General features: G+C 40.7%; 3 protein-coding genes across 3 annotated transcripts; 2 read left to right on the plus strand and 1 right to left on the minus strand.

Moving 5' to 3' along the window:
* Window positions 1–13,547: 13,547 nt before the first annotated feature.
* agt (angiotensinogen) lies at window positions 13,548–17,114 on the plus strand (the record flags this gene model as incomplete). The annotated part of the gene is made up of 6 exons (XM_083897728.1): window positions 13,548–13,961; window positions 14,543–14,909; window positions 15,552–15,676; window positions 16,241–16,386; window positions 16,704–16,860; window positions 16,938–17,114. The coding sequence occupies 6 exons, from the start codon at window positions 13,548–13,550 to the stop codon at window positions 17,112–17,114; spliced, it is 1,386 nt and encodes a 461-aa protein (XP_083753854.1).
* Window positions 17,115–18,770: 1,656 nt separating this feature from the next.
* Window positions 18,771–26,641, minus strand: cog2 (component of oligomeric golgi complex 2). Its single transcript, XM_083898143.1, has 18 exons — window positions 26,524–26,641; window positions 25,554–25,715; window positions 25,279–25,344; window positions 25,104–25,184; window positions 24,800–24,903; window positions 24,616–24,724; window positions 24,274–24,453; window positions 23,995–24,119; window positions 23,692–23,818; window positions 23,159–23,298; window positions 22,121–22,182; window positions 21,865–22,016; window positions 21,550–21,732; window positions 21,391–21,463; window positions 20,700–20,842; window positions 19,833–19,972; window positions 19,540–19,723; window positions 18,771–19,281 (listed from the first exon to the last, which is right to left on the minus strand). Exons 1-18 carry the CDS (start codon window positions 26,578–26,580, stop codon window positions 19,183–19,185), a joined length of 2,187 nt encoding a protein of 728 aa, XP_083754269.1. The 5' UTR covers window positions 26,581–26,641; the 3' UTR covers window positions 18,771–19,182.
* Window positions 26,642–27,846: 1,205 nt separating this feature from the next.
* On the plus strand, window positions 27,847–54,382 carry pgbd5 (piggyBac transposable element derived 5; the record flags this gene model as incomplete). The annotated part of the gene is made up of 7 exons (XM_083897856.1): window positions 27,847–28,189; window positions 37,167–37,597; window positions 42,927–43,061; window positions 47,855–48,035; window positions 50,807–51,004; window positions 52,323–52,428; window positions 54,187–54,382. The coding sequence occupies 7 exons, from the start codon at window positions 27,847–27,849 to the stop codon at window positions 54,380–54,382; spliced, it is 1,590 nt and encodes a 529-aa protein (XP_083753982.1).
* Window positions 54,383–72,089: the final 17,707 nt, after the last annotated feature.

Raw genomic sequence — 72,089 nt, forward strand, 5'->3', positions numbered from 1 at the left:
TTTCCCATTCCAGATCCCAGTGCTATTCTGAATATTTACTGAGTATTGTATTGAGTGGTTGGATAGATGTTCAGTGTCAAAATAACCGTGTGGCAGTAAACACTGCTACTTTAGTAAGATTGTATTTTTGTCGCTGGTACTGTCGTCTGTTGCTCGGCAACATGTGTGGAGAACATTTCCACTGTTTTTTAGAACCACCTATTACCACGCTTACCAGTAATAAGGGCATCCAGTAACGACTGCCTTATGTTCTCTGTGTGTTGTAGGTTCATAGGTAACGGTGAATGTCGAAGCCCCCTGGGCGACGACTCACTCCCTCTGGGATGGCCAACCATTTTATTGTGAGACAGAGTAATCTGACTAATTTATAAGTAAAGTGTTTTCTAACTGAGTTGTGCTTTGTCTTTTCCTTTTTTCTTCCTTCTCTGTGTTCTAGAATGGGTCGGGACCCCCAGATTGGTCACGAGAGTTTACTTTTGGGTCCCCAAGCAAATTTGTATTATTTACCAAACTTTTAGTTCAGATTTATACGTGTTTGTTCTGCATAGCATGCAATCAATGACGTCTTAATTAATTCACCAAAACCAACTTGTGTTTTTTTTTGTATTTGCCATCTGAAGATGCTTTCAGGACACATTTGGATTTGTGTTCAGACCTGTATTCAAACCATCTGCATGTGATCAGGTCACTCAGGATGGGTGTTAATATCAGCCATTCAGTTCTTCTTCACAAAACTTGAACTCCCATGAAACACACAAACACTGATTGCCTTTTGATGATGCTTTTAATCAAGTATTGTGATTGTAAGATTAGTGTGATGAGTCGAATGAAGAAGTTAAACCTTGTTCTTCTCAGGATCTTCATTCTTCTCAGGTTCTGAGAAAAGAGAGAAATGGTGAATTAACTTCATTCCTTTGTTTTTTCTTGGGACCATGACTTTTCTTTCTGCTAACCGTACAAACTTTGTGACTGTGTCAAAGGCGACTACAAATGCCTACAGACCTTTGAGTTGAATAGGACCCAACACCAGAGTTTGGCTGGCCTGTTCTGGCCCAATATTTCTCCTGGTCCTACGTCTCATGCAGCTATGGCGGCAGCGTGAATTGCGATCATTGATGTCACATATCAGGATCTTGCACTGGAGGTACACTTGGTCTGCGGCTCGAAGGAACTGGAAGGCCCTGAACCGGAAGCGTGCGTAATACATGTCGTTGGTGTAAATTGAGACGGTGCTGTCTATTTGACATCTGAAATAAAACAGAATGATAGATTGTTAATTGTCAATGCCGAACTTTGACCCTTAACATGAACCCAATTCTAACCACAAAAATGAAGTCTCAGACCTTTAAAAGCCTGTTAAAGTTGAGGACCAGTCAAATTGTCCTCACAAAGTTAGGTTTAAATCAAAAGTTGTCCTCGGCCTACTACACACATGCACACAGCTATTCTTCTCAGGACACTTCATTGCCTTCCATTCATTTAGACAGCCAGAGGCAGCCCCCCGATTGCTTTCACGTGGCCAGCTACTTAATATCAAGTTGTTTCTGTATGTGTTTTTAGTAATAGATTACTTTTGCCTCATAAATGTATTGCTAATGTGAACGTATATATCTTTACATATCAACACAGACAGTTTTGTTTTCAGTTATCTATCGCTGATAATATTTTAAGGTCATACTGCTCAACCCCTACGGAATCGTTGCTTTTTGTCCAAAACACTTTTTCTTGAAATTTCACTGGCCCCCTACTGACCAGACTAAATACTCAGTGGCCCCATGGCCATTTGAGTTTGACACCCCTGAATCAAGTGTTATCCTTAACCTTAACCACTTAATGCCTTACCCTAATCTTAACCTGACCCCTATTCAAAACTCACCCCTAAACTTCAACAGTTAATCAGAAGGTCTGTCTCATTAGGACCACATTTTGGTCTCTATGAGGACGACTGGTCCTGACAAAATCAGTGTTTGTGCCTGGTCCTAAAGTTTTGTTGTCTTGTAATATTTTTTTTCGACTTCGTTCTTTGTGTTTTAGCTAATCTTATCTAATTAGTTGCTTTATCTAAGTGCAAACATTTATCGCACCCGTTGCGGATCAGGGTGTAAGGTCTGGTATGGAAGTCATCTTTGTAAGGCGAGGCCACACAGCTGTCAAAGGCGAGAATCAGCGAGCTGTCGAACCGGTCCAGTCGGACGTCGACATACATGTACTGGTTAATCGACACTTTATATGGAGATTCAGTGATCTGGCAAAACAAAAACAAAGTGTTATTTAGTACTGCATTTGCAATATGATTCAAATTTGCAACCCCTTTACCCCCCACACTCACTATGGTGTGGAAGCCACCAGTAGAGAAGAAACGCATGGTGGAATTGAATCTGCCTGATCCGATAATGCTGGTGTCGTTTAGACTCTGTACAAGGTACATATTCTTCGACACTGAGTCCTTCGCCATCCGACATTCCGCGATCAGCTTCAAGTGAGACTGGCGCGTGATCTCTCCGGAGGTGTGATTGTTGTAGCCACGGATGTTGTTGGTGTACACAGCGCTGCCATTCTGAAACTGTTCACGGAAGAAGGTATTGAAGATGAATCACACTTGTCCTCGGGCATACACTCTACTGTACCGTGCTGTGAATGTTTTCCGCGAATGGTCTACCTTTCGAACGTTGCCACAAGAGTCGAGAGGGTATCTGAAGATCACCTGGCTCCAGGTAACCCTGGGTCTGCAGCTTGCGTCATCCAGGTACATACTGTGGCTATCGTAGCCGATAGAATCCAGGTAGGTTCTCTCAATCACAATTTCCATGCCATATGAGGAACAGTTCACTCGACCTTACAGGCAACAAGTGCAAGAAATATTAACAACAGCCTGACTTACTTGAAGGTGTAAAGCCTGACCTATACTTTTGCGGCCCTGTTTATTGGTGTCCTTATCCGTCATACTTCTTCATTTTGAAACTCCTGTTTGCATAATTGAGGAGAAACTCGACCACATAAGTACGGCACTGAACCAACCGGGAGAATACATTTTCATTTTGGTCCAGCAACTGAAGATGAATTGCTATTGCTATGTCTGCCTCTTTGCTTGAAGGAGTATAAATCGGGTCCAAAAATAAATGTTAGCCTCACATTTGTGGCCTTTTTGAAACTGTTGACAGTAATCCATAATATTAGCCGATAATGAGACCATTGTTCTCTCATCCTCGTAAGTGTTATGTATGAAATGTATAGACTAAAGGAGCATGTTATAGTGAAATACTGCCTTCACTGACAATGGTGCATATATTATATATGTACATACAGTATATATGTATATATATATAACAATTTAACATTTCCTTTACAGGCCGCAAACTCTGCCATCCAAGGCAGTTGGAAAAAGCCTCATTGCTGCTCTCAAAATCGTCACTGCCAGAGGAGAAGCAAAACTAGGGTCAGCAGTGGAGATGAGTCACAGGCGGCTGAAAGTAACCCTACATGACAATTTGCAATATTTTCTTGTATTTATCGACAGATTGTTTTTCAACTCCATTTAATAATCAGAATTGAAGAAGCCGAGGCCGAAATATCCTGATTTTCAGTCACCTCGCTACATCCTATAGTAGCCAACCCCCCCATGCAGCCAACAACAGGTGAGGAAATGCTACTTATGTCACCAGAGTCAAAATAGAAAATAGTCTGCGACATCTAATATCCACGCTTGAATGTGCCATCATGTTACCTGAGTGTGGCGGCAGAGTACTCTTGAACTCGGCTTTGAACCCTCGGGCAACCACCGAGTAATCACTCCTGAAAAGCACCGTCATGGAGTTGGAGCTGGAGGAGAAGGAGCTCAGGCTCCTGTTGCACACTTTGCCTAAGTATCGTGAATTAAGAGACGGCCCATCGTAGATGTTAACGTAGTCACAACCGCAGCAGTTCTCCAATCTGTTTAAAGAAATAAAATCAAAAATATGTCGAGTATGATCATTGATTTGCTCGTGCAAATAAAAGAAGGAGACAAAGTGCCACAGTATTCAAAGCCTGATTAGATCTGGATGTTCTCTACTCACTCCATGAATGAGAATGACAGGAAGATTCTTTGGTCCTGTGATGTTTTGAGGTACCAGACGCAGTAGGCAACATCATGGTAGTAGTGGGGATGGTTTGGACTGGAGAAGGTTCCAGAACCATACTGGGTACCTCCACAAGGCGGCTCTATGGGTGGATAAGATCAAGCATGTGTTGTTGCAGTGAAGAACATCTTAAGCATTTATTTCATTTTGCAAAAACGGAGGATCCTACTTGGTGTTGTGGTGATTGAGCAGTGGGCTGTTCGGGGGGGAAAAGGGGAGAAAAATAACTGTGATCAAACTGTGCTGAACTTTGAAAGCCATGCTACTCGCAGAAGAAGTTAAATGTTATAATCTACTGTTGTTCTACACTTTTAAACGAGAACAGAAAGCCACTTACAGCGGTAGTCATAGCAACAGTTGCGGTAGCGTTCACAGGAGCTTGCGCAGGAACAGACCGCCCACTCTCTGCCACAGTTGTTACGACAGGTGACGTATTCTAGAGGACAGGACATGGATCATTTCAACAAGGCTATCAAGCTCTAAGTAGTTGGCAGTTTGACAGGCTGACGTCGTTGACCCCACATTGGACAGTTCGCCAGTCCATCACAGGCACACATATAGATACAAACAACCATCTACTTTCAAATTCACACCTATGGTCAATTTTAGAGTGTCCAATTTGATGTAATCCCCATATTGCATGTTTTTGGACTGTGGGAGGAAACCGGTGAACCCGGAGAAAACCCATGCAGAGAGGCCCTTGTTTCTGACCGGGTTCTTGCTGCAAAGGCAAAGAGTGCTAACCCTACCACGTAGCCAGTGCAGGCAGGTCATCTTGCAAAACTGAGGGTCCTACCTTGGGTTCGTGTTGTGGGTGTCGTTGTTGTTGGCGTTGCGGGGCAGTAGTCTGTTTGGGGATAAAACATTGTGGTCAAACTGTGCTGAGCTTTGAACACTCTGATACAGAAGATGAACAACCCTTGATTTATGTCTGTAAGAGAGGGCTCAACTTGGTACTTACAGTTGTAGTCAGGGCAACAGGTGCCATAGTATCTACAGGAGCTGCTGCAGGAGCAGACTCCCAGGTTATAACCACAGTTGTAGCGACAGGACCTGTAAGCTGAGCGACATAAGAGGACAGGACAAAGTTTAGCCATGCTATCATTACCCGTTGTAGGTTCTGTAAGTAGTTGGTAGTTTTTCAGGGTGAGGTTGTTGGCCCCATGTTCAGCGCCCAACATGGACGACCATGTGTCATATCTTGATTGGCTTGTACCCCAGCAGCAGTGTGACCACATGAGTAAGTAAAAGGATGTATGTGGTTCATTTTGCAAAACTGAGGCTCCTACCTGTTGTACCCGGGGGTTGTGCTGTTGTTGTAGGGCAGTAGTCTGTTTGGGTGAAAATGTTTTTTGATCAAACTGTTCTGAGATTTAACACACAGAACAAAACAGAAACTACAATGGCTTTTGCATAATTATTTACAAGATTTCAAGATATACAAGCTTTGTTAGACTTGGCACTTACAGTTGTAGTCAGGGCAACAGGTGCCATAGTATCTACAGGAGCTGCTGCAGGAGCAGACTCCCAGGTTATAACCACAGTTGTAACGACAGGACCTGTAAGCTGAACCACATAAGAGGACAGGACAAAGTTTAGCCATGCTATCATTACCTGTCATAGGTTCTGTAAGTAGTTGGTATCTTTTCAGGGTGAGGTTGTTGGCCCCATGATCAACGCCCAACATGGACGACCATGTGTTATATCTTGATTGGCTTGTACCCCAGCAGCAGTGTGACCACAGGAGTAAGTTAAAGGATGTATGTGGTTCATTTAGCAAAACTGAGGATCCTACCCGTTGTATCCGGTGGTGCAGTCACCGCAGTCGTTTCTGGAGGTTGTGCTGTCGTTGGAGGGCAGTTAATAAAAAGTCAGTCATGTCCAATTTTTCATTTGTCCAATATTTTGTTTCATGTGTGGATGTTTAGCAAACAACCAGCTGTCACTTTTTGTTTGTCTATTTAGAGACGATTCATTTGCAAAACTGAGGATCCTACCTGTTGTATCCGGGGGTGCAGTCACCGCAGTCGTTTCTGGAGGTTGTGCTGTCATTGGAGGGAAATTAATGAAACGTCAATCATGTCCAATTTTTAATTTAACATGAGTAAGTATTAACCTCTTTTTCCCTGTTTCCCCCGGTACCGGGGGCAGAGTCACGCTGCGACAAAAACATCATAAAACCATGTCTAACTTTAATAAACACAGACATGCTGCATACCCACAGAAAGGTCAGCAACTCGGCTAAAAGCTCATAAAAACAATTCTACTGTTCACAGAACACAGTTAAAACACTGATGGATCAAACCAGCTGTCCATTTTTGTATATCTATTTAGAGCAGTTTCATTTTGCAAAACTGAGGATCCTACCTGTTGTATCCGGGGGTGCAGTCACCGCAGTCGTTTGTGTATGGCAGTAGTCTGTTTGGGAGAACATTTTTATGATCAGACGTTCTGAGATTTAACACTCGAACAAAAACAGAAACTACGATGGCTTCTGCAGAATTTATTTTCAAGATTTCAAGATATAAGAGCTTTTTTTGTTTTTTTAGGTACTTACAGTTGTAGTCAGGGCAACAGGTGCCATAGTATCTACAGGAGCTGCTGCAGGAGCAGACTCCCAGGTTATAACCACAGTTGTAACGACAGGACCTGTAAGCTGAGCGACATAAGAGGACAGTACAAAGTTTAGCCATGCTATCATTACCACTTGTAGGTTCTGTAAGTAGTTGGTATCTTTTCAGGGTGAGGTTGTTGGCCCCATGATCAACGCCCAACATGGACGACCATGTGTTATATCTTTATTGACTTGTACCCCAGCAGCAGTGTGACCACATGAGTAAGTAAAAGGATGTATGTGGTTCATTTAGCAAAACGGAGGATCCTACCTGTTGTATCTGGTGGTGCAGTCACCGCAGTCGTTTCTGGTGGTTGTGCTGTCGTTGGAGGGCAGTGAATAAAAAGTCAGTCATGTCCAATTTTTAATTTTTCCAATATTTTGTTTCATATGTGGATGTTTAGAAAACAACCAGCTGTCAATTAGTGTTTGTCTATTTAGAGACGATTCATTTGCAAAACTGAGGATCCTACCTGTTGTATCCGGGGGTGCAGTCACCGCAGTCGTTTCTGGCGGTTGTGCTGTCGTTTCTGGAGGTTGTGCTGTCGTTGGAGGGCAGTAGATGAAATGTCAGTCATGTCCAATTTTTAATTTAACATGAGGAAGTGTTAAGTGTTGTATGTGTCAGTTAGCAGTGATTTGGGAAATGGAAGCATCAGTTTACCACTTTGGTCCAGACTGAAATGTCTACACCTCTCAACATCAGAATGATTCTCAGTTACTCCAATTTTTAATTTGTCCGATGTTTTGTTTCATTGATCGATTTTTAGACAACAACCAGCTGTCACTTTAGTTTGTCTATTTAGAGACGATTCATTTAGCGAAACTGAGGATCCTACCTGTTGTATCCGGGGGTGCAGTCACCGCAGTCGTTTCTGGAGGTTGCGCTGTCGTTGGAGGGCAGTAGATGAAATGTCAGTCATGTCCAATTGTTAATTTAACATGAGTAAGTATTAACATCTTATTCCCTGTTTCCCCCAGTATGGGGGCAGAGTCACGCTGCGACAAAAACATCATAAAATCAGGTCTAACTTTAATAAACACAGACATGCTGCATACCCACAGAAAGGTCAGAAACTCGGCTAAAAGCTCATGAAAACAATTCTTATGTTCACAGAACACAGTTAAAACACAGATGGATCAAACCAGCTGTCCATTTTTGTTTATCTATTTAGAGCTGGTTCATTTAGTAAAACTGAGGATCCTACCTGTTGTATCCGGAGGTGCAGTCACCGCAGTCGTTTCTGGAGGTTGTGCTGTTGTTGGAGGGCAGTAGATGAAATGTCAGTCATGTCCAATTTTTGATTTGTCCAATAATTTGTTTGATGCATGGATGTTTAAAAAACAGCCAGCCGTCACTTTAGTTTGTCTATTTAGAGACGAGTCATTTGCCAAACTGAGGATCCTACCTGTTGTATCCGGGGGTGCAGTCACCGCAGTCGTTTCTGGAGGTTGTGCTGTTGTTGGAGGGCAGTGAATAAAAAGTCAGTCATGTACAATTTAGCCATGCTATCAGTTAGCAGTAGGCGAAAGTGCTTAGTAGTTGGTAGTTTTTCATGGTGGCGTTGTTGACATCATGTCAAACCTCCAACCATTTGCTGAAATATCTCGGGCACACACAAAAATAAACAGCTGACAAGTGAAACTGAATTGCAGTGAAGTTATTCTGTCAAACATTTTACCTGCAGTTGTTTGGTAGCGTTCAGCACCTGAAGAATTAAGACAAGAGAAAATAACAATGTGAATGTGAATTTAAAAAAAAGAAAATTAAAATTTCATAGAGAAACTGTCGGACAATACCTTGCACTCCATGCGTGGCGATCACGCAGCAAAGAACCAACAGACTCCACATGGTGAATGAGTTTGCCGTTCGACCTGTCCGAGCTGTTGAACATGACGGCTTAAATACCCAGCAGCCCTCATAGGAACTTGGGTGCAGCGCCAATAAAGTGTCTGATGACACCGAATGAGATGGATGGAATGGATAAATCACTCGGTAAATGTGGATGCGAAAAAACGCAGCTGGTTTACCATCATAAAGATTCTTCGTCTCGGGCTTCAGGATGTGTGTTTTGAAATATTTGCTCAGGATACGCACTGGATCTTCACAAGTCTGACTATTGTCAGTATGATTCCAGTTTCGTCATTTGTCTCCCGTTACGATAAAATACAGTAATATTAACACTTTTTTATTTCATTTCTTTATTACAGTAATTATACTTTAAACATGCATTTTTTTTTTAAATAACAAAAAGCACTCCTTAAGCAATCAAGTAATCGTTTGGTCCATAAAATATCAGAAAACATTAATACATGTTGATCGGTGTTTGTCAAACCTTTTGTCCCCAAACCAAAATGATTGAGTTTGTTATACGGAGCAAAGAAAAGAAGACAATATTTCTTCTTTTAATAATGAAATAAATCTTCAAACCGATTGATCGATTATCAAAAATGTTGACGTTTACTTTAGTGATCGATTAATCAAGTAATTGTTTCAGTTCTATTTTCTGGAGTATTTTTTTTTTTTTTTACTGTATTAGTTAATGCATCGTCACAGAAATCACCCGTGGAGCGGACAGTCCTGTAAAAACACCATTCAGTCAAATTGAACGACCCAAACTAATCGTGTTCAATGCTTCAAAGACGACGCCGGAGCTTATGCTAGTTTGCTAAATCCAACGAGACGGTTGCAGCAACGTTATGGCAGAAAAAGGTGCCAACAACAGGTGTTGTTTTCAAGATTCAAGAAGCTTTATTTATCCGGAGGGAAATTTCTGTGTTGCACAGCATCATTTAGCTTTTTTGGCAAGAAAAACGCTGATGGAGAGCGATCCAAGACCAGAGTGAACATCGGTGGCGACGGAAAGGGCTGCTAATGATGCCATGATGGCCCTGTTTCTACTGACTGTGCAGGTGGGTTCACTTTATGTCTTTGTGATCGTTTGATCGTATTTGTTGTTTTTCGGTATCACGTTGTCATTTGAACGAGTATCTAAAAAAAAAAGTTTAAAAAAGTATGAAAAGTTACCGAATCCGTGTTCGTTGCGCGTTCCTGTGCTCTAGAGCAGTGTTTTTCAACCTTTTTTTGAGCCGAGGTACATTTTTTTCATTGAAAAAATCCAGAGGCACACCACCAAACAAAAATGTTTAAAAATAATAATACTCTGTAGCCTATATTAACAATTTAGTAATTCCTATAAAAGTGTCTTGAATATTTATATCCATATTATTTGCAGAAAATTAATTATTTGTTTTCAAAAAATGTTTTTGGACCAATTAGGTGAAATTGGATAATTTCCCACGGCACACCTGACAATCTCTCACGGCACACTGGTTGAAAAACACTGCTTTAGAGGGCGTAGCTTCAGAGGGGAAGCCTGAAGAAATAAAAGGGGGGCTTGGACTTTTGAATTCAAAATGTAGCCGATTCAAATTGAGATTCCAGGATCTCCAACCTGACCTTTAACCAAGGCTGCTAAACTTTCATATTCTGATCACCAGGATTAAAATAAAAAATAACACTTGTGCTATAACCTAAAACACCCAGAGAACCCCCCCACACACGCAGAGAACATGGAAACCACACAGAAATGCCCTCAGTCGTGAGGCATCAGTGCTCTCCACTGTACCACCGTCTACCCCCTTCCCTAGTTATTATTACACTTTAAACAACATAAAGCCACAGCTCTAAAGCACTTGACGTGATCTCTAGTTGATGAGAAAACCTGGTGTACCCTGCCCTGTTGACTCAGGTGCAAGTTGAGCGTATTCCTCAATATTATTTTACGGATGTTTTCTGAGCAAATACAGCAGTATATTGTTAAATGAAGCAGTTCGCCTGGTCGTTAATAACACATGCAGCGTGTTTGCACTTTTCCCAGGACGTGGTGGCTTATCATTCCTCTAAATGGACCTCTAATGTCATTTCCACAAGTTGATGACGTAAAAGGGAGATGTATCAGAGATAAGACATTTTATACTCGTTTATTTCACTGATATGCAGTGAGCTAACCGCAAATGCCAGCGGATTTAAATAATGTGTTGTACAAATTCTTATGGATTATATCAGAGAGTGAAAGTCAAGAGAAAGTTAGAGTAGAGATGGAGACGAGGATAATACATATAGATTTAGGACGTTCTGTTTTCTGCGTTTGTGTTGACTCACGTTTTTTTTCCACGAACTGCGTCGTCTAAAACGTCACCAGCGCCTTCACTCGCGTTTATTCGCATCAAATGAATACTGAAAATCAAACGTGTCCACGTATAGACGCATACGTGGCTTCACAAGACCATGTTACGTAATGAAATGCGCACACAAGTGTGTGGAAATAAGTTTCTTTTTGTCCTTGTTTTAGTGAAGCATGGGGTGTAAATGACAGAAGATTCTTTTAGGCTGTCACCTTAGTTTTCCTTTGTTTTTTTTGTTTGTTGAGTCAGTAAATGACCTAATACTGACATCTGGTGGCCAGTCTTTGTGGAGGGTAACAAGGTATAAGAGGGAAGAGACTATTGACGCCTGTAATCCTCACCTGTGCACATTCCCCCTCCTGAGTCTTTGTCTCCTCTGTGCTGGCATGGTGCATGTGCTGCTGAGTCTCTCCTTCGTCTGATTAATTGTGGCTTTCCATGTAAGTTTTATTCTAAAACCATTTATTGTAATCCTCATGTTGATTTGGTGCTGTGGTCCGCTTTAAGTTTGTTTTATTGTTGTTAGGAGGCAGATGGTTTCCCCCGACGGCACCTTTGAATCAAACAATTAGCTCCCTTGGTATAGTGGAACGAGGTATGTGGACCTCAGTTTCTGAATTGTTTTTATCCTTGGGATGTCTAGATTCAGTTAATTCTGAGGAATGTGCACATTGTTTGATATGGTCCGATTGAGTTTTAACAATGATTCTGAACATGATTTAATAAATGTATATTTTAATCTTTTTATTGAACAGAAATAAATGTATTGATGTGTATGAATGAAATATTTCTCTGATGTATTTGATCTAATTTCCTATTTTTCCTTTCTGTATTTCCTCTTTATAGTTTTCACGGTGCAATGTCAACTAATAAAATTTAAGCACCCGTTGATTCTCTCCGCCTTATTTGTGAACGCCAAGGGCCCGCTACATGGGGTGTTTTGTCCAGCATTTACTGTACTACATGTTCTGTATGTGCAACACAAATGAGTACAACGAGAAACGCTTTAAAGAGAATACTTGATACGTGGTTGAAGGGTTTTTCCGTTTGAATTTACACATGCGTGACATGAGCAAGACTTCTTGGTAATCAGTGTGCTGCAGTGAGAAGGTCAGTGTTTCTACGTGGGGAAAAAAAGTGTGCAGAATCAGTGTTTCCCAAACTTTTCATCTTGGAACCTACTTTTAAATGTCAATTTAGTTGTGTATATTATTTCGAATTGGTAAACCAGTCGTCGTGATCTCATCGACTCTGCTAGATGATGCCATTTTTGTCCTTAAATGTGTGTGTGGGTTGAGCATTGATGCACAGGGTTTTCAGAAGTTCCGTTTTTTTTTGTGTGTGTGTGTGTACACAACATGGGGGAAGAAGTGGGAAAACGTTGTTTGACCCCGTCCAGCAAATGAGTCACTGAGCGCTCGCAAACACAAATAAGGGAAACTTTTCCGTTTCCCCCCCTTGTTCCTTCTCTTTTGTGGAACACTGAGCTCTCCCCCCCCCCCCGCCCTTGCATCATCCCCCTTAAGTCAACATGTAGAGGGACATTGGGTGGGCTATGCGTCACGGCAGCAGCAGAGCCCCTGACTCAATGCTGCTCTGGTTAATCAGTAACCAGAGTGGGAGCAGCGAGAGGGGCTGCTGGGTTTAAGTAAGAGAGCAGAGGAGCCAGGACTTCAATCAGCCGCAGAAGACACACATGGTAAGAGCAAGTTTTGACTTCAGCTCACAAAGCGCCTTTTGACTGTGCTCTCAGTAAAATTGACAGAGATGACGTAGAAATGTTTGAGTGTACTGATTCAGTTACTAACATGCTTACCTCTTTAACTCCTTTAACTTTATATTTCATTCAGAAAGTTATTCATGTCACTGCTTTACAAGATATTTCTGTAAATTTGATGAGGGTGTAAGTGGGGGTGGGGGGGGGGATTCTGGAGATTGACGAATCTTGAATCAGTTACTTTGACTTTGAGTCACACAGGTGAGTTGGTTTTGCGAACGTTTGAGGTCGCTCGTTTTTATTGATCAGACACCAAGGCCAGGTCCTGTGGTACGTGTCCAAACAGACTGTTTGCTCACCTCCTCCGAGAGTCCATCAGTCCACATCGTTGCTCGTCGTTCAACTCGAGGGATAAAGTCCCACTTTTTGCACAAGAGATAATACTTGGTGTTCTTCTCCTGCAGAAACATTTGTTTTAAAGTGTTTTAAAAGAAGAGAACTACAAGTCGGTGTATAGAAGTTTGTTTATTCATCTTTTAATCCGGCGTGACATTGTAAATGCAACCATAGAGCAACAATCGGATCAGACTTGAATGCCTGAACACTGTTGGCTTGTGTCTTATATCCTTTTCTATGACATAGAAACCTGTGTGCGCGCACATAGATGCGTCTCATTATCTATGCGACCTCTGTCGCAGAGGTTAACGCCTGCTCTCATTCACTGACCAGCAGGAAGAGAGTGCACACAAAGAGCCATCCATCAATCGCTGACATGCCTCTCTATGCCCAATGTTGAGGCGGAAAAACCACTTCCAGCCGGATTTCTGACGTCATAATAGTCACGGGGCAAATCTTGTTTTTCTGTTTCCCTCCACAGAGCAAATTGTTATCGAACAAAGAGAAAGCGGAAATGCAGAGATCGTCTCTTCTGGTCGTCGTCCTCCTCGGCTGCTGCCTGTCGGCAAGTCAGGCCAACCGCGTCTACATTCACCCCTTCAACCTGTTTGCCGCCGAGAATGTGAGCTGCGAGACCCTGCACGCCCAGTCGTCCACGCACCTGGAGACGCTTCCCGTGAACCCTCTCGACATTGAAGTCCTGACACCAGACAGCAGGGACCAGTCCAGAGTGGATCCACAGAGGCAGAACATCACAGAGAGGACAGTGGTTCTGGCAACGCTGTTGAACTCTCTGGGCCTGAGGATGTACCAGGCTCTCAGCAGCAAGCAGCCGGGCATCAACACCCTCCTGTCTCCAGTCAACACCTACGGATCCCTCGTCATGTTCTACCTGGGAGCCTCCAAGAAGACAGCAAGCGTGTTCCAGGTCTGACTGTAGAATGTGTCCGTAATATATCGTAAAATGCAATATGTTCATATGTTCGGAGCCTCTTCTATGTCACCATTTTTTGATCGATTCCGTATGAATATCGTAAAATTCAGGGATCTTCTTTTCTCATTACGTACGTGAGTTTCCAACTTTAGGGCCTTTAGACGTCAAGCTCAAAGTAAGAGCAACGACATTTTTTGATACCAAACACGTTCCATGTTCTTCTTGTGAACTGATCCGTACTGGAAACCCGATGTATTCCACGCACTTGTGAGGTTCGGCTACTTCCTGTCGAAACCCTAACCCCAGGAACAACCTTCGTGGCAGGAAGTAGCCGAATGTTAGCGTACAAACTTCTGGTACGGCTCACATAAGAGGTCCGTGTCTGGTTGTCGTTAGCAGTGTTAGATCTGTCTCATCAGGCCATCGACACCGATGAGATTAACTCCTTACCTACCAAAATGTTCTATATCAGGTGACACAGAGGAAGTTTGATACACTAACGGCATGTAATTTGACACCCAGCTCTAAGACTGATCCATACTTGACTGACAAAAACTCCTCTTTGAACCTTACAGTCTTTACTGGGCCTGAGCAGCGACACCGACCGAGAGGACTGCGTGTCCTTCGTGGACGGACACAAGGTCCTCAAGACCCTGCAGAGCATTAACTCGCTGGTGGACGATGGACCCAAAGACGAAATCACCACCCAGGTGTGGGCCTTCGCGCGCCAGGACGTCCGGCTTTCCCAGGACTACGTCCAAGGCACACAGGACTTCTCCGACACGTCGTTCACCCGCAGCGTGAACTTCTCCAAAGCCGAGGAGGCCGAGAGTCTGGTGAACAGCTTCGTGGAGAAGACGTCGGACGGGAAGGTGAAGGGCATCTTCAAGGACGTGAACTCCATCAGCGACTTTCTCTTTGCTACATCCTTCAACTTCCAAGGTTGGCCAATCATTCAATATTCCAGATTGTCGATTTGAATGGAAGTCAATGGCTCACTTGATTTGATTTATCAGTAAACATTTTCCTGAACAGTTGACGATAGACACACTTATGAGTGGAAAGCAGAGTGATTGACAACTGGAATCATCCAATAAGTGCTTGGTTGCAGGTGACGTTTGGGATTTTGTGGTTCCAAAACATGGCGCCGGTCAAATTGGGAATTTATCGGCTTCCAATTGGTGGTTTAGAGTCTCATGGGTTACATTTAAACCACAGTTAATGAGTTTACACAGTCCTGATTGAGCTGATCAGCTCCACACGACTCGCTCTGTGTTTGTCAGGATAGAAGTGTTTAGATCTTGTGTCACTCGGCTGCATGTAAGAAGTGATTAAACCTACCACACAGGTACACATGAGTATGACTAAAAATGCAGCCACGTAAAGTTTCAGAAGTGAACTAAGTTTGTTAAGCAGTTTGATGGGTTAAAGCCTCTGGAGGACGCAGCATCACCTCAAACACGAGGAGAATAAGTGTACTGAACAACTGTAGCAGCAAAAATCACAGGAAGTTGTTCCTTAAAGCACAGAGTAAAAAAAACAACTTTGATTTTGACTTCTTTGCATGTGTCTTTTGTTTAACAGGCAGCTGGAAAACAGCCTTCCAGCCAGAGAAGACCTCCTTGCAGGAGTTTCATGTGGACGACGTAACGACAGTGTTGGCTCCAGTGATGACCCGCACGGGTCGGTACCACTACCTGGATGATAAGGTAAAACCTAGTTCGGGAGAAATGTTTTGTATAGTTTTTAGAGGCCTGACTATAAGTACAACAATTTGGGGGAAATTGAGTAAACACTGGGGTTCGGGTTCGTGTTAAGTTAGGGTTAGGGTTCGTGTTAGGGTTTGTGTTAGGGTTAGGGTTAGGGTTGGGGTTAGAGGTTAGGAGGTTAAAACTCTGTTGTACAGGCCTACTGATCCGGCGTGTGGTGATGGTGGTTCAGTCCAGGTCTGTCAGCCAGGGGACCAGGGTTTGAACCCCAGGCAGAGCTCTGGGCAGGAAGAGGGGGCCCAATATACAGTGTAAGATAAATCCAATAGATTTTTTTTCGAGATCTGGAGATGAAGACGGGTCGTTGGCAGGTGGGTGAGAGGGTAAGTGATGTGGGTTAATTAAGAGAGGGATAGAGGCCCGACTATAAGTACAACAATTTGGGGGAAACAAACACTTGGGTTAGGGTTAGGGTTAGAAAACAGCTTGCTGTGTGAGACACGAGCTTCAGTCTTACCGACTTGTCTCATCTTGAATATGTTTTCCGTGTGTGTGGTCATGAAGGAGAAGGGCTGCACCGTTGTGAAGTTGCCCCTGAGCAAACGCTCGCACATGTTGCTGTTCCTGCCTCACGAGGGAACCAAACTCCAAGAGATTGAGTCGCAGCTGCTCAAAGAAATGTCAAACTGGCAAGAGAGTCTCCAGGAAGGGTGAGTTTTGCTTTCGGGACATAAAACATTTCAAGAAAGCTTGTTGTGTCACATTTACTTGGTTTGTGTTAAAATACTCACTCGCGGTCAACTTAGATTGTCCAATTTGTATAATCTCCAAATGTTTTTTGGGCTAAAGGGTCGGAAACTGGAGATGAATTGGTACTCCTGTTCAATAAGATTTAGCTTCATACATGATTTAAACATCATTCTTAATTCAATTATTAAGATCATAACACATTGAGAGAAATCTCTGGTACGATCTCCTTTTCTACCTACTATTTTTTGAGCTAAAATTGAAAACATCTTTCACATAGTCTGTTGGAGCTGTCCCTGCCTAAGTTCTCCACGTCGTCTGAGACCGATCTTCACGACCTGCTGACCCTCATAGGTCAGGATGTCAAAGCCAAAATGTTGGGCTCTCAGGCTGAGTTCAGTCAACTGAGCAACGCCCAACCCTTCGCTATAGATAAGGTGAATAAGGATCTTCACAATGTACACATCACTATGTACGCGCACGTCATTAACCAGATCTTCGTGTCTCCTCTCAGGCGGTCACTAAGGTCATGTTTGACATGTCAGAGGACGGAGTCGAACCTCAGGATAAGACACAGGAAGCAGGCGTCCCTTTGAAGCTGTTCATCAACCGGCCTTTCATCTTTTCTGTCATGGAAGGAGATTCTAATGCCATCCTCATGGTGGGCAAGATCACAAACCCCACAGTTTAAACTTAAGCATCGCGTCTGAAACCAACAAACACCTCTGAAGTGAAGAATGCCTGCAGTATCAAACCTGGTGTTGATGTCCTGCACAAAGAGTGGAAGACAGAAGTGTTCCTGACGAATCTAGCTACATTTTCCAGTATTATCTCCCTCCCTTTCCTCTCCACTGGAGTGTGATGTCTCAGTATTTATGAAAACCTGTTACTTTAAACCCCCCCCCCCCCCCCCAAGTCATTTTCAAGCTGCCTATTAAGACCCAGATTGTTCTTTTAATTTATAATATTAGCCCACGTCTGTAAAGTGTTTGTCAGTAGAGTAGGGTAAACATGATTCCTGTCACGTTGTATATTATAACTCAGAGTTTATTTTTTGTTTCATTAAGATCTGTGATTGCTTGAATAAAACATCTGTTTCCCAAAAATGTCGTCGTGTTCAATCAGATCAGATATTTTCCAGTGCGTCAAACGAGTCGCGTGTCAATGTCCGTCACGACACTGAGCTGCCGGGGAAACGCCGCGTCACAGCGTCGTGTCAAGGGTCACTGTTAACGCTTTATTCTGACAGTCCACTGTTGACTCTCTGTTACAGTGATCGACAGGCGTTCACTATCGTGTCGACACATAATCAGTTGGACGCTTATTGAACTGATAGTGTCATGCAATTAACCGGCTGCCAATAAAGTTGTGCTTCAGTGTTACAGAACACAGCAGAGGTCTCAAACACGTATAAAGTTATGTATGTTCTGGGCCTTTTTTATTAATAGAATCATTTTCCATCATAAATATCAATCAATCAATCTTTATTTGTATAGCCCACAGTTTACAAAACATAGTTTGTCTCACGGGATTTCACAGGGTTGGTAACATCCTCTGTCCTTAGACCTTCGACCAGGGTAAGGAAATACTACCAGGGAAAAAACCCTTATAACAGGGAAAAAAGGTAGAAACCTTAGGGAGAACCACAGGTGAGGGATCCACACCCTGGAAGGACAGACGTGCAGTAGACGTGCAATTATGTTTATATTAAGAATCATTTTTTCGTTCCATATCAAAACAAACACTTTCATTTTGAAATGATGTGAAATCTCATCAGAAATGTTATTATTTCAATGTCTTTTTCCTCAAAAACTGACCTTTTTTTCACTTGACTAGCCTCTTTTCACTCAGTCATTTAAGTTATAGACCCTAACCATTTACAAAAGAGCCTTTTGACTATAAATGATATTTTTGCAGCTTGTTAACCCTCATTTAACTACTTCTGTCTTGAGAATATGTTCATTGCAGAGTAAACATCAAACCACAGATTGGTTGACAATTAGTTGCTGTGTTGTTGACAGTCAACTCTCATATGTTCTATAAAACAAATGTAAGCCCATTTTGAAAGGCTACTTTTGAGTTTTCAGAATTTTAACAATGCGTCCGATTTATCGAGCATTTGTTTGCTATGTAAAATGTCCACAAATGTTGATCAGTGTTTATCAAATCTGGAAAAGATGATCTTTGTCATATGGAGCAAAAAAAACAGATAATATTTAACATTTAAAAAGCTCACGTGACGGCTCGTTAACGTTTGAGAATTATACGACACAAATTCAACACGTTTTTTTTGTTTGTTTTTTTATTTCCTCCCCCTTTTGTTAAACGTTATATTTAACGGCTTTGATACAACAGACAAGATCAGTCCTTCACCAAGCAGCAGTAACGAGACAAACGTTTGATTTTCTTCACATTGTTCTGCTCACATCAGAAACATTCATCCCCCTCTTTAGTGTCAGTCATTTGTGTTAAAACACTTTTCTGCGTAAGTGGGACTTTGCAATCCACGTCATTCACATACAGAAGAACTGATGATGATCCAGACTCTGGTCCCTGGAGTTACTGTTTTTTTTTTTCTTTTTTTGGAGACATTTTTTGTACAAAACATTGCAAAGAAGAGTTCAGTAATGTCAGTTATTGTCCTACATTCTTCACAGTCTTCATGGTTTCAACCAGACCACAACCTTCACCTGGACGGCTATAAATTAATATTTACAATCTTTTCCCAAAAACTGCGGAGATGAGTTTTTTCGGTTGTATTATTGGTTTTGTTCAGCTAGTTCTCGAGCTTCTTTCACAAGGTCCATCAGAGTGCAAAACATGGAGATGTCGCTTGGCTGGAGACCCATCTTCTGGATCTGAGACGAAAGGAGAAACAACAGGATTTCAGGTGAGAGTGAGGTTTGTATCACAAAATAAAAGCTTCTTTTTCTTTTCGGGTAACACAATCATAAAAACCGTATATTATCGGTCAAATCTCATTGGATTTGAACATTTGTATGCAGGATCAGACGCTCCAGCATCAGAGGTTTCATCGATAATAGGATTTCACGTGAGAAGTTATCTTAACCGAATGTTGTCATGATCCAGATCCAGAACTTGGAAACACCACTCACCTGTTCTCCCAGATATTCCACATCCAGTGCCAGCTGATGACGGATCTTGGTGTCGTCCGTGGGTCCTCCGTTCGCTCCGACAGCAGATGTCGCGGTTGCTCCCTTTCTGGCTTGTTTCAGTCGTTTCAGACTCTCCTCCATCTTTCTCACCGAGCTCAGCACGTCTGATATGGTCTCGTAGTACCTGGACGCGAAACCGAGGGAACGTCAAGGAGAGAAAGACGATGATAAGAGAAGGTATGTGTTTATATTCTATATTTATGCTTTAATGTACATAATGGGTTAAATGTTACCTTTGTGTGCAGTCAGAAAGTGCAACGCGAAGCCATTGTTGTGCAGTAGAGGGGGTGACCAGCCCTGTGGAGTCTGTCAGCAGCTGATGTAATGGACGTAAGGCATTGTCCATGTATGCTGATGCACGCACCGGCAGATCCTACACAGGGAGGAAGTCAAATATTTCAGAATATTATATTATCTGTTATCTGTTATAAAATTTGAAATTGTGAGGATGTGTGTTCGTTAAAAAGCACATTTTAAGTTCCATGTCGTCATGTATGTGTTACTTATTTGAACTTTTAGTAGAAAGTATAGAAAGTTGTATACAGGACATCCTGCTTTTCTTTTTCAGAAAACACTTCAGATGTCACAAATTTGACGGGGTAGGTGCTCAAGACATCAATACTTTTCTTTTACATGTTTATTTACATCAGTATAATTAGCTTCCTTACATCTTTATAAACTGTTTAAAGCAAAAATGTGTTAACAACAGCCACACACTTTTTCTGTCTTACATACAGAGCTGTGAAATGTTTGGCCACTAGGGGGAAGACAGATGAATGAGCAAGAGAGGTAATGACTGAGAAAACATTTTGATTCTTCTCATCCACCAAAGGAAAACTTAAAAGCGAGTGCAGCCTTGTTGTGTAACATCATTTTAAAGCCATTGACATTTGTTTGAATGTCATTCGTGTATCAACACGCATCATCCCTCCAGGTCTCATTGTAATCTTAACAGTCAGAGAATTTCAAATGTGAAATTCTGACCTTTAATTAAAGTATTACCATCGGGAAAAACACATACACCATAGAATTCCAAGCGCATTTTCCCTGCAAGCGCAGAGTTATTTTGTTTTTAGGAAATAGAAGAATCACAATCTGACCTTATTAGTCCTGCGGTAAAGTCGTGGAACCTCAGAGGCGCTCTTCAGGAAGCGGCAGCTGCGTTCAGTCAGATGCTGGGTCATCCTGGCGTTCAGAGTGGGGACACTAGCTGAGAGGCAAACCTTGGAGTCTGCAAGAGCGTCTGATATGAAAAGGAGAACGAGTCAATGCTAAAGTATCAATAATCTGTGGTCAATTTAGATGTTATGAAACGCACGTTGTCATTATTGAATGATTCAATTTTTCCACAACAGTGTGGCGCATACTATGTCATATAAATATCTTGTTTGTATACAATGTAACATTTAGGAAGATTTAATGGAAGGAACATGAATATACTACGTATGAGTATGTTTGTATAAGAGTATAACCTCTTCACTTGGTTTTCATAGCTTTAGAATAAGCCATTTAAACGTATTTAAGACAAAGAAAGGTCCACCATCCTTTCGGTACAATGTTCTACAGCAGCCTGTAGAGACAAATAACAGCTTATTTTTCGCATTTTGAAGTGGAAACTTAATATGCAAGGATAAAAGTGTTCCCCGACACACTTGGAAAAGAGAGAAGTGAGCAGAAAAGTCCACTTTTTATTTAAAATCTGCAGTCTCGCTATTTGATGTCACTACAGTAAGTGTTACATACTGGACCTTTAAGACCACAGACGAAAAAAAGACAACATGAGCGGCTTACCTTCAACAACAGCAAAGTTTTTGAATCCGATAACATCTAATCGCTTTTTCACCATTTCTGAGAACTCCGGGATCTAAGAGAAGACAAGATGTCAGCGAAGGGAAAAAAAACTCAGCCAAAGTTAAGATCATTCCATTCATATGTCGTATATGCGTGCACCTGCTCCTGCAGCTTCTGAATGTCAGCGGCGATGTGGACCAGCTGTTTGGTGGACAGAGAGGCTGGACTCCCACTCTCACTGCCGTCTTCCATCGAAGTTCGGCTGGAGGTGGAAGAGGCCGAGCTGGGCAGAGGCCTGGCCGGCTCTTTGGTCACTTCAGGGGCTGGAGTCTTCGTCAACACCTGTGCAACACCAGACATCAATACAGATGTGGACCAAGAGCAGGTAAGAGCAACATGACTTATTCTTTTCATACTGCTTAGTTGGAAGTTATAAAAAAAGTCTTCAAATCTTTGGGTTTATTTTAGATTTACCTCATCGAGAAACTTGGCATATCGTGAGTAGAGCTGTAGCGTGAGCTTCCAGAAGCGATGAGCCAGAAGTGACAGGTAAACCTTGTCTGACCAGCACCTCACCAGACAGGACCACAACACTTCAGACACCTGCAGGTGGTAAGCACTGCCAGCTGGACATGAACACACACAAACACACAATTAATACGAGTCAAGGACAAGTTTCACACTAATGTCCATGATTTAAAAAAAAAAAAAAAAAAAATTGAACTCCTACCTGGTGCTGCCACCAGTCTATCACTTATGGCGTTCTCCAGATTCCCAGCTATTTCCTTGTACCTGGAAAAAAACAAGGACAAAATAATCAATGTATTATTTGCTAATTTCCTGCATAAACCCTGAAATGCACATGCTCATGACACGTTACGCCTCAGTTTCTTGGAAACGTGGAAAGTTACAGAACACCTGCACTGCAAAGCCTTATGTTGTGAAATTGGGACAAAACAACATCATGTTTATCTTGCTGAATCATGACGAAACTGTGGATTGTGTGTGCTTTACGGTGTATGCATGTCTGTGGGAGGGAGGTTGAGAAACCAGGGACATCTTTACTTTTCCACACAGATCAGCAGATCATTATGTAAATATCTAATGTCACGTACTGTATATGGACTAGATTTTGAAATACACCGATACAGACAATCAGTTTAAATTCTGCTTCTTGTCATTTCTCTTCATAAAAAGGTCTATAAAATAAATTGTCTTTTTGTTGGACATCTGCCAACTTGTCTTTTTCCATTGGAAAAATGCTGACAGGCTGCAAATTTAATCAAAGCTTGTCTCTTGAGTCCTTAAAGCAAGTCCAGTCAATTCTACAAAATGCACGCTGTGCAAAAACTACATCCATTCCACAGGTCTGACCTCATTCATTTAGGCCGAGTGGTCTAAATTTAAGGGTTTCAAACATACATATTAACCACTGCATGTAGGTGAAAACAATCAGAGGTGTGTCTGTGTCACATGATGTGAGCAAATGTATGCATAATATAACAATTCTGACAATGTTTACTGCCTTTTTTAACATCTAATATTATTTTAATTTGGTAAAACTAAAGAAAAGTTCATTTTATGCCTGTGTTATTTGATTTATTTTAAGATTCTGCAACCCCAAAAATATCTCCTGCCCCACAACCCAGGCCCAGACCCAGACCCAAGGAGATATGTGACTGTGTGAAAAAGGCTGAAATCTTTACGTTAATACTTTACATACTGTTAGCTACAGGCTGTAAAACATTATATTGAGTCAATTATGTACCGTAGTTGAAAGTAGACAGGCAGGTTCCATTTGTTGTGGAAGCTTGTGTATGAAGGGTGAACTCTCAGTCTCTTCACGCTGGCCTGTGAGCTGCACTGACGCTCAAACCTCTGCACAAACTCTATACTTGCACTGTAGCGCTGGAAGAGAAGACAGAGCCAACAGTAAACACACACACACACACACACACACAGAGAGTGAATTGTCTTTTCCTGTCTGACTGGTTTCATTGAGAAACAATGTGGTATAACATTCTTGGTGGCAGTTCAATCTAATTTCCCCCCAAATGGGATGTTGTTCTGTACGAAACATGACTCTTGCATGCATCTGTGTTTTGGAAAGATCACAGATTCAACCACCTAAAAATCCTCAACTAATAATCATATAATCTACCCCCTATCGTTCATCTCCATAGAGACCAGTCTGGCTCTTGAGCATCTGCCTCTCGAGTTTCCTCTTCACTCTCTCGGTTAGGAGTAGCATTACCATTTGTTTCTCCCTGAACAGAATCAAATGTGTCACTGCGGCTGTACCTCGTAGAATATGTCAGGGTTTCCAGGGTTGAAGAGGTAGCTCAACCTTTCCTCGATGCCCTTGATCATCTCTGGCCACACTGAGTTCACCATAAAATCATAACCAGGCACAGCGTCGGCTTTGCCGCTGAGGAGAGAGGAAACGGTAGCATGATAAATACTTGAACATAATCCTCCATTGGAAACCAAAGAAGTTTTTACCTCTGAAAAAGAAATTGAATATATGTAGGAATAGACATAATAACTACTAAGAGTCAGAATTAAAGAATTAAAACTATGTTCATGTTTTGAGTGTATAAATACCTGGATATGGTTCCTCCAGTCACCTCTCTTAACAATCTACAGTGATGAGGAACAAACTCCAGCAGTCTAGTGTACATCAGCTGGAGACCATTTGGACTGGACTTCACAACCTCTTCTACTATCACCTAAAAGAGGGTAAGAGAAAATGTGAGGGTTTTAAACGTTAAAGAAGCTCAGAATTAGTTAATTACAAAGATTTCACCAAATCTTTGGAGGCATTGTACATTTTCTTCTCAATAACACTGAAATGCCTTTTCAGAACATGTGAGGAACGTTTACCTGGTCCATGTACGGTTTGACCAGCACCTGTCCTACCAGTGCCTCTGCGTCCCGAGTCTTGTCTATGGTGGCGTACGTCCTGAGGCAGTGACGCACCATGTCCACGTTAGATGTCTGCAGACCCTCGATCAGCAGGCCCTCCAGAGACTGCTGCAGCATGGAGGTGATCCCTGCGATACGCTGGCAGATGGGTAAAACTTGTCATTTACACTGATAAAGAATTACAAAAATGTTTTAGTTAATTCGAGGAAAGATATAGCTCGAGAGCATCACTCGTTTGCACAGAAGTTGACAAAACTGTGTGATTAACTGAGTCACTATTACGGACTCATTAACACTTACAGGTCTGACTTTGTCCAGCAGGGGCATGCCTTTGCTCTGTACAGCATGAAACTGCAGCTGGTTGAATTCTGTCGCTATCCTCTCCAGGATCTGGCCAGCTAACAAAGGACTGTACATACAAAGTCAGACACAAATGCTCAGCACAATATGTGAAATCTTTTTTTTTCTTCTTTTTCTCTCCCACCTGCTAATTTCGAGCGAGCTTGATTCCTTGGAGTTCTGTGAGTAAAGAATCTTCTCAATCTTTTCCACTGAGCGCACCACCTGAATTAGCCTCAATACACACACCTGGTGGAGGATGATTAATAATTAATATCATCATAAAAAATAATTCACATACAAGCTAATCCTTGTCTGTATGACATTAAATATAGCTTAATGAGACAAGATTATTTCAGAAGTTGGTATGAACTTGTCATAGAAAATCACAAAGTAGGTTTAAGATGAATACAAATGTGTTTACATCATTTAGTTAGACAGAAACTAACCTTTTTTTTCTGCAGATCTTCCTGTTTGGAGAGTTTACTGTCAATAGCAAGAATCACTTCACTCACACAGGAGCGCAGGCTCTGCAACAGAGAACAGAAAGGGTCATGCATAAAGCTTCAATGGTAAGAATTAATTTCAATATACATTTAAATGTTTTATTGTCACAGTAGATACCATGACTTCTTCACGCAGCTGTCCCAGCGGCACAGAGAGCTGATTGAGTGCTTTGTCCATCCCAACCTTAGACAGTAGCAGAGGATACAAAACGTCAGCCCTCATTCTATTAGACAGACTTAAAAAAACAACAACCTGCCACTATTTATTTTACATTTCAACAATAACTAACAACAACAACTCATTCATTATTCATTCATTTTAACTGCTTTAGATTGTCATGTGTCTAATTGCTTCACTGACTGAAAGCTATAATAATAATGATCACAACTAACCAGGTTGGTGGAGAGGTTCACAAAGTCTGCATAGTCCTTGTTGATGAGCTCCACCATGGCTGTTTTCAGCAGCTTATAGTACAGCTCCAGGTCCTCTCTCATCTCCTCCAGCTGGACCTTTTTCCGACACTCGGCCACAAACTGATCGACATCAAAGTCATCCTGTAAGACACGCAAGAGAGAGGAAACGATAAGGATGAGGAAGGAACACACCCACAATTAGTGGAGGCCACCAATACTGCTAACACATGAGCTGAGAAGCATCATTAATAAAAAATCAAAATTATCTAAAGCTGTTTATTACATTTATACATGATTATCCACATGGCATATTTGGCACAGTTTTTATAATTAAAAGGCGTTTTAGCTGCACAACATATAAATATATATATATGTAAATATATATATTTATATATATACATATATTAAGTTAAATGCATTCGTAATATAACTATGTATGTGACTTATGAGTTAGGCCTGGATCATAGTTTGCAGTGAGTTGCTGCCATGTGACTGGCTTAATACATATTTGCGTTAACAGGTGCGCCTGTATGGTTATTTATTTACTGATCATTCTTACTTGTACTACTACTTAACTGAGACACATATTACATGTATAGGAGTCTTTGTTTTACTTTCCCGTTCCCTTGAATACAGCTAAGGTAATAACATGGCTGGTTGAGAAGGATATTTCATCATAAATTACAAAATCAATGCACTTTGCACACCATCAACACATTTTAGTCATGACTCGTGTCGGTGCTAACATTCAAAATATTTAAAGGTGTCAAATATCCCGCTAAGACAGCGGAGATATTTGACACCTAAGAACAGACAATTATTACGTGGATAAAGTATATTTGTTTAAGAAATAATAATACATCACTTTACCTTAGCTCAATGCTAGCTAATTTGACAGCGGTAGCTGCGCTTCGTACGCTACAAAAACGTAGCGCTAACAAACTCTCACCTTCATAAAAACGTCCTTGTCGAAGCACAGAGAATCTGGAGCCTTCGGTAGATTCATTTTTAATAAAAACGCAGGCACAGCACACAGAGGAAAAAATGACAATCCTCCAGTTAGCTGCTGCTGCTGTCACCGAACTTCCGCAAACATGGCACGAGCACCAGCGAAGAAGAAGAATCATAACGTGTATTAAAAGTCAGGAAGCTGCTGCGCCCCCCAGTGGTCGGCGGTACTCGTGTCATGACTTGGCTTCTCATGCAAAACAAAATACACAACGTATCAAGTGTAATGAAACACTACTAAATCAATATAAGCAGGTGTCTTTGCCAGGTTTATTTTTTCAGTTTGTGTTTGTTTATAACATATTTTATATTTTAACATATTTTGTAGAAAACAGAATGTTTTAATACTGTGCATTATATTCCCCTTCTTCTACTTGCTGATAAAATGCAGAGTCCTGTTAAAGATATGAGTGCTTGTTGCATGACATTCAGATTTAAATATGGGTGAAAGAGGTTGTGTAACACCGAGGAGGGCTCATTTGCATAGTGCAAATATTGGCTCATACTATCAGCAAATTGAATATACGTGTATGTTTGTGTAATGGCTTTACAAAAACGTTGTTTGTTTACTGTTATTGAGGTACACTCTGGTTAGTCTAGTTATGGTTTCCCATGTTTTGAGCCCCATAAAAGCTTCTGCCAGCCCTGCAAAAATAAAGTGAAAATAGTATGTAAAAAAAAGAATGAGGAAAATATCTCAAAAATAATGACTAACTAACTCAAAATAAATCACAATTTTCCTGTTGCTTTCCTAAAATAATCAATCCCAAAAATCATTATATGCAACATTTGTCCCACATTTATAGTCAGTGGTTGAGCGTGAATCTCTCTATCAGAACATGCAGTCTCATTGGATGGTGGGGCAGGGCTGTGGTGTCAGGTGATGCAGCAGCAGCCACTACTACATTTTCTCTAAAATCTGCTTGGCTGTAAACCCGGATGCTGAGCCATGACTGCTGCTGCTGCTGCTGCTAGTGAGCTGTGGAAGGCAGTGGTACTTCAGTACCCTTGAAGCGGACAGCTCTCCCCGGATCCACGCGCTTCTGAGCACCGGGCCCCCCGCACAATCCGAGCCCCGGAGAGGGCAGCATCATCCAGTTCATACCCGAGACAGAGGGAGGGTGTAGCGGCCACATTAAAGGCTCCCTGTTCCGGTGAAAATCGTGACCACTTGGCTCAAGCGGGAGAGCAAAGGGCGAGTAGGGAATCGAAAGAGGGAGCACACATAATAGATTAAAAAAAAGAAAGAGAGAGAGAGAGAGAGATGGCGGAGTGCGGGCGGAAGGCGCTGTCTCTCCTGGAGGCGGCCCGCTCCCGGTACGAGAGCCTGCAGATATCCGACGACGTGTTCGGCGAGTCCGGGGATGACAGCAGTGACAACCCGTTCTACAGCACCTCCGGAGACTCCGACTCCGACAACTACATCGCCGAAGTGGGCGAGGAGGAGCAGCAGCAGCACCACAAGAAGCGGGACAGCGGGCACGGAGGAGCAGGAGGAGGCTGCGGAGCCGGTCCACCGGGCTCTCTGTCCCGCAGTCAGGCGGAGGAGGACGGCTGGACGGAGGCTCTGCAGGACTTCACGGTGCCGCCGTACAAAGACACATACGGTGAGATGATGATGATGCAGTGCGATGTGAATAAGGTCATTTGAGAAGAACTGGCGCTGTGGGAGATTGTTGGGTGACTGCTGGACAGAGAAGAATGCAGTTATTGTAGTGTTTTATTAACATGTGTCTTAATTAGGCAATGGATGTCCTCACAACTATAGAGAGACAAGTGTGTGTGTGAGTAGGCATGTTCTTGTATTTCGTCTTTGTGAGGACCCGAGAAACTTCAATATCATTTTAGGACTTAGGAAAGTGGGGACATTTTGGCTGGTGCTGATGTTCTGTTACCATTTAAAGGGGATTTTTGAGGGTTAAAGGTGCATTATGTAATAAATCTAAAGCAACTGGCCGTAAAATCCTCCTAATATGTCACAGAGACTCAGGAATAATGTTCATATAACAAACTGAACTCACCAACAACAACAGTACAGCCAACATATTTGCATTAAAAAAATATTTTGCAGACTGCAAATCATGTTTATGTTTTGAAATCATGTTTTGCCATGTGGCGCCACCTACCGCCGTCTACCAATCATTGCAGACAGTAGAGTCTCAGCTGCTGAGCAACCACGGGTTGCCAGTTACGTCAAAAAAAAGAAACCTAAAAGACCTCGGTATTTTGAATTTGAATGTAGTAACTGTTTTTGGCCACATTCTTACATATGGCACCTTTAAGGCTTGTTTTTAGGGTTATAGTTGGGTAAGGGTAAGGCTTTTTTTTTTTACATGGCGTAAACTCTGACCTTGTTAGGACCAAAACCTGGTCCTAATGAGGCAGAACCTTATCATTCACTCTTAGAAATAAAAGTGCTACATAGAACCATCTAAGGTTCTTCGGCTTGTCCTCATAGGAGAACCCTTTTTGGCTTTAGGTAGACCCTTTATGTAAAGGTTCCACCTGGAACCCTTTTTGAGGGTTCCACCAAGAACCATTTTAAAACCCTTTATTCCGGTAAGGGGTTTTATATGGTTCTCTGGATCAAAATGGTTCTTAATGGAACCATTAGTGTTACCAAGAGCCCTCGGGAAAGGGTTTTTCAGAAGCAAATGGTTCCAGGTAGAACCTCAGCCCTTGTAGAAGGACCTTTTGGAACCCTTATTTCTAAGAGTGTAGCTATCATAACACTTTGTTTAAGCTGTCCAAATGAATGGACAGTAATGCAGTGTGCTAAGAATACCTATAGGTTATAAGGGCATTTTGGAAAAGTGGGGTCATTATATAAGGTTTTTTTGTGGGTTAAGACCTTACGTTAACATGTTTAATACAAGGTCAATATCAAAATATGGAGATCGATACCAATTCCTTGACAATACTCGTTGTTTTATTTTAAATTACCCGTCGTCTTCCCTCAGTTCAAGACAGAGCATCTGTCAGCTCTCATATTTATTCCGTGCACTTAAGATCTTCTCGACGTACTTTCATTCATTAGCATCGGCCTCTCCAAACACAAGCACGCACTTGGTATGCCTCGTCTTCCGTCTCCTTCTCCTTTGACGAATGAGCTCCCTCCCTGGTTGTGACTTCCTGCATGCCTCGAGACGGCCAATCGTGAGCACCGTTCTATCGTGGTCAAAGAGCATGCTGCGTGCTTATTGGCTCACTGGCACTGACGTGAACAGGTCCTTAGGTTCCCGAAATCTACCTATAATGCATGCATGGAACGTCTGTCCGTGCAATGCAACAGGTCTGAGTACAGCACTAGTTTTCGGTAATACGTGATACAGAGGAGGTTCGATTCTCAGTCAATAACACAAAACTACTGAAGCTTTAGTTAAGGGTTAGGTCAAGCGGTGTATTGATAAGAAATACTGTATTGATTCTTTGTGTTGTGACCCTGGGCTTGTTATGGAGTGGGAAGCAGCATAAATAATCACATTTAAATAGGTTGTTGTAGTGGTATTTTTAATGATAAATTTGTATCAAACCAAACGCCAAGGGAACAGGAGGAGGAGGATCCTTCGAAACCAAATTAAAATACAAAATAAGTATAACACTCCTCAGTCTGACATACCTAGACAATTAATATTTAACTAAACAAAAGCACAGATACAGGTCACAGAATATGGAACACAGGCAAAATGGCCAGCAATCAATACTAACCCCCACTACCAATACTGTCTTATAATAGTCAGCCAAAATACAGGAGACATATTGATATATAGGAAATATCTTTGGCACCAGGCTTTTGGCCATTTCACTTTCTCCCCACTCCTCTCACTAGACAAAGAAAACTCTGCATTGTTTATGCATAAAACATTATTTTCACTGTGAAAACTCAAATTAAATTATTTTTGAGGGGGAACGTTGCAATATATAGCCTCACTTCACTATCCCAGTATATTTCGATATCATATACCCTTTATTGGGATACGTGTCATGACGGCCAATTGTTTTGCTAATGCGCAGCGGTAGGTTTCAGCGTTCACTTGTGATGACTAAGGATAGTGTAAGGGGTCTTGGGAATGTACGAGTGTCCTCACTAAAATAGCCGTCCCAAACTGTGCCTTTGTGTGAGAGAAGGAGAAGTGAGTGACTGAGACTGAGTACAGACGTAATAAATATTAAATGTAAGGCATGATTTGCATTATGCTGAAGGCTTGAATTACAAATTAAAAATCATAACCCCTAACCCTGGTTATTGTACCTTTATTATATCTAAGGAAAGGTTAGTGTAAGGAGCTCGAATGAATGAATGCATTGTGTGTTTGAGTCCTCACTGTGTGTGTGTGTGTTTGTGAATCGTGACAGTCAAAGAACACCATGCTCTCACACTGTTCTGTCCCCGTTTCTCCTGAAAACCCAGTGCTGGCCAAAAATCTACCATTGTGTCATCATGTCCAGTGTGTATTAAAGATGGCTGGGGGGGGTTTATTTGGCAGCACCTTCTGTCAAGGTTTCTTTTAAATGAGTTTTTTTCACTCATATCTCTGCGAAAGCAAAGATAATTGGGAGGGAAAGCCACGCCATGTCCACAGTAACATGTTGTTCTTTTGCACAGCACAGATACACTCACATTAACATGCAAAACAGCTCAACTGACACATTTAAGTACTTAAAGTGTAAAAAAAAATCAAATATTCTGTTGGGTTGGCATTGTTTCAAAAGGCATTATGCAGTGACAAAAGTGTATTTGAATCATGGATGTATAATATGAACTGGATAGAGCACCACGCCCTCTGCCTTGAAGACAATTTTTACATGGTGGCCACTGTGGGTACTGCAACAGAAAACCCCATGGAGCCCAAAAGCAATTTTCCCAGAGACGCCTGTAAAAGTGTCCACAGGGACACCTCAAGACATGGACTCAGGCTTTTATAGATCTTTATATATGGTAGTGACACTACTGCGCATGCTCTATGGGCCCCAGGAACCTGGAAATAAACACAGAAGTCAAAAACTTTTTTGGCATATGCGCTGCGTGAGCAGCTTCATAGGAATGAACGGAAGCAAGGGGCGGTGCTCTATCCAGTTCATATAATGCATCCATGATTTGAATCCACAGTTACATTTAGCAAGCTCTTGTAGTTATGATGGAGAAGGACCACCGTCTTCTCCAGCACCTCGTACAGAGTCTCAGTGGGGCTCGTGTGTGGAGGTTGGACTCTGTGGTGGCCAATCCGTGTGTGATGTGTCATGCCGCTGTTTTCATCTTGGTCTATGCCTGTAAAACCTTTCAGTAGTCAAGAAAAAATACTGTTGCTAAACTTAGACCTGACTAAAGCAACCACCACACTACCTCTACGGGCTTGCACGGTAGACACCAAGCTAAATATTACACTATATGAATAAACTGTTGGGAGCTATGGTGCTCAAATGTGGGCTCTTGGTGAGAAAGACAGCCGGAAAACCAAACAAACTCCCCCAACAGCTTGCTCTGTTCTCTACTTCTGTCCATGTCCTAGATCAGGGTTTGTCACTCCTGGTCCTGGGGAGCCACTGTCCTGCATGTTTTAGATGTTTCCCTGCTCTGCTGAAGCCTGATAACGACCCATTTATTTGTGTCGGAGCAGGGAAACACCTAAAACATGCAGGGCAGTGAGAAACCCCGTCCTAGATTTATCTACGAAGTCCAATATGCATTAAAAGTGGTTTGAGTTTTTCGTGCAGAACCTTGTCAGGCTTTATTTGGATTTGCTCTGCAGTGAGTCCCCTAACGTCCATAACACTGTCTTGAAATGTAAGAGGTTCTCTGGTGAGTTAACCTTTACTGCATTATTGCACTATTTGGCTGGTTTGACTCTGTTGACTGAAGCTCACGGGACATAAGGCGTGTCTGTCTGCTTTGTATAGTCTGGTCTGCTTTATTAAAATCGAGGTAAAGTCTGTTTGCTCATGCACAGCCTGTGTGAGTCTGGGCGTGGTCCTTCTATTCTGTATCAGGGCTCAGACGGCGAAGAGTTTCCTGGCTGGATAGTTGATGGACCGCCACTGAGCATAATCACACTTGAGTCCACAAGAAGCCAAGACCTTAGACTGATTTAATCGGGCCTGTACAGTTAAGACAGAATGCATCATCCATCAAATTTAATGGCATGGAATGGAAAGGTGCTGAAGCTGGATTCGTTTTTTTTCCAGTAGTCGGTCCACGAATAGTTGTGGAAATGGCGTCGTTGATATATTTCTTTCACGTGTCAGGATTAATCCGTCGCTGTGTGCTCGCCTGTCTGTCTTTCTGTCACCTGTCCGTCTGTCTCTCTGCCATTTCCTCTCTCCGTCTGTACCTCAACTGTCCGGCTTTGACGGTGCTGACACAGACAAAGCCTCGGTGTGACAGCTCCAGCTCCCCGGAGACTGCACCGCGTACATAAATCATCAGCTTCGGTCACAAAATATCGAGTCAACATCATAAAACGTCCAACTGGGTTGTGTTTTTGCCTTGTGCAAGGTGATGCCAGCAACTTTTTTTCTTTTTATTATTGTGCAGTGTTTTTAAAACCATGCTGTCCTCTGTTTTATATGATGTTAAGTATCTCAAACTCAGCATGAGATTATTTCCCCCCTGCAGTGCGGTGGCACAGTACCAAGCTAAGGATTACAGTATGTACCATACACTACCACATCTCATGTTATATAACCATCTTATCATAACGTAGAAGGGAATTAAGGGCTATTTATTCATTCATTCTTTGCTGAGCGTGATAGATTACTCTCCGTATGTCAGTTAATCTGGTCCTCTCCATGTATTACATACTGTTCACATTATTGTTCACATTGACTATATACAAATGGATGTAGTCTAGAAAGTTATGAAGCCTTTTTCAAGCTGGAAAATCACTGACTGATCTATTGGTCACTACTTGCTGTCAATCACACTGGTTTCCACTCACATGTGCCTTTATTTATTTATTTATTTTTCCTCTATTTGGGAACATAATTTGCAAAATAGACATCATGTTCTGTTGAAAAAGCCCTGAAACTAGTGACTGGGGCCATTAATTCCTCAGTTTACTCGTTTCCCCTCAGATTTCCATTCAAACTAAGAGCATTTGTATCCTCCTTCCTAGGCTTCACTTCAAATGGAAGACAGTAGAGTCTGTGGTCATTCATGACAAGAAAAAAAAAACTTCATTCTATACTTAACCATTGACCCTGGGTAATTGCATTGTAATGATATTATTAAATTGCCATAAAACACACACAAGTCCAATCCAGGGTTGCAACAATTGCCATTTTTCAAATAAAATGTGCAATTTAATTGTTACATTTTATGTTTTGTGCAATTCTTTTTAAAGGACACACAACTTGAATTGATATTGTGTAAACTTGAATTCAGTACAAATCTGTATACAATATTGAATTGTATGTTTTATATCACTGTTGCGTTATCATTACCTTATAAAGAGCCCTCGTGGCCTCCAGGATTTACTTAGTTATAATATGCATGCCTAGAGGCCACTAGATTCTACACACTGGTCCTTTAATGTTACTTGTTGTCATAATATTCACAATCACATATCCCCCCCCCCCCAAAAAAATAAACCCCATTCAGCTCCAGAGAATCCTGTATAACAGCATCACATCCTGTTGACATTTTTACATGGGATTACCTGAGAAGACCTTATCGGTCACAGGTGCCTCACATTGTGCTCTGACTGTGTTTTCTGTTGAGCTTAAAATGTTTCCACTGCACATAAACACTGTAATCTCTCTTCTTTTTTTGTTTTAAACCCATGGCTGTTGAAGCTCTACCAGGGACGTGTTTGTCCCTCGACAATAAAATGCTTGAACATCTGATGATCATAGAGGATTATTCTGTCTGTGTGCTCTCTCTCCCTCTCCAGCTCTCTCTCTCTCTCGCTCAGTGTTGCTGTGTTCTAATGCGGGATATTTCAAGGCTGCTCTTGTAGACAAAAAATCAGCTGATATTAGTAGCCTGAAAGGAGACTTATGTAAATGTTTGATCCAATCAGAGAGCGATGTACGCTGAAGTGAAGGCCAGCTGGTGCAAAAATCTACCCAGGAAGGTTGTATTTGCTCAGGAATAGATGAAACCAATTCTAATATCTGTGAAGGAAAAAATCCTCCTCCATGTTTTATGATCGTCATTTCGTCATGTGGACGCTCCGTTTGGATATCTGATGTTTATAACACTTCGTTAAACTGGGTTTGACGTACAGCTTTTAAGTCTAATTGAATGCAAATGAGTTGATTTTGAAGCGTGCACACGTCGCTCCAAATCCTTTCTGCAGTCTTGGCAGGAAGCAGCATCTGTGTGGGCCTGCTCGTACGACACTCTGTCTCTCTTCCTCCTGTCCTCCTCCTCCTCCTCCTCCTCCTCCTCCTCCTCCTCCTCCTCCTCCACACAGTGCCTTTCGGAGCGTAGTGTTTAATTTTAAGTCCAGTACGCGGTGCGTTTCGCTCAGCATTGTCTTGGTTGCGGCCTCTCCACTCACACAGCCAAATAAATAAAGGATAGAAGAGGGGGAGCTCGAGCATCTAAACTGTTCTGCGATAATGAGATCATGTTGTTAAATAGAGCCTGGAGTCGTTCTGCTTAATGTCCACATTCTCTCTCTATCTAATGGATCCAAAAATGGAAAAAAAAAAGGTTGATAGAGCAAACAAATTAATCCGACCACTGCATTGTGTATCGACTGCGTGACTTTAATACAGCGCAGACGGAGAAATATTAAATGGAGGGAACATTGTCGAGACAAAGTGTGAAAGAAGGAGAATACGTGTAAATGAGAACAACACAGCGAGTCCATGTTTCAGCTTGTTTTTGGGGAAAGCCAATGTTGGAAAAAGCCAGGATCTGTGATGCACATGCGCCCATGGCTTATTGTGCATGTTATCTGTGATGATATCATTAAAGCAGAGGCTTTTGGAATTGTCTTTGTCAAGGTGACTCCGTGGCTTTTGTCAGCAGGACAGCGTGGCTCCGCAGACATGCAGCGTGTCTGCTTGACTGGTCCTGTCTGCAGTCCTAATGAAAACATATTGCATGGCTTACGATGAGGACGAGAATCAGACGAGATGATGACAACCATGGGCTGTTGAGCTGCCCAAGTCTTGTTTTCAGTAAGAACGGGCAAAGTTTCCACATGCAAAGCTGCAAAAATGAGTATAATGCAATTAAAATGTGTAGTTAAAAGGAAAAAAGTGATGTGACCAAATGGTAAACATGACTCTAGCCTAACTTCTAACTTTCTTGACTGTTGCAGGTATCGGTTTCCTAATTTGTTAATGGTTAACAGGTGGAATAAAGAATATCTTTCTGAACTTATGTTAAGTTTATAGTAACAAATGAAAGTCTTTAGTATTTGAGGTTTGTTTAAAGGTGCATTATGTAATAAGTCCTCCTAATATGTCACAGAGACTCAAAATTCATCCTCTGTTTGACGTCGTCTCCACATCTGCTTTTATCACGATGAGAAGAAAACGGGTCACAGAGGAGAATTCAAATGTGATTCACTCGACCTACTTTACAGGATTATGCTTTTATAACCAAAGCTGGCACTGGAATTATGAGCAAAACTCTTTACTGCAAAGTGAAATAGTTTTTTTCCCAGTGTAACATCTCCTTGTTTCATAAATAATGGAAACATGACTAAATGATGATGACTTAAATTAAAGGTGCATTATGTAATAAATCTAAAGCAACTGGCTATAAAATCCTCCTAATATGTCACAGAGACTCAGGAATAATGTTCATATAACAAACTGAACTCACCAACAACAACAGCACAGCCAAAATATTTGCATTCACAAAAATATTTTGCAGACTGCAAATCTTGTTTACGTTTTTGAAATCATGTTTTGGCATGTGGCGCCACCTACCGCCGTCTACCAATCATTGCAGTCAGTAGAGTCTCAGCTGCCGAGCAACCACAGGTTGCCAGTTACGTCAGAAAACTAAAACCTAAAAGACCTCGGTATTTTGAATTTGAATGTAGTAACCGTTTTTGGCCACATTCTTACATATGGCAGCTTTAATGTATGTGATATTTTGATGTTGCAGAATAGACAGTCAATGAGTAATGTCAGTAAATGTTTACTCTTTTTAAAGGTTCCCCAACATCCCTCACCTCAAACTCCCATTTGAATGTGTTGTAGAACCTAGAATCATTTAGCATCAAAACTCAAAAAGATGTTGATGTAGTTTGTCCATGGTGGGCTACTGTAAAAAGTCTGGTGGTCCAAAATGGCGGCCTCTGGCTCCAGATATGCATGTAAAAGGCTCATTCTGGGCTAATGATTGAAAACACTTCATACAATCAGGTAATTGTACATTTATGTGGTATTTTACCTTCAATTTCTGTCAAATTATAATTATTTCACCCAAATTTTACACCCCTCACCTTTAAGAGATGAACCAGAGACAAACATTGTTCATAGAAGTCAATCTAACTAAAAGCTAAGTGTCGTTGTTTTAAACCTGGGATTAAGTTAGAGTTGAGTATGTGACTTAGTTTACAGAATGCTCTCAGATCTGGATATTTACATATTTTCTTGTTTACCTCTGTCCTGATCCAGGCCCTGCTCAGAAGATGCCAGCCACTGCCACAGCCCTGGACTTTTTCCAGCTCTTTGTCCCGGACAACTGCATCCAAAACATGGTCACCCAGACGAACATGTACGCCAAGAAGTTCCAGGAGCGTTTCGGCTCAGACGAGGGCTGGTGCCCCGTCACCGCCCAGGAGATGAAGGCCTTCCTGGGCTTCGTCACCTCCACCAGCGTGCACCGCTGCGAGTCGGTGCTCAGCATTTGGAGCTCGGGCTTCTTCAGCAACCGCACCATCGCCTTGAAGATGAGCCAGGCGCGCTTCGAGAAGATCCTCAAGTATTTCCACATCGTCGCTTTCCGGCCGTCGCAAGGCAGCAACCAGGGCCTGTACAAGATCCAGCCTTTCCTGGACTCGCTGCAGCAGTCGTTCGGCTGCACGTTCAGACCTTCACAGACACAGGTGTGTACGACGCGGTGTAATGTTTGCAGAAAGTTTTTGGTGTTGCATTCCACTCTACATGTCTCACTCGTGCTTATTTGGCAATATAGTGGCAACCGCACCAGGGACTTTGCACATAATACTCTGCATTAAGTTCACATTCGCTGACTTTTCAGCTTCTTAAATGTGAATATTTTCTGGTTTCTTTGCTCTAACTGACAAATAAATCATTAAAACTGAATCATTATGGTTTGTGGACGAAACAAGACATTTAAGAATATCATCATTTCGAGGTTTGGGAAACACCAATCAACATTTTCTGACATGTTATGGACCAAACAAGTACTCAGTCGATAACAGAGGCTCGGTGCTGTGCATTTGTCAGTCAGAGCAACACAGTTAATTGCAAAAATAGATAAAATTCACATTCTTGAAATGCAAGATTGTGCTCCAGTGAAATTCTGCAGCGCTGCAAGGACTCAGTGGCCCAAGACGGACTCCAAAAACTGTCGTCTTTGTTTTCATGAAAGTGACCAATTACGAATCATGTTGCCATGAAAATGTCTGTCAGACATAATCACAATATGATTTTTGACCATGTTGTGCAGCGCCACATTTAGTGTAATAGTATAGCTGCTGAATTCCCAGGGCACGTTGTAAAAAATGAAAATGAATTTGCTCGTGAAGTAACGAGCTCTCACGGAGACGTTTGAGAAACCGTTTACTAAGCAAGTATTTAGGCAAGCACTCAAAGACTTTCCCTGCAGATAACTTCATTCAACATGGTCTGTCCTGTATGTATGAAGCACCGTCACAAGTAGAGTGACGGTGCTTTCCCAGGCTTAATTCTCTATTTTTTTTTTTTTTTGGTTTAGTGAGAGTTATTTCAACTCCTACTTTCCTTTCCTCTCCAGACTCAACACCGATTTTTCCGAACCAGTACTTTACAGTATTCAAAGTAGTCTTGTTTTGTCCAAAAAACGTAAAGCAGAGCAAAAAGGAAAATATTTGTGAATTAAGAACAAAAAAGAACATATTTCATCTAAATTCAAAGTGCTGTAATAAATACACTCTTTCAGACTTGATTAACCATGTCCAGTTTCATGTCTTTAGACCTTTATCTCATTTTATTACATGTTCTTCCATAATAGCGACACTCAAATCACCAAAATACCAGGCTGTGAGAGCAGCAGCAGCAGCAGTGGCTAACCATATTCCTGAGGGGGCTGGTACCACCACTGCAGCGACTGCGTCCAGCTCTAAAAGTTTAATGAATTTCCAGGGAAGAAGTCGATTTAAATTGCTTCAGGTCTTTCTGCGGCGCGGGGGCGCTTTTAAAAACCAGCTTCAAATTTAAAATATGATGTCGGCGCGACGATGCGTTTGGGAATACGGACGTTGGGCAGTAAACACCGGCCTCGTGTCGCAGCCACGGTCTGCTCGGCTGTGTAAAATGGTGTCATTTCAAATCCCTCTCTCTGTCTGAGTTCCACTTACTGTGTGCTCTAACAGCGATTTGAAATAAGGAGGGCAGGTCTTGTGTGTGGAATAATTTTTATTCTGGCATAAACACTGACCTTATCAGGACCAGTAGTCCTCAAGGAGACCAAAACCTGGACCTAATGAGGCAAGGAATTGGTGAAGTCAAATCAAGTCAATTTTATTTATATAGCCGAAGCACATCACAAGCACAATTTGCCTCGATGGGCTTCACAGTCTGTACAGCGCTAACAGCAACAGAAGCTAATAGAAAAGTGGCAGATGGTCACAATAACGGCAAAATCAACTGGTATTAATATAAATGTGGATGGCGTGAAGAACAAGGCTGTGGGTGGTTCACAGTTACAGGTCCATCCGAGGGGGAAATGGTGAAACAATTGCTGCAGGTTTTGGCAGATTTTGGTCACATCTGAAGAATTTGGCAACCAGAGACGAACCATAAAGGAAAAATGAATTTTGAGGATTGAAAGTTAAGGGCTGACATGTGAATTGCAGTAAGGTGAAGGTTAGGGATAATGCTTTGTTTAGGCTGTTCAAATGAATGGAAGAACAGCTGTCTGAGCCTGTGTGTGTGTGTGTGTGTGTGTGTGTGTGTGTGTGTGTGTGTGTGTGTGTGTGTGTGTGTGTGTGTGTGTGTGTGTGTGTGTGTGTGTGTGTGTGTGTGTGTGTGTGTGTGTGTGTGTGTGTGTGTTTGTGTCATTAGTGTAGCTGGGTACATGTGTATCTAGGCCAGTTTGTTTTTATCTGTTATCTAACCCTAACCCAGAGTGGAAAAAGTGGTGTCTTTATACATATGTGTATATATACATATGTATATATACATATGTATATATATGTGTAACTATATATATATATGTATATATATATATATGTGTATATATACATATATGTATATATATATATATATATATATGTGTGTATGTATACATATGTATATATAAGTGTAAATATATATATGTATATACATGTATATAAACCCTTAAGAGTTCCTTTAAAAAAACGTACAAATTTGTTCCTTGTGCCAGAAAATGCCACCTTCCCAAAAACCGCTGTAAAAAACATTAAATTCATGTGTTTTTCCACTTTAAATTAGTTAGTCATTTAAAACTACTTCAGCCTGAAATAATATATATATAATTTTTAAAAAAACGAAACAGGAAATGACTACATGAATCAGTAAAAATGAAGAGCAGGAGCTGGATGTGACTCCGAACGACACAATAAATGGTCTGTAGTCGTCCTTTCATCCCCCAGCCAGCCGAGACTGAGGGCTGCACGTCTTTGACTCTGACTCTGCCAAGATTTCTAAAGGGTTGTTGGGTTTTTAGTTTGTGTTTTTTTTTTTTATCTCTCCACTGAAGCCAAGTGCTCGCTCATTGAGTGAACTCATTAGATTTGCTTTGTCCTTTCCTTTATAACATTCCGAGTTCTCTGCCTTGTTACGTAAAGTGCCTCCAGATAATGTACGTTTTGATTTGAAAATAAAACACAAAAAATGTTGCCATTCGATTTACAGTACGCACATGTTCATACAGCACAGAGCTGGGGATCAGACCCACACTAAAACACTGGAGGACAATCTGCTCGACCACTGATAAACAGAGTTTTATAATTACTGTCTGTGTGAATGATGGAGGTTCGTCCTGTTGCAGCTGTGATAAACCCTGAATTTGAGCGTCGAGTGTCCTTGAATGTAATGCTTGAGAAGGTGCGGGAAGTCCACATTAGCTCAGACAGTAATCGACGATTAATTTCGACCTTATTTTTAATTATCAGATGACAAACTGTCTTGTGTGTAACCTGGATTTATCTGCCACTTACTCACCGGGTAATCGGTCGTGAATATGAATATTAGCGTCCTACGTTAGCTCATGCTGACAACGAGGCTGCTTCACATTATGTGTGTCAGTCTGGCAGATTTGCCCGGCGACGCCGCTTTGTATTGATTTACGAGTGTAAAATATTTAGTTTTGAGCCTTTTTGTCACGGCCCTCGCTGAGACACAGACTGCGAGACACAGATTATCCCCTAACGTCTTTATTCTGCACGGGATTATTGCTCACCCATGCAAAGGGTCTGCTAAATCAGTTACAAATGTACAGTTTTCAGTGATTATAGGATAAGATGTAAAGCGGCGTCCCGATCAATATGAGGAGACTGCAGTTAGCGCAGTTGTGCTAATGTGTAGCAGCCACAGGATGAGATATTTCTTAAAAGGCCATTAAGGGTTTGAGTGATGTCATCCGTCCAGAGGCGAGATAACCTCATTCCTTTTCCACTTGTATCTATAACCTCATATTTGACTGGCAAATGACTTGTTGCTCTCAGTCCTAATAGAAAGCTGTTGGTCAGATGCCAGGCTATTAACTAGAAGGAGGCGTCCGAGCGGCAGCCACTCACATTACCTGCTCTTCCAAAACCCCAGTTTTATTTCTGCTCTTGTATATTTCATTTCTTGGCCACTTTGATTCACAAATCTCATCTTTTTATCCATTTTGCTGCAGAAAAGGGTGTGTTTTAACCACAGGGTTGTGGAGTAATCTCCAGTCTTAGACATTATTTGCTGCAGTACACTCTTAGAAATAAGGGTTCCAAAAGGGTCCTTCTACAAGGGCTGAGGTTCTACTTGGAACCATTTGCTTCTGAAAAACCCTTTCCAGAAGAAAGGGTTTTTCAAGGGTTCTTGGTAACGCTAATGGGTCCAGTAAGAACCATTTTGGTCTAGAGAACCCTTTAAAACCCCTTTCCTGAATAAAGGGTTTTAAAAGGGTTCTTGGTGGAACCCTCCAAAAGGCTTCCAGGTGGAACTATTATAAAAAGGTTCTACCTGGAGCCAAAAAGGGTTCTCCTATGAGGACAAGCCGCAGACCCTTACATGGTTCTACTTGCCACTTTTATTTCTAAGACTGTACACTCTTAGAAATAAGGGTTCCAAAAGGGTCCTTCTACAAGGGCTGAGGTTCTACCTGGAACCATTTGCTTGTGAAAAACCCTTTCTTAGTAACACTAATGGTTCCAGTGAGAACCATTTTGATCCAGAGAACCCTTTAAACCCCCTTTCCTGAATAAAGGGTTTTAAAAGGGTTCTCGGTGGAACCCTCCAAAAGGGCTTCTCCTAGGACAAGCCGAAGAACCTTATACGGTTCTACTTAGCACTTTTATTTCTAAGAGTGTAGCTTATATAACAATAGAAATAGACCCATTATTTCAATATTAGACATGTATTGTTTATATAATCAGCTGGTTATTTTATTATTGTTTTAAATAACCCGTCTCATGTGTTTAATATTAGGTTTATAGATTATTTTCTTTTTAAATACTATCTACTGTAAGTGCACAGCAGTGTAATACTATCGTACTACATGTATTCAGTACCGAAGTTCTTCAAGTCATTTTGTGTGTGTCATTTTTTTATGATTAAGCTTAATATTTTATCAGCTGGAGAGTGAAATGAAAAAACCAGGCATAATATATTGGCCATCTGCTGCACTGATATCTTATGATCAGCATCGTCTCTGATCATAGATTATTTATTCTTCATTTATTCATATCGTCGGATGTGTTTTTTTTAGCGATTTGTAATTGTGAAAAGCACAATCATTTACCTGGTTTAGAATTTCTAAATTGATGTATTCGCACAAACAAAGAGACAAAGAAACATCTGAAACTGTGGAGAAAATAAGGCATTGCATGAAAGAATGTGATCACCATCACTCACACACACACATAAAACCTTGTCAGCTGTTGTATTCCTCTTACACTTGTTGTGCTTAACATATAAAACGCGAGCACACACTCACATGTGCAGTAACATTGTGTGTCCTGTGTGTGTGTGTGTGTGTGTTTCTAGGTTCTTCATGAACCCTTGATAGATGAGGATCCAGTGTTCATCACCACCTGCACGGAAAGAGAGCTGAGGAAGAGGAAGAAGAGGAAGTTCAGCCTGTGGGTTCGACAGTGCACCTCCACCGGATTCATCTGTCAGGTAGCAGCGCACTGTATTCTTTCTTTTCATGTGTGTGTGTGTGCGCGTGTGTGAGAGAATAATGTGTTGTCCTTTGAGTCAAAGTAAAAGGGAAGCAAGTGTGAAGGAGAGCGAGAAGAACAAGTTGCACGTTTTCTTTGAAGGTGTTTTAAAAATGTTTTTTCCGTTTTTTCAGTCTTCTTGCCAGAAATCTTTTATACTGTACTTGCAAATTGCAAGAAACAAGTTTTCAAAGAAGGTTTATATATCAAGACGTATTTCACATCTCATTTCACATCTTCAATAGAGCTGCAGGTGTTACATGACTGGGGTCATTTACTCCACCGTGGAGGCAGGAAAAGCTTCTGGAAAACTGAACGCTGGCAGTTTCAAGCAAAATTTCACTGTGCAATTACGAAAAATCTTAAACATTATGATGAACATTAGAGTGAGATTAAACATCACAATTATCCATCCATCGTTTAACGCTCGATGGTCCACATTAGGGTTGCGGGACTGCTGGTGCTAATCCCAGTTTATAATGTGGATATTTTCTGGATTCTTTACTCTATTTAACAAAGAAATCATTAAAACTGAATAATTTTGGTTTGTGGGCAAAACAAGACATTCAAGAACATCATCATTTCCAGGTTTGGTAAACACTAATCAACAAGTACTCCATTAATCAAGAAAATAATCGGTAGTTGCAACCCTACACTCCATATAACGATATTTCTTCGGTTTGTCCTCATAGGAGAAGCCTTTTTGGCTCCACGTATAACCTTTTCATAAAGGTTCCACCTGGAACCCTTTTGGAGGATTCCGCCATTTTAAAACCCTTTATTCAGGAAAGGGGTTTTAAAGGGTATTCTGGATCAAAATGGTTCTTACTGGAACCTTTAGTGTTACCAAGAACCCTTGAAAAACCCTTTCTTCAGGAAAGGGTTTTTCAGAAGTAAATGGTTCCAAGTAGAACCTCAGCCCTTGTAGAAGGACCCTTTTGGAACCCTTATTTATGTTATGATAAGCTTAATCATAGCAGGTGACACACAAAATGACTTGAAGAACTTCGGTACTGAATACATGTAGTATGAGAAAGTGAGTATTAGAAACAAAAGTGCTAAGTAGAACCATATAAGGTTCTTCGGCTTGTCCTCATAGGAGAAGCCTTTTTGGATCCAGGTAGAACCTTTTTATGAAGGTTCCACCTGGAACCCTTTTGGAGGGTTCCACCAAGAACCATTTTAAAACCCTTTATCCAGGAAAGGGGTTTTAAAGGGTTCTCTGGATCAAAATGGTTCTTAGTGGAACCATTAGTGTTACCAAGAACCCTTGAAAAACCCTTTCTTTGGGAAAGGGTTTTTCAGAAGCAAATGGTTCCAAGTCCTTGTAGAAGGACCATTTTGGAACCCTTTTATAGATCCCAACTTCCTGCTAAAATGTTACATCAGCTACCAGAGCTCTGTATTGCACCTTCTTTTATTATTTGTCAACACTACAAATAATAAGGTCAATCTGACATCAATAACACACAGGACTGACAAAAATACGTGTTCAGACCTCTGCAGAAATCATTCTGAAGGGATAAACCACAGCTCTCAGACGACTGATTTGCTTGGTGTTAGTGATGTTGATATTAAGCGATAGTAGTAATTTTTTTTACAAACACAGCCTCACGCCAACAAACACACAGACATTTGCTCTGGCTAACCTTTCAACAGTACGGTAGAATAGTAACCGCATATAAAACTTGCCGACGTGCATTTTTATTTTGAAATATGTGTCTCTGAGATTCCTGCTCCCTCAGCAGAAGTAATTTTAGTGGCGCACATGGCGATGAATAATCACATTAAAAATTCAACAGTTTCGTTCTAGAACCAGTGTCCTCATTATCGCGAGACCCCAATCTTGTCGGAGGAATAATTGCTTTCTCATATTTACGGTGCTTTTGGTCGTTTTTCTTGCTTTGTTTTATTTCCTCAGTTCGGTTAAACCAACCCTCAGTCTCTATCAGGTAGTAAATCTCATTTTAACGTCAAACACTGAGGTGTCCATTATCTCAAGCTCTTCAACCTGGCACACACACATTACACAGACGGCCGTGTGATAACTCTGCTCCGTCCCTTCTCCCCTGTGTAAGACAATTTGTGCACTAAAAGCATCACAGACTGAGTCATAGCCATTTAAATTGGGTGTAAAGTCGTAAAATAATAACACTTCTGACTTTGTCACCCCACAGGAAGTTGTGTTACTATGTTGTTGTTTGAATGATTAAAAAACAAAGTCAGTAAATTGTGTTACACCAATTGAGGAGCAGTTGCTAACTGGTGCTAACTATGGCTCCAATGAGTCATTGCACAAAAAATCTATTTATCTAAAATAAATGTTTCCACAGTTGTATTTTTTCTGATTTTTCTAAAAAAAGATATAATGTGTGGCACGGAGAAGCAACAAATTTCACCATTTTGGTCAGAGTTTAGTCATTTGTCAGACAAAAACACCTCCACTAGCTAGTGAGGTTTTCACGTTGTTACACCAATTGAGGAGGAGTTGCTAACTGATGCTAGCTATGGCTCCAATGAGTCATTGCTCCAAAATTCCCACAATACATTTTTCCACGGTTGTATTTTTTCTGCTTTTTCTAAAAAAATAAAATAATAATGTGTGGCACGGAGCAACATGTAGAGAAGCAACATTTTCACCTTTTTGGTTACAGTTTATTCCTTTGTCGGGCAAAAACACCTCCGCTAGCTAGTGAGGTTTTCACGTTGTTGCACCAACTGAGGAGCAGTTGCTAACTGATGTTAGCTGTGGCTCCTATGAGTCATTGGGCAAAAATTCCTGGGCTCCACTATAAATTCTTCCACAGTTGTATTATTTCTGCTTTTTCTAAAAAAAAATATATAATGTGTGGCACGGAGAAACATGTAGAGAAGCAACAGTTTCACCATTTTGGTTGCAAATTAGCGACAGTCATGCTCTGTGTCTCGCTCTTTTTGCTAACTGATGCTAACCGTGGCTTCAGTGAGTTATCACAACCTGTTTTAGACACCCCTAAAGATGTATATTTTTTTTCCACAATGTCATATTTTTCACATGTTCTCAGCTAATATGTGACGAGGAGAATCTCTGCTTTTGCTTTACGCACACTGTAAATCCATTTCCCATCATCCCGTCCATTTAATAAATGAGCATTAGCATTCACGCTGACATGGTGCCGTTTGGCAGCATCTCAGTCTTTACCAGTCCACTGATATGAGTCTTCTCTCTGTAAATGAATTGTGTTGAGGGAGAGAAAAAAAAAAATCTAAGAAATTTAACAAGTTAATGGAGTGAATCAATGAGATTCCATTAGGCAGTGCGCCACACAGGGATACACAAACAACACAAACAACACAAACACTCAGACTGAGCAGCGCGTAATAGCTACACACCTGACATAGATTCAGCCTAATTAGGTTAACGCCATTCAGCTCATGAACAACAGCAACAGGGTTTTACATTTCTGTTTGTGTGTCTTTATTTGATATCAAGCTCATTATTCATGTTTCCTCTGAAAGATTTTTCTTCCACTGCGTCATGAATCAGTGTATTGAGCTAAGAAGCGCAGCTCAGTGCACCATGAACCAGAGGAACACGCTGTAACTCAAGAGCTATAACATTTATTTTAGTTATATTCCTTTTCCACAGTGTCTGATATTTTAATACTGTTTTATGTCTTTTGCAGTTTTTGTATTTTATGTATCGGTCTAGCTAAGCAAACACGGTGCACGTTGATTAACATATCTTTGAACGGGCCGCAGTTTGCCAAGAGGCTATTTTTCAATTGCAGTTGTCACCGTAAAAACAGAAAAGACAAATTAAAATGACAAAACCGAACAACATTACTCAGAGCAATAACAAAACAAAGAGAAATCAGAGTTACTACAAACATAAGCCAGACCAGCTTGGGTACTAGAAACTAAAAACTTTACATTATTAGACATAACAAACTGTCCAGTTGTCTATTACTTAAATTCTGAAAATGTAATGATCTAAATGACTAAGAAACTTCTTTTTGCATCAACATGCATATTTTAGAGCATTTTATGAGGAAAATCAACTCCACTATAAAGTGGCCACTGACTTCTCTCTATATATTTATATGAAGAGAGTCACAATTACAGTATTAAATGATTATATTAATAACATACTTTAATATTAGCAGAGCCACCAAGACGTCATCTTCATAATTAGCTCCTTAACCCTTTAAGCTACTACTCAACCATTTGGTCGACCACACTTTTAGTCACTATATCTCATTGAAAAATGCATCAAGCTGAACTCACTAACACTAAATTAATGTGACTTGTTCTGAATGTTGTACTTTATGAATTATGCAAACCAGGTTTATTATGACCAGACATCTCAACCGTTTGGTAGAGGCCTGTATCTGAAATACTGTAGGGTCTAATTAAAAAAAATATATAATGCAAAGAAATCATTTTTCTTTTGCTTTTTTCTTGGTGCGTACCTTAAAGGGTTAAGGAGCCAATTTATTTAACAAATGTACCCAAAAATAAAGTTTATTCAATATACTGTAGATTGTGGGGGGGGGTTCTCAAACTGTGGTATGTGACCCAACAGTGGTACTCGAGCTTCCTCTGGTGGTACCTGGAGGAAAATCAAAAATAGGATTTAGGATCCCTCAAAGAGCATCAAGTTGCACATGTGTTTCATCGACTGCACGTCATCATAATCACAATGTCCACCCTCCTCCTCCTCCTCCTCCTCCTCCTCCTCCTCCTCCTCCTCCTCCTCCCTCTCTTCTGCAGATCTCCGTCCATCTTAAGGAGGGCCAAGGTACGGACGGTCTGGCCACCCTGAAGAACAAGCCTCAGCTCCACAGCCTCGTGGCCAAGCAGCTCTGCCAGAACATCTCCGGGAAAAACACCATCATCTTCACCGGGCCGTCCATCACGAGCCTCAGCCTTTTCACCGAATTCAGCAAACAAGGTAATAACAAAACGAGCTGCAACGGCGTGTGTTATTATTGTTTTCCCTCCATCACGTTCTCTCCTACCTCGTTTTCTGCTCTGTTGTACATTGAATACTCTCTCCTTCCTTTCCATTTTTGTGCTTCTTATCTATTTGTGTCTGTTTTTAATCATGTTGTGATGATTGAGTCCCTAGAATAAACAGCAGAGGGAAGAAGGCAGTCCGCAGTTTACCTTCAAATAACACTTCGCAGCACTTAAGTCGGACGTTTGCAGCCCTAGTGCAACATTTATCTGTCGTCTAATGAATGTTTTTCCTCCTCAGGAGCAGGACAGGAAGTTAACGGGTCTAACACAGAAAAAATATCACCTCGCACAGCAGTTTTACTCAATATTGTGATTTAGATTTAAAGGCGCCATATGTAAGAATGTGGCCAAAAACGGTTACTACACTCAAATTCAAAATACAGAGGTTTCGTTTTCTCTGCCATTGTAGCTCAGACGTAACTGGCAACCCATCGTTGCTCGGCAGCTGAGACTCTACTGAATAAAATGATTGATAGATGGCAGTAGGTGGCGCCACATGCCAAAACATGATTTCAAAACATAAACATGATTTGCAGTCTACAAAAGATTTTTTTTGAATGCAAATATTTTGGCTGTACTGTTGTTGTTGGTGAGTTCAGTTTGTTATATGAACATTATTCCTGAGTCTCTGTGACATATTAGGAGGATTCTATGGCCAGTTGCTTTAGATTTATTACATAATGCACCTTTAATTTTAGTCATCATCATTTAGTCATGTTTCCATTATTTATGAAACAAGGAGATGTTACACTGGGAAAAAACTATTTCACTTTGCAGTAAAGAGTTTTGCTCATAATTCCAGTGCCAGCTTTGGTTATAAAAGCATAATCCTGTAAAGTAGGTCGAGTGAATCACATTTGAATTCTCCTCTGTGACCCGTTTTCTTCTCATCGTGATAAAAGCAGATGTGGAGACGACGTCAAACAGAGGATGAATTTTAGTGAGGGACACGGTTCCTTTTTTAAAACGCCGACTCAAGTGCAGCAACTAAAGAACAGCGTCCGGAGATGTAATCAGTATTCTGTCTTCTGACTGAACCCATTTAGCAGAGTTTGTTCCGCACACTGTTCAACGGATCATTCTGGATTAATTAGCAGACATAATTAGCCAGCTACGGTCGGCGGCACGTACCGCGCGCACAGACTCGCAGATAGAAATCATTCTCTTAATTAAGAATCATCATCATCAGCAGTGGCAGCAGTCAGCAACCAACGTGATTGTTTCACAGCTCTGCTCATCCATGTAAGACAAAGAGAAATGAGAAAGAGGGATGAACAATTAACAGAAGTTTGTTCTTTCGGTTCAGCAGCAGTTTGTATGACAACGCACATGATTTATACTGCAGGGATGTTTGAAACCAGGACCGCAACTTAATACTCTTGTAAAACGGACGTCAAAACATCTTATTTGCGTTTAGAAATCACACAAGATAATGGAAAAAAAGAAAGAAAAAAGATAAGAAAACAAGGATTCATCCTGCAAAACAAAGAATTCCGCTCTAGTATTAGACCTTCATCAGGAAAAAAAAATTTTTGTAAGCGACTTAAAGGTGCCATATGTAAGAATGTGGCCAAAAACAGTTACTACATTCAAATTCAAAATACAGAGGTCTTTTCGGTTTCGTTTTCTGACGTAACTGGCAACCCCAGGTTGCTCTGCAGCTGAGACTCTACTGACTGCAATGATTGGTAGATGGCGGTAGGTGGCGCCACATGCCAAAACATGATTTTCTGTCTGCAAAATATATTTTTTTAATGCAAATATTTTGGCTGTACTGTTGTTGTTGGTGAGTTCAGTTTGTTATATGAACATTATTCCTGAGTCTCTGTGACATATTAGGAGGATTTTATGACCAGTTGTTTTATATTTATTACATAATGCACCTTTAATGGCTTTTCACTGTCACAAACTATTAGACATTGCAAATAAATGTGTCTGTGCAAGGTTTCGTTGTTCTTTAATCTGTAATTAAAAGTTGGGTAACGCTTTCTTTTACAGTCCCCTAATTACCAGGTATTTACCTGGTAAATTCATGGTAACACCAAAGTGTTACTAGGTAATTACCAATGGTAATAAGAAAGTAAATACAGTGAAACTGTTGCCAAAATACTGGGCATTTACCTGGTAACTATATAGTTAATTATAGCGTGTTATTACTGCTGTTAATAAGAAGGTATGTACAGCTAAACTATGGCAAAACTATGGTAAATGTAAGTGTATTATTGGGTTATAAACTGGTAATAAGCAGGTACCTACAGTCCCCTAATTACTAGCTATTTACCCAAGGGGTAATCTAACAAACCTAACCCTAAAAATGTGTGTAATTACATGGAAACAAGCTTGGCTTTCTTTTACAGTACAGTTTTACTTTACTTACCGAGTACATTACCGTGCATTACCCAGTATTTTGGCAACGGTTTCACTGTATTTACTTATCTTATTACCCTTGGTAATTACCTAGCAACACTTTAGTGTTACCATGAATTTACCAGCTAAATACCAGGTAATTAGGGGACTGTAAAAGAAAGCGTTACCAAAAGTTGTATTGGTCTATAACTGATCAGAAAACATAAAAAAGGAAAAACTGCAGTTTTGAGTGATAATATGAAGATAAATTGATTTCTCGTATCTTTTGTCAACTTTTTTCCACGTGTACGTGTGCAAACATTAACACGTCTTCGTTCACGCTCCGTCCGTCCTCAGACATCTACTGCTGTGGTCTGCTGAGCACCAGGAAGAGCGACTGCACAGGTCTACCACAGGACATGCTGGTCTGCAGCTCCACGCCGGCGCAGCGCGGCCAATCGCGGGTGATGATGAAGGGCAGCATGTCGCTGATCAGCTGGTACAACAAGGGACACTTCCGGTTCCTCACCAATGCATATCCCCCAACTAAACAAGGTAAAAAAAACAAAAACTCTAAAAAACCCTCAAATCAAGGCCAGCTGATGGTACACACTATTTCCATTCATGCACAAATGCAGTAATTAGTAGGAATTCTGTAACGACCCTGATCCAGGAGGCAACAGGATCGTAATCTTCTGCACTCACGGCGTAATCCTCCCTCAATTTAAAAGATTTGTTCGGTTTTAAAACAAGTTGAAAGATTTCAGCGTGGGCTTGAGAATGAATGAGTGCCAAACTGAAGCCTCAGATCAGTTAAACTGTATTGATTTCTTTGAGTGTGCGTGTGTGTGTGCACGTTGCACTTGGAAGAATGGAAGACTGTGTCATTCTTCTTATTTATGTAGCGCATAAAGAACATTTAAAAAATATTCTTTATTATTCTTACGGGGAATTTAGAAAGTGCGATTGTTTAGATTCCGTCAGCGTTGATTCCCCTGCAACAAGAACCAGCAAAACAAGTGATTTCAGCCATGTAATATAAAGCTTACTTAATAAATGATAATGCCTGCTTTAGTCATTTATATCTTAAGAATGTGTTTGCCCTTAATTGCACTGTTTAACAGCCTTTTATGACTGGAAACAGAAGCTAGTGTCTCTTTGTAAATCCACTCACTCACCTGCACCAAACCCCATATAGAAAATCAGCGATTTTATGTCCCAGCACACAGGAAGCGTTAAATCACTTCTGCCTCCATGAGTAAGTTCAAAGGTGCTAATTATGTCACTTCAGTTGTTGAACTCAATTATTCAGATTTACCTCAGCGACGCAAACTTGCAAAGCAGCTCTTGTTTCCCCGTGAGATAAAAACGCTGATTTTCTCTATGGGGTTTGGTGCAGGAGAGTGTGCGGATTACAGGATTATCTTCAGTTTCCAGTCGGAAATCATTTGTGTGAGATGAAACATTGCTTGTACTTTGTTCACAACTTTGTTCACAACAATTTTAACAAGTTGTCAAGGTGTGTGTGCATTTCTTTTCTCTTTTTTTTTTACAGAGAAGTGGTGGTGTGGTACATTCTGTCTCAGTTTCTAATGGGACTTCGGGAAAACAGAGCCGTCATTGAAGTTATTTGTTACACTTTCATGTCTCCTGCTGTGCAAAGTCTGAATATCCGCTGAAAAAAACAAAACAATTCCCTTTGAACAAAGCAGCTCTGCAGGGACCAAAGAACAAAGTAGTGGAGAAAAGGAAAAACACGGCACACCTCTCTCTCTCTATCGCTCCATCTCTCTCTATGACCACAGGCTCTGGAGAAAATGTGAAATGTTTCCCTCTCTGCTCACTCTCCGTTTGTTTGGTGTGTTTGGGACAGGTTTGATCATTAAGAGGAAAAGTGGGGAGATTCCATGTCCTCTGGCAGTCGAGGCTTTCGCAGCTCACCTCAGCTACATCTGCAAATACGACGACAAGTACAGCAAGTACGTGATACTGTGAACGAGTTTATCTGGTACATTTAAGACCAATCGGAGAATATTTGCGAAATATCTCTTCTAGTTATTCTTCTGTCTCTTCTACTTCCTCTTCTTCTTTTTCTAGTTCGTCTTTGTCATGATCTTCTACCGCTTCCACTTCTTCTTCCTCCTCTTGTACTTCTTCTCCCAGGTTTTCTTCTTTGTCGTCTTCCTCATCTACCTCTTCTAGTTGTTCTTCTGTCTCTTCTACTTCCTCTTGTACATCTTCTAGTTGTAATTCATCATCTTTCTCTTCTTTTAGTTCTTTGTGGTCTGCCTCTTCTACTCTTTCTTCGTCTACTCCATCTAGTAGTTTTTCTAGTTCTTCATCATACACTTCTACTGCTTCCACTTCTTCTTCTAGCTCTTTTTATTCCTCTCTTACTTCCTTTGTACTTGTAGTTCTTCTTCGTCGTCTTCCTCTTCTTCTAGGTCGTCTACTGGTTCTTTTTGTTCCTCTCCTACTTCCTTTTGTACTTCTATTTCTTCTTCTTTCTTGTCTCTCTCTTCTACTCATTCGTCTACATCTTCTAGTTAGTTAGTCTAGTCTAGTTCTTCTTCTACTTCCTCTTGTACTTCTTCTAGTTGTTCTTCATCATCTTTTTCTCCTTCAAATTATTCTTTGTCGTCTTCCTCTTCTGCCTCTTCTACTCTTTCTTCTACTACTTCCACTTCTTCTTCTAGTTCTTTTTATTCCTCTTCTACTTCCTTTTGTACTTCTAGTTCTTCTTCCTTGTCGTCTTCCTCTTCTTCTACGCCTTCTTCTAGTTCTTTGTTGTCTTCCTCTTCTACTCATTCGTCTACATCTTCTAGTTATTCTTCTGTCTCTTCTACTTCCTCTTGTACTTCTAGTTGTTCTTCATCATCTTTCTCTTCTTCTACTCCTTTGTGGCGTTCCTCTTCTGCCTCTTCTACTCTGTCTTCGTCTACTTCTTCATCTAGTAGTTTTTCTAGTTCTTCATCATACTCTTCGACTACTTCCACTTCTTCTTCTAGCTCGTTTTATTCCTCTCTTACTTCCTTTTGTACTTCTAGTCCTTCTTTGTCGTCTTCCTCTTCTTCTACGTCTTCTTCTGGTTCTTTGTCGTCTTCCTCTTCTACTCATTCGTCTACATCTTCTAGTTAGTCTTCTGTCTCTTCTACTTCCTCTTGTACTAGTTGTTCATCATCTTTCTCTTCTTCTACTTCTCTGTCGTCTTCCTCTTCTGCCTCTTCCACTCTTTCTTCGCCTACTTCTTCATCGAATAGTTTTTCTAGTTCTTCATCATACTCTTCTACTACTTCCACTTTTCTTCTAGCTCTTTTTATTCCTCTCTCACTTCCTTCCTTTTGTACGTCTAGTTTTTCTTTGTCGTCTCCTTCTTCTACATCATCTTTTGGTTCTTTTTATTCCTCCTTTACTTCCTTTTGTACTTCTCTTCTTCTTTGTCGTCTTCCTCTTCTTCTACATCTTCTACTACTTCTTCTCATTTTCTATCTACTTTAACACTCTGGTTTGATTTTGTTTCTCAATATTTTACGGATAAAATCACAGCATACAATTATTATCAGATGAGAAGATGATTTTAAATTATTAACTGCTTTATTTTGGTAATAATTTGAATATTCCTTCAGGGCAGAGACAATTCCAGATATTACCTTGAGCTTTAAGACTGCTGTTTTTACGACTCTTACAAGTAGTACAAGTAGTAGCTATGTTGTTGTTGTTGTTTTTCTCTCCTGTAGGTACTTTATCTTCCATAAGCCCAACAAGACTTGGCAGCAGGTGTTCTGGCTGAGCATCAGCATTGCCATCAACAACGCGTACATCCTCTACAAGATGTCCGACGCGTACGCCGTCAAGCGCTACAGCCGGGCGCAGTTTGGCGAGAGACTGGTCAGGGAGCTGCTGGACCTGGACGACTGCTCACCCACACAGTGAGGACCAGGAGGAACGAGGAGGGGACAACACATAGAACCACCACGCACATATTTACACTCATCATAATGCGTTTGCTGTGTTAATGTGATAATACTGAAGCGGCGCCAAGCCCACGTCTCTCTCGCCCTCTAGTTATTTGCGGTACTGCACGTGTGTCCACGAAAAACACAGCTACACCAATCCGAGAATTACGAGCCATGAGGACAATTCATCAACTTCTGACCACGCAGATAATCCGCTAAGGATTTGTCAGCGGGAGCGATTCCACGGGGGGGGACGAAATTCACCATTTAATGATGTCAGCCTCGAGTTTCTCTCTCTTATCGAAGTGCGACACGAACCTTGAAATCTCCCGCGCGACTCTTCACATTTACACTCTTGGAAAAAAACAAAAAAACACACACATGACTCTGTAAGAAAAAAAAAAACAGGACTATGTTGTGATCACACGCTGCATGCATAAAGAATCTGGATTGTGATTGTTCTCTTTGTCCAGTGTGGAAGTGGTTTCTGCTCCAGGTGGGTTTTGTTTGTTTGTTTTTGTTTGTTGGTGTGTGTATTTATTTAGCAAGCGGAACTGCCATATGTGTGCGCGACGTCGAGCCTGAGGATGTAAATGTGTGGCTGTTTCTTATCTAAACGCGTGGTGTTGCTGCATAACTGTATCTTAAAGCGCTGTCTAACCAAACTCACCCAGAGACAGAGACCAGAAGAAGAACTGTTTTTCTTAATGTCATGAAGCCTGTGAAAACGTTATTTTGTCAATCGAAAAAAAAGAAAAAAAAGAGAATGCATCTTCATACTGAGACGAGAAAAGGAAATCTAATCTGAAGGACACTTGGTAACACTTTATAATAAGTACACTATTAGCATTAGCTAAGTATTAATACACTCAAAAGTTTGGGGGCACCTAAACAATTTTTCGTGCTTTCCATTAAAAGTCACACTTTTATTAATTAAATGGTCCAGACATTGATAAGATTAGAAATATTTATTTTTATTCAAAATAATCATTTTGCCCTTTCGTCAAAGAACCAGCAAAACTGTTTTCAGCTGTGCTAACGTCATTGCTCAAGGGTTTTCAAGCGTTTTCTAATCATCCAATAGCCTTCTAACGCCATTAGCAAACACAATGTACCATTAGACACTGGAAATGGGCCTTTATACACCTAGAATAGTCGTTTACCACATTAACAATATATAGAGTGTGTTTCTGATTCATTTAATGTTATATTCATTGAAAAAAAAAAAGTGCTTTTTCTTCAAAAATTACGACATTTCTAAGTGACCCCAAACTTTTGAACGGTAGTGTACGTATTGAATTCATCATTTATCACGCATGAATACTCATTTATATGTAGCTTATAAACACAGTGTCCAAATAGCTGCTGTACTCAAGCAGCCAATCAGCATCCACCTCCAACACAAACTTACTTAAAGGACTGCTGCGTGCCAACACTATAACTGTGTTTATAATCTACATACTTGTGAGTATTTATACATTATAAATGATTTATTCAATATTTATTAATGCTTAACCGATGCTAATAGTGTGTACTTATTATGAAGTGTCACATTCTCCTGTTTAGATATTTATGCACGCTGACCTTGTCTCCACAGGTCAGAACATGATTCAAATGTCCTTCACTGAATGTGCAGTACGTCCGTGTTGCTAGGCAACAGTGGACAGGGGGTTTCTGGTTAATGTTGCTCGGTGAGATTTGAATCCAAGAGGTAAAAAAAAAAAAAAAAAGTGAGTGATTCACTTTTTATGAGATGACCCAAAACAACAGATGTTAACTTAAAAGAAGAGGCTTCGGGGGCTTTTTTACTTTTGTGCGGTGATCATAATTTGGCATTTGCAAGTAGTGCACCGTACCCACTTGAGAGATTGAAGTATTTTGGACAACTTTAACCAAAATGTTCCCCCGTCTTCCAGTGGCAGCATCTCTTGCCAAGCTCTCTTTCTGACAGAATATCCACTCATAGGCGTCGGAATACTCTGCCGTGTGTAGATTAAATGAGGATTTGAATCCCGTCCCTTGCTTTGCTCGTGCCGTGTGAATCACAAATGTGATCGTGTTAATGAAGTGAGAGTTATTGATTGCCGTGTGCGCGGTCAGACGTGTGAATTGGTGTTTTACGGTACGATAACGGGGGGGGGGGGGGGGGGGGTAAGAGTTGTGATTATCGGCTTTGACTGACGTGACTCGTGCACTTTCTCGCGTCACCGTCTTGCACTTTCGAGGAGATTTGTGAGCCTGCCGACGCGTCTTCTTTCGATGATCCGTTTATTTTTTATTCTTTAATGTACACTTTTCGCAGAGAAATAGAGATATAAGTATATGTAGATGGATTTTAATGGTTTATATATATATATATATAATATGTATATATATATATGTATTATGTAAGATTACACCAATGAAATAAGACTGAACATAAAATGACTGTAACCAAACTGGAAAACAGATTTCCACTGTAGATTTAGAGATGGAGTACGTCTGTGTATATTTTGTTTACAAACTGTCCATCATCACTTTGTGTCTGAAAGTCGAGAAAGTTGTGCTGTTGTTGTTGTTGTTGTTGCTGCTGTTGTTGTTGTTTTTTTTTACTTTTTCACTTATCCAAGGCATTGTCACTGATTGTGCGCGTGTGTATGTGTATACTTGTATATACGTCTTTGTGAGGACATTTTGGGCTGGTCCTCGTGTTCTGTCACACCTTAAAATGGCTGATTGTGGTTTTAGGATTAGGGTTTCAGTCAGGTTTAGTTACGGTAAAGGGTTAAGTGTCTTCACTAAGAATGTTGTACGAGAATATGTGTGTGTGTGTGTATACCTGGTATTCCTTATGTTGTGGGGACCTAAATCTGTTTACGCGCTCACATTGTGGGGACTTGTCTTCCTTATGGGGACAAAAATCACGTCCCCATTAATGTAAGTTACTACATTTAAGACTGAGGTTAAAGTTAGGAAGTTAGGATTAGCCCAGTACTAGTTATGGTTAGGATTACAGTAAGTCTCCAGGGAATTAATGTAAGTCAATGCAATGTCCTCGGAAAGTCACGGAAACCAGTTTGTATATGTGTGTGATTGTATTTATATCTTTGGTGAGGTCCAAAAAACGTACAAACCTATCTTTGTGGGGACATTTTGTCTGGACCCCACACAGAGACCTGGTTTTAGGGTTAAGGTTCGGGTAAGGGGCGATTAAGGTGTCCTCACTAAGGTCTAAAAAAAAGTTTGTGAGTGTGTGTGTTGATCACAAGAGTCACCCTTGTCATATATTTGTAATTTAACCACTTTAATACAACATTTGATGTCGATAACTCACTGGGTCACACTGTTAGCCTGAAACACATCTGACTCTTTATTATTATTACTAACAACACTGGTACACTACTAAAATCACATAGAAATTCTGTGTAAATGCCAATATTTTATTAAAACAAAAAAAGCTGAACCCAGTTTAAATTATGCATGAAAAAAAACCACAAATGCTCTGCTTCCATCACGTTGTTTTCATTCTTCATTCTTAATGTTTCAGCAATGGCTTAATGGCACTTGAAAGGATCAATGGTGTTGTTTATCTAAATGCTCATCACATTCAGTGAGTATGTGGATTTTTTTTATATATATATATATATATATTTATCCTTTTTGATGTTTAAAGGTGCATTATGTAATAAATCTAAAGCAACTGGCCATAAAAATCCTCCTAATATGTCACAGAGACTCAGGAATAATGTTCATATAACAAACTGAACTCACCAACAACAACAGTACAGACAAAATATTTGCATTAAAAAAAATATTTCGCAGACTGCAAATCATGTTTTGGCATGTGGCGCCACCTACCGCCGTCTACCAATTGCAGTCAGTAGAGTCTCAGCTGCCGAGCAACCACGTGTTGCCAGTTACGTCAGAAAACGAAACCTAACAGACCTCTGTATTTTGAATTTGAATGTAGTAACCGTTTTTGGCCACATTCTAACATATGGCACCTTTAAATGTTCATTTATTTTTGTTATATATTTGTTATTATTGAGAGTGTTCCTTTAATACATGGAGCTGAATAGTTGTGTTTTGCTGCCCTCTGTGGCTGAAAGTTTTTTTGCACTTATACTGATGTTGGGTGTGGTTTAAAAAAAAAAAAAAGCCACACCCACTAATGATGTCACCGTGTCTTGTACAGACACACTTTTAGGTCATAGTTCTAATAATACAACGCATACAAGTATCTTATGATATCTATAGTAGCACGTATAGCAGATATGATACTAACACACACAAAGTGTAGCTATGGAGCGGCCATGTTTGTTTACGTTTAGGCTTAAAAATCGACTTTTAATACGTTTATGGTTCATAATTGCAAAAGTTTCCCCTTGTGAGCTTCAAACCTCATGTTCACGTGGATTTTGTTGCTCTATGTGATCAGAATGAATTGTTTTTGCACACACTAATTAGTGTTGACCTCTGTATTTAACCCCACACCGGTAGTGAAATCCTGAGATTTGAACATTTTGGGGATGTGACCCTCCAGTTAAAAGCCCAATTCCTGCCCCCTGTAGATCACATGACCTGATTTCCCTCCCTCCTCCCTGTCATAAATACAGCTGCTGCACATAATCTGATTAGAAAATACCAGTGACATGTAATGTAGTGTTTCCATTTCGTTCCACCAGTTTCCCACTCACACACACAGTGAGAAAATCCATCATTTTAAAGGCAGACAAACCCGTTTCTGTCCTGAGATGAACATCATAGAGCATTAAAACGCCTGATGTGTAGCTGCAGGGCACGTTTAAGCTCTTCAAAGCAACAAAAAAAAAACTGACTGCATGACAGAGTGGTGAAGCGCGCGGAATTATCGGAATTATCGAAGTGAAGCAGGTGTCACGACAGCCTGAGATGGATGCCTGGGATGCCTCTTCTAACGCTCGTCTCTGACCAAAAAATGAAGAAATTATGGAAATGATGCAGCAGAGAGATCTGCAAGGCCACCGTTACTTAGCAACAAATTATATATGGTAGGAAAGAAAGAGCGACAGAGAGCGAAAGAGGCAGAAAGTATCGCAGTTTTTCTGGCGATAAAAGGTTTCAATTTCGTTATCGTCCCAGACACAGCTTCACTTTTATCATCTATCGCCCAAGAGAAAGGCAGAGAATCCTCTCCTACACTCTTAGAAATAAAAGTAGAACCATATACGGTTCTTCGGCTTGTCCTCATAGGAGAACTCACCTGGAACCCTTTTGGAGGGTTCCACCAAGAACCCTTTTCAGGAAAGGGGTTTTAAAGGGTTCTCTGGATCAAAATGGTTCTTACTGGAACCATTAGTGTTACCAAGAACCCTTTCCCGAAACAAAGGGTTTTTCGGAAGCAAATGGTTCCAGGTAGAACCTCAGCCCTTGTAGAAGGAACCTTTTGAACCCTTATTTCTAAGAGTGTATGACTTCTATCATACATTTAACTGATAAAGTATAGTGACATAGATTATTTCCACACATATAATTCAATATTTTAGGCTATATGAATCATATATACATATATATATATATATAGTGCCTCTTTCAGTTCTATAACTGAAGTTGATGTGACAGATTCAATTTGAAAAGTATAATAAATATAATATCCTGCTCTATGTGCTGAAAATAACAGCAACTAGATAAATATATCATTATGTGAAGGCCTTTATTAATACTTTGAATATTTCTTTTGCGCTCTTTGCAACACTGCTGAGATGATTCACGTCTGTCTGTGCACTCATTTCTTCATAAAAATGTTTTTTTTTGGGATGTCAGTTTTGTTTGTTTTGCTTTCATGGGCCCCACAATCAGAAAATGTCCCAACGTCCCAATATCAAATTTAGGCTCCTGAAAACGAAGGAGAAACATCTACTTTGATGAGTCACACGCTACAAACAGCAGCGATGACTCATGTCTTTGATTTCAGTCAGATGCTGAGTTAATAACAAAGACAGGTAAGAGAAGGAAAAAAGAAGATTCTGTGATTTATCTGTAACTGAAACTAATCCAAAAAAGAAAAAAACCCCAGTGTCTCTCGTCCTGTGATAATGAAGTCGTGTATAAGATGATGTTTGTGTATTTTTGGTGTGTAACGTGTGTGTGTGTGACTCATGTGGCTGACTGACCTCAGGGCTTCATCACTAACCGCTGTACCATAATCGTCACTAACGCTGAATGGACACTGTAACCTTCACCAGGTGCTATATTTAAACCACTGTAAGAGTAATAACACAAATAACATGATGGGGGGGGGGGGTGAAAAAACATGATTATTGCAGATGTTGTAGATTTAAACCGTAATGTCAATGCACTATGTCAGGTGTCACATGCAGGAAGCTCAGAATGGTGTGTGTATGTGTGTATGTGTGTGTGTGTGCGTGTGTACAGGTATGTGCATGTCATGATAACTGGTGTATGCTGGACCAAATCACTTTCTAAAACTGTGCGTGCTGGTGGTGATGGTGATGAGCTGTCGTGTAAATGTGTCTTCATTAAAAAAACAAAGCTCTCGTGTGGCGTGTGGGTGCTGCACTGAACACGCTGCAGATCAAGTGCATCGCTCTTTTTTTTTTTTGCAAATGACGAGAAACCAAACCAGAGAGGAAACTGATGTGGTCAACTTTGTTTTTTAGGAGCTGCACAGAAGTGATTCTCAGAATGATTGATATTTTCCTTGGACACTGCACGACTTAGACTCAGAATAACAATCTCTGCTGCTCTTCCGCACACACACACACACACACACACACACACACACACAAAATAATAAATATATCTTCCCTCAGCCGAAAAAAACACACCACACACACTTTGTTTTTGAACAGAATGTGCTGTCTCACCTCTCTTACCCACAGTGGCAAAAAATAAAAAATAGAACCCAAATTCAGGACAGATTTATTTTTATTTTTTTTTACAAAACAGACAAATTAGTGTTTAAATAAATAAATAATAAAACTGAACAAAGGAGGGGGGAACAGCGAGCAGCAACAGAGTATTAGGGTCACATAAGGCAAATTAAAGTTAGAATTCGCGGGGGAAAAAAAGTAAAATTCTGAAATTTAAGTCAGAATTCTGGATTTTTCTTTTCTCAAAATTCTGACCTTTTAGGTAGTTAGTTTGCTCAGGGAATTTATTTAAGAATAATATTGAATCAAAGTGTGAACATACAGTATACACACAATAAGGGTTCCAAAAGGGTCCTTCTACAAGGGCTGAGGTTCTACCTGGAACCATTTGCTTCTGAAAAAGGGTTCTTGGTAACACTAATTGTTCCAGTAAGAACCATGTTGATCAAGAGAACCTTTTAAAAACCCCTTTCCTGAATAACAGGTTTTAAAAGGGTTCTTGGTGGGACCCTCCAAAAGGGTTCCAGGTAGAACCTTTGGGAGTTTGGGAACCCCGCTTAATTTTTTGGATTCTTATTCATCATTAACTGGGATTTCAAAGAACTTCCTTTTCATATATGACACACTTTAAGATTAACATTCATTGGATTAATAGGAATTAATGCAACAGGCATCATAACAAGATTAGACTGGTGCATAAATGTGGGCACCCCAACAGAACAATGACTGTATAATGAAAGTCTGGATATACAGTGTATAAAGAAGGTCTGACTATATACATTCATATTCAGACTTTCTTTATATATGATATATATATAGCATAAATATAACATATATATATATATATATACACACACATATATATACAGTATATGTATATATACAGTATATACATATAGATGTATTTAATTAGAAACTATATGTTTATATATACACACACATTTTGTGTCATAAATTATTCCGTATTGAAACAAAAGCTTTTACTTGGAAATTCTGTCAAATATCATCATCATATCATTTTAGTTATTGCAGTATCATGAATCATGAAATATCCTGTTGTGAATTTCAGCTCATGTTGTCCACGCCCTACTTAACAGTTGTTGTTTTTTCTAGACACTCCCCATCATGACGTTTTATTTTAACACTAAAATCCTCCATTTAAAAGCCTTGAGTTAAAGATGAGGGACCAGATAAGACGTTGTTGTGTTGGTGCTCAGTCAGGCGAGGAATACAATATTGCTCCTGGCTTTAAACGTCAAAATAACTGTGAAAAGTCATTAAAAAAAAACGTTAAGTTTTGATATCGTAGAATGAGCCTTTAAAACACATCAATTTGACAGATATTTGACATTTCTCCATCAACAACAACAACGTCCTGCTCTGATTTACAGAGAAGGCGACAAAAACCTGACAAACGCTCAGAGGAGTTTACACAGTGATGGATGTTCCTGCACGTCCACATTTTCAGAGCATTTACTGCACTGACAGAAGTCAGGGGGGGGGGGGGGGTCGCCTTCAAAGCCCAGAACCCCCTGCAGCCACTCGTCAGCCTCAGGTCATGGTGATGTGTGGAGTCTGAAGCAAAACTGTTAAAAAGAAGTCATAATGAAAATCATAAACAGCAAAGAACTTACACAACACTCATAAATCATCCGATATACGGACCATAAATAAGAATGAACAGCTTGTGGAACAGGTTTGTGACTCAGCTTTTCTGAGTTTTAACGTTTAGTAATGTATTTAAGTCCAAAATTCATGTATCTGTACTTTACTTTGTTATTTGTATTTCTTGAAAGTTTTACTTTTAATCCACTACATTTCTTCTAGAAGAAGAAGAAGACTGGTAGAGCTTTTCTAGTCTTGATGAGCAGCTTTACACGCCAGTTTTTACCCATTCATATGCTTCAACGTGGGGTTAAGTGTCTTGCTCAAGGCACATTACCCACAACTTTCCAGGTGAAAGACATCTCGCCCTTACGGCAATTACAATTACTCCTCACTTTTTTAATACTTTTACTTCTAAAACTTAAGTTTATATCAGAAAATGACTTGTGATACTCATGTACAGTTAATGTCATACACTTTAACACCTTCAAATTCTACCAAAGTCATTTTATGGCAAGATGCTTTTTAAAGACGAGCGCTGCAACGCAATAAAGTACAGGTGTAATGGCAGAATGCACCAGTAGAGGGCAGCAAAGCACAATCCTCCCAGTGTCTCTGGCCTGAGCAGTTGCCTGATCATCCGCCCCCTGAGGTTTAAATGCATTATAACTAGTACAGAGCAATAAAGTGAGAGTGTTTAATAGAAATGATGGTATGAGTGGACTGACTGACTGACTGACTGACTGACTGACTGACTGATGTGTCGCAACTCAAACAGGAAACCTGCAGGAAGAGACACTTAGTCAGAAAGTCAGAAAATGGTGGCTTGTTATTCCATCTGCAGAGTTCAAGAAGCTTTGAGGGAAAATATTATCACTGCCTCTGACTGTGTGTGGTGGAGTGTGTGTGTGTGTGTGTTCAGACAGGATGAACAAGTGATGGTCACTATCGCTTTCATGCCTGAAGGTAGAGCGGCTCATAAAAGTTCAAACTCCCGAGAAGTAATTTAACAACAGGAAAAAGATCAGTAGAGTCTCAGAGATCACACAACAACAACAACAACAACAACAACAACCACAACAACAACAACAAACAGCTCAGAGTGGTGGTCAAACAGAGTGTTTTTGTGTCACAAACAATAGTATTTATCATATTTTTCTATATTTTTTCATAGAATCATCAGTAAAGTGTACAGTTCTTAACACATATATCACACCGTCCTTCATAAAAATTAGTTTTTGGCTGAATTCAGCACTTTATACTCAAAATTTATGAGTCAGTTTAAGCACTAAAACTAATGTTTCTGTTCAGGAATGCGAGTAAATATCTATCATTTGACATCTTAGGGGGTTTTCTTGTAAAACAGTACATTTGATAATTGTATACTATATTATATTTACATTTTAGCATGAACAAGTAAATAAAACGTTGGTTGAAGAGCGTCTACATACTGTTGTAAACAGCTGTAGCTTTTGGGTGGTGGTCAAATAAATGGCATGTGCACAGAAACCCTTGGAATACACATATACGATGCATTGTTGTATAGATAATTAATAACTAAGCTTTCTTAAGTAAATTTCATTGTTTTATTGTCCACTCACTGTATTGTTTGGTTCTATATTTTATTTATCTCTGATGTACAAGTCAATTTTATTCGTATCGCACCAAATCACAACATACATTATATCAAGGCTTTACGATAATATCACACAATGAGCAAACACTATAGGCGTCAGTGGAGAGGGGAAAAAAAACTATCTTACTTTTTTTTAACAGGAAGAAGGAAACCTCGACAAAAATGTGCCTCGACCGGTTGTGGTGAAAGGAAAAATGGGGGGCAGAGGAGAAGTGGGGGGAGAGACCAGCAGAGATTGTTGATTAAAAAAATCAACACACACAGTACAGCACTCTGTTTCAGCTGTTGTTGTTTTCAAAGTGCTTTATAAATAAAGTTGGACAGGATACCGCAAATAATAGACTTGCTATAGCTTAACCTACAACGTGTTATTCAAGTAATGCGCTGAAACAGACCGGTGTTACTGTGACGCATCTATGGGAATCTCTTTATTTATCTTTTACTCTCATGCTCCAGACAAAGAAGGTTTCTAGGAGTTTCCTGAAACTAAAAGAGATCATGCCAAAGCCTAAAAGGAATTATGTCAGATATAAAACAATGTTTGAATAAAAATAATCATAATGCATTGTATTTTTAGGCACCCTTTCAAAGCACTTTAGTGCCTCTGCCAATTATCATTATTATTATGATTAGGATTAAGGGTTTAAAAGAATAAGTCAAATAAAATAATTGTGAGGTTTAAAAGATATAGTGGGTGTAGTTGACAGTGTGGGAAAATGATCTGATCTTTTGTTTTTATTTGATTTGATTCGATTCCTCTGTTGCGTAATCGCATAATATTGCACCGCGATAGCAGCGTGATTCAGCTTGTAGCCGTAATCAGAGTCATGTATTATCCCAAAAAAAATGTGCACAAGGGGAAGTGAAACTGCTGAGTCGTGAAATGAAAACAACACATCTGACTTTACGCGACGATGATGATGATGATGATGAGAGCGTCCAGTGTCTCGTCATTTGCAATGTAAATGCTGTAAACATCTCTGAGTGCACACACACACACACACACACACACACACAACAGTGCAGCCACACACAATGTAAACAATGCTCTCGTGTATGTTTTCCACAGCCATTTTTTTTTTTTTTTTTTTTTTTTTTTTTGTAAAACATTGCCCAAGTCTTTCCCAAGTTTATAACCTTTGTCTCCATGATGTCTGGAGTCTCCACCCATCGTATGTGTGCAAGGTTATGACATTCTGAGCCCACACTCTTTCAATCAAGCCCTTAACCCCGCACACACACACACACACACACACACACACACATGCACTGTGTGTGTTGTAATCAGTGCTCTGAGCGACACCAGAGTATTGATTATATTTATGGTTTTCTGTGGATATCTAGTCATGGGAGGACTGGCTCCAGTTATGAGGCGTCACCTGCAGGCAGTCTTGTATAAAGTACCTAAAAAGGGGATACTTGAGTAAAAGTACAAGTATGTTACCATGGTGGATGTTGAAGTCACTTTTTTATAATATTACTTAAGTAAAAGTACTTAAATTATAAGACATTTACTGTACTTAAGTGTCAAAATAAAAAAAAGTGAGGAGCCATGGCGGCTCAGTGGTACGGCGAGTTGTCTTTCACTTGGAAGGCTGTGGGTTCAATTCCTGGCCCTGCTACTCTATATGTGTCCTTGAGCAAGACACTGAACCCCATGATGCAACATGTGAGTGAATGGGTGAAAACTATAGTGTGAAGCAACTCATAAAGTCTAGAAAAGCGCTAGAAAGGGGCGACAGTAGCTCAGTGGTAGAGCGAGTTGTCGTTCAACTGGAAGGTTGGGGGTTCGAGTTCCAGCTCCACTAGTCGGCATGCCAATTTGTCCTTGAGCAAGACACTGAACCCCATGATGCAACATGTGAGTGAATGGGTGAAAACTATAGTGTGAAGCAACTCATGAAGTCTAGAAAAGCGATAGAAAGCGGGCGACGGTAGCTCAGTGGTAGAGCGAGGTGTCGTTTAACTGGAAGGTTGGGAGTTCGAGTTCCAGCTACACTAGTCGACATGCCAATGTGTCCCTGAGCAAGACACTGAACCCCATGTTGCAGTGTGTGAATGGGTGAAAACTATGGTGTAAAGAAGCAACTCATGAAGTGTAGAAAAGCACTAGAAAGGGGGCAACGGTAGCTCAGTGGAAGAGCGAGTTGTCGTTCAACTGGAAGGTTGGGGATTCGAGTTCCAGCTACACTAGTCGACATGCCAATGTGTCCTTGAGCAAGACACTGAAACCCATGTTGCAGTGGGTGAATGGGTGAAAACTATAGTGTAAAGAAGCAACTCATGAAGTGTAACCAAGAGGTGACAGAAGCTCAGTGGTAAAGCGACTTGCCTTTTAACTCCAAGGTTGGGGGTTCGAATTCCAGCTCCACTAGTCAACAATCGACATGCCAATCTGTCCTTGGGCAAGACACTTAGCCACTTAGAGTGAACGCGTGAAAACTGTGGTATCGTGCATCCATCAAAACAAGAAAAGCGATACATAAATACAAACCATTGCTAACTCTTCGTCTTCTGATTTTATTTGGTAGTAACAAGTAACAAATATAGTTAGATATGTAGTGGAGTAAAAGTTGTTAGAAGTATAAATAGCAAAGTAAAGTACAGATACGTGAATGTTATACTTAAGTAGAGTACATTACAACACTGCCTTCGGGAAGATCATAATTTTTTTTGGAAAGAGTGAAGTCACGTCAAAGACGCTTCTTATCTGCGTTTTTGTTTGGGTGGTTACATATTTATTTGCCAAAGAAAGGAGTTGATTCTAGATGATGTAGAATGATTAACCTCAGTGTGTACTGTTCTTTCTTTTTCTTTTTTTTAACACTCCAGTGCCGTGTGTTGCAACACTGTTACACGTGCCTCGGGAGAGAATTGTTTGGAAAACGTCAGCCGCTCGTTTCTGACATGAAATATATACGGCTTCATCAAACACAGACGTCGTGCTGCAGATAAGGCTGCTGCGCGTAACGCTGATTATTATTCCTCCGTAACGACGATGAGCTCTTCTTGACACAAAGGTGTCGAGAAACTCCACATGTCGTCCTTTTCCAGTCAGCTGGCATGGTGTGTCAGGGGATCTGACACCTCACTGTCATGTTTCCTGGTGGTTACTCAGCCGTGACTCACTTACTTTTCTCTCTGCCTCACTTTTCACAGAAGTTTACATAGAGATAGATAGATAGATAGATAGATAGATAGATAGATAGATAGATAGATAGATAGATAGATAGATAGATAGATAGATAGATAGATAGATAGATAGATAGATAGATAGATAGATAGATAGATAGATAGATAGATAGATAGATAGATAGATAGATAGATAGATAGATAGACTGGTCTATTTATTGGTAGGTAAGTAGGGAGCAAGGTCCATTGGTCCATAGTGGGTAGGTGAATAGTTAAGGAGGTAGGTCAGTTCCTTGGTCAATATGTCTGTAGGTAGGTATAGTTCAGGAAATAGATAGATGGGTAGTGTAGAAAGTCAGATGGTTGGGAGGTCAGTCCATCAATGGGTAGGTAGGTAGGTAGGTAGGTAGGTAGGTAGGTAGGTAGGTAGGTAGGTAGGTAGGTAGGTAGGTAGGTAGGTAGGTAGGTAGGTAGGTAGGTAGTAAAAGAGTCTAGGAATGGTTGGATGGTCAGTATGTTTGTAGGTAGGTAGATAGGTAGGTAGTTAAGGAGGTAGGTCCAAAGGTTGCCAAGTTGGTTTGTCCAGTTTACCGTAGGTAGGTAGGTAGGTAGGTAGGTAGGTAGGTAGGTAGGTAGGTAGGTAGGTAGGTAGGTAGGTAGGTAGGTAGGTAGGTAGGTAGGTAGGTAGGTAGGTAGGTAGGTAGGGAAATAGATAGATGGGTGGCATTGTAGGTAGGTCAGATGACTGGGAGGTTGGTACGTCCACCAAACAGTAGGTAGGTAGGAAATTAGTAATAGAGTCTAGGAATGGTTGGATGGTCAGTATGTTTGTAGGTAGATAGATAGGTCGTTAAGGAGGTAGGCCAGAAGGTTGCCAAGTTGGTTTGTCCATATTACCGTTATTACCGGTAGGTAGGTAGGTAGGTAGGTAGGTAGGTAGGTAGGTAGGTAGGTAGGTAGGTAGGTAGGTAGGTAGGTAGGTAGGTAGGTAGGTAGGTAGGTAGGTAGGTAGGTAGGTAGGTAGGTAGGTAGAACAGATGGTTGCCAGGTTGGTCCATCCATCATTAGGTAGGTAGGTAGGTAGATAGATAGATAGATAGATAGATAGATAGATAGATAGATAGATAGATAGATAGATAGATAGATAGATAGATAGATAGATAGATAGATAGATAGATAGATAGATAGATAGATAGATAGATAGATAGATAGATAGATAGATAGATAGATAGATAGATAGATAGATTTTTAATGCAGACAATGGCTCCCAGCTGTAGAGTGTGTGTGTGTGTGTATGTGTGTGTGTGTGTGTGTGTGTGTGTGTATGTGTGTGTGTGTGTGTGGGTGCGTGTGTGTGTGTGTGTGTGTGTGTGTGTGTGTGTGTGTGTGTGTGTGTGTGTGTGTGTGTGTGTGTGTGTGTGTGTGTGTGTGTGTGTGTGTGTGTGTGTGCGTGTGCGTGTGCGTGTTCTAAGGGAGCCTCTCTCTCTCTCTCTCTCTTCTCCCACTCAGGTCACGTCTAAACAACAGAACGGGGTCAAGACCGTACAGATTAAACTATTACCGTCACGATGTTAGCAGGACTCGAGGGTGGAATCATGAGCAGCAGTTATGAATACCAGGTTTCATAGAACGCAGTTGAAATGACGCGCAGCTGCCAAAGAAGAAAGGGGAAAGGAAAAAAAATGGAGAGGGGGGGGGGGGGGGTGAGGGTTAAAGGATGTGTGATTCCAAGCCTCCTTACATGTGTGTGTGTGTGTGTGCGTGGGTGCCTGCGCCATGTGTTCAGTGACTGTGTAGGTGTTCGGGGATATTTTTGCCGCAGCAGGGGGATTGAGGCATGAGAGGGGCCCTCGTCATATAATAGGATAATGTTTTATCTCATCGGAAGAAAGGAGGGGGTGGTAATGAGGAGGGGAAGAGAGGGGGGTGGGGGTGATTTTTTTTTTTTTTCATGAAGCAGATCTGGCACGGCTGTCCACCCACAGAGGTTTACAACCTGCAGCACACACACACACACACACACACAGATTAGTGTGTTCACAGGTTAGTATCTGGTCAGACAGGTTAGGACAAGCAACAGAAACTTTTTTTTTCATTATGTAACATCTATTTATGTAGAGCATTATGCGCTTATCCATTTGGCACAAGAGACGACATGTCATGTCAGTAGGTGCATGTGTGCGCTGTACATGATGTCGGTCGGATACTCGCCAGAGAGTTTTGTGCCTTTTTAATTCAAGGTCAGTACAATTAATGCATTAAATGTCTTGTGTGTTAGAATTAGTGATCATGAGGACCAAACCACGAAGTCAGGGGACTACAATAGGGTTCATGTAATGTGAAGGGATGTCAACTTCTTTGTTTGTGTAGAACGGGATGGCACAAGATGGCAGATTCTATAAAGCGAGACCCTTGTCTGAAGTACATGAAGGAAGACTTCATCAGACTCGGTTCAATTGGAGGTTGTCGTAGTTTTATGTAACCGTACGGCACATATGCGCTGCAACAATGGGCTCAGCCAATTTCTCCCGGCTATCTTTCTACACGTGCGTATGTTTTGGTTGTGTTTACCCACAATGCCCTGCGTTGTAGTCCGATGCCTGCATTTGAAACTTAGGTTTTTAGGCTTACCAGAGTTCTTTTGTGCTTTCACACCTCCCCAAACAAACCAGACTTTCTGAACTAGGGTTTGAATGGCTGGTTTGAATGCTCCCGTAACCTTCTACGAAAAGCCACATTTTTTTTCTATTTTAAAGGTCCAGAGTGTAAGATTTAGGAGAATTCATTGGCAGAAATGATATTATACTACCCATAACTCTGATTGTATAAGTGTATAATGGCTATAAAATGAATAAAAATGAAAAAGTTTGGTTTTGTAGCCTTAAAGTAAACCTTTTTCATATACTTGCTTTACAGAAGCTGCCATCTCATGCCGCCATGTTTCTACAGCAGCTGGAATGGACAAACTAGTGCGTTTTGGCATTTTTAAGTGGAAGTTTACTATGTAAAGATATAGTGGGTGTAGTGAGTGTGGGAAACTGATCAGCCTTGGCAGACAGACTTTGTGCACTCTGAGTGCATAAAAGACTTATGCTAAGGCTATGAAAACCACAAAACAACTTTATTTTGGTGTAATTATTCACTTATACAAGCAAACCTGTGGGTCAAATTTTAAATTTTTTTGCCAATAAACCCTCCTAAATGTTACACATTGGACCTTTAAAGTAATTATGCACTCATGCAAACATACTTATGGGTAGTATATTTAATAGCTGCTAATAAACCCTCACCCTGTTCCTGTACTGTAACACTGGACACAGTGGCTGTGGTTTTGTCCTGGATAAGAGTGTGTGAATATGTGCAACTATTCCTCCCACTGCAAATACTCCTCCAGGCCAGAGTTGAAAATAACAATGTGTTTGTTCTTAGTCAACTGGCCCGGGTCGAGCAGGGACTTTAAAAAATATTAGGTTTATGTGTACGAGGAATGCGAAGCACTCTGAGATTCATTTTTTTGTGTGTGTGTTCTTGCTTCATAACATTGTTGCCTTAATTCCGTGGCTTTTTTGGAAAGACCGATGCACGCTTTTAAGTCATCGGTCATTATGATTACACGAACAGCATCTTTAACCGGTTTTTGCTCTGACTTCAGAGCTGCAGAGAAATACCGAATATCCCCGGAAGGACAGGCCAACAGAGGCAGTCTGCCACGGGACTGACGGGGGAGAAAATACCCACAAGACGGCTCCTCAGATGTGGAAAAGGAATTTATTACCTATTCCACCGGTTCAGTGAATGTTTCAAATATAAGTTCATCACCGGCACAATATGTCCAGTTGTTCCTTTACACTGTGATAAAGTTTTTTTTTTTTTTTTTTTATACCTTGGCTGCACGCACCTGAACGTTTCCAACAAGTGTTTGGATTGTGGGAGGAAACCTCACCACATAAAAAAAGTCCTCCATCCTCACTTTAAACATGGGAGGACATAGCATATCAGCACCTGACGTGACTCCTGCGACCTGGCCCAGTGCCACCAAAGTACAAAAGCCATAAATACATGTTTGCAATCTATGTTTACATCTGCAGTGATTTCACACGGCAAACAGAATCTCTTCAACGAGCTCAGTCACCGTTTTCAGGGCGATTTCACAGAAGGAAATCCAATAAGAGGCCTTATCTTACTTCTCAAAACCAAAACAAACCTTTGTATTTATTCAAAAACGCCTACTTTTATTATCCTGCATTTAAAAGTATCACTGTCTTCTACTTCCTAGAAACAAATGGCTCATTACTGGGGAGAATTAATAATTCCTCCCCAAACCCAAACCCAATTGTTCCTTTTTTTTTGAACCTTTAACTTTCTCATAATGTAAAAACGATGTCTGATCATTAGTGGATTCTGCATGATTTATGGCCCGTTTCAAGTAAAACACGTCAAATTATAGCCGTCAGATGTAA

Source organism: Microchirus variegatus (genome assembly GCF_963457635.1).
Source record: "Microchirus variegatus genome assembly, chromosome: 11".
NCBI classification, from domain to species: Eukaryota; Metazoa; Chordata; class Actinopteri; order Pleuronectiformes; family Soleidae; genus Microchirus; species Microchirus variegatus.

Bases quoted from the DNA above. Each gene is read 5' to 3' on its own strand.
- cog2 (XM_083898143.1), bottom strand. From the start codon at position 26,580: ATGAATCTACCGAAGGCTCCAGATTCTCTGTGCTTCGACAAGGACGTT. The intron at 19,973-20,699 runs GTCAGATTGTGA...CTCCCTGTGTAG, and splicing joins TTTACCGCAGGACTAATAAG to GATCTGCCGGTGCGTGCATC. The intron at 19,724-19,832 runs GTAACATTTAAC...TTTCGCGTCCAG, and splicing joins CTTTCTGACTGCACACAAAG to GTACTACGAGACCATATCAG.